General features: G+C 34.5%; 4 protein-coding genes, 1 long non-coding RNA gene and 1 pseudogene across 6 annotated transcripts; 4 read left to right on the top strand and 2 right to left on the bottom strand.

The window, feature by feature from the left end:
* The first annotated feature begins 22,377 nt into the window (after window positions 1-22,377).
* LOC120119443 (pyrophosphate--fructose 6-phosphate 1-phosphotransferase subunit beta-like) lies at window positions 22,378-26,996 on the top strand. The gene is made up of 16 exons (XM_039139259.1): window positions 22,378-22,649; window positions 22,807-22,968; window positions 23,085-23,206; window positions 23,613-23,666; window positions 23,744-23,850; window positions 23,931-24,036; window positions 24,176-24,239; window positions 24,463-24,551; window positions 24,954-25,085; window positions 25,239-25,409; window positions 25,511-25,626; window positions 25,736-25,847; window positions 25,984-26,068; window positions 26,513-26,557; window positions 26,653-26,721; window positions 26,817-26,996. The coding sequence occupies exons 1-16, from the start codon at window positions 22,460-22,462 to the stop codon at window positions 26,891-26,893; spliced, it is 1,701 nt and encodes a 566-aa protein (XP_038995190.1). The 5' UTR covers window positions 22,378-22,459; the 3' UTR covers window positions 26,894-26,996.
* Window positions 23,084-23,656, bottom strand: LOC120119447. Its single transcript, XR_005515829.1, has 2 exons — window positions 23,610-23,656; window positions 23,084-23,257 (listed from the first exon to the last, which is right to left on the bottom strand). It is a non-coding gene; the product is annotated as an uncharacterized LOC120119447 (long non-coding RNA).
* Window positions 26,997-31,240: 4,244 nt separating the features above from the next.
* Window positions 31,241-32,308, top strand: LOC120119446 (annotated as a pseudogene).
* Window positions 32,309-35,649: 3,341 nt separating this feature from the next.
* Window positions 35,650-37,925, top strand: LOC120119444 (aminomethyltransferase, mitochondrial-like). The gene is made up of 4 exons (XM_039139260.1): window positions 35,650-35,751; window positions 36,215-36,790; window positions 37,018-37,136; window positions 37,252-37,925. Exons 2-4 carry the CDS (start codon window positions 36,233-36,235, stop codon window positions 37,799-37,801), a joined length of 1,227 nt encoding a protein of 408 aa, XP_038995191.1. The 5' UTR covers window positions 35,650-35,751; window positions 36,215-36,232; the 3' UTR covers window positions 37,802-37,925.
* A 566-nt stretch (window positions 37,926-38,491) lies between these two features.
* LOC120119445 lies at window positions 38,492-40,607 on the top strand. Of its 2 annotated transcripts, none has more exons than XM_039139262.1 (7): window positions 38,492-38,636; window positions 38,885-39,142; window positions 39,246-39,365; window positions 39,476-39,634; window positions 39,866-40,038; window positions 40,171-40,276; window positions 40,425-40,607. In XM_039139262.1, the coding sequence occupies exons 2-7, from the start codon at window positions 38,909-38,911 to the stop codon at window positions 40,452-40,454; spliced, it is 822 nt and encodes a 273-aa protein (XP_038995193.1). In that variant the 5' UTR covers window positions 38,492-38,636; window positions 38,885-38,908; the 3' UTR covers window positions 40,455-40,607. The 2 variants fall into 2 exon arrangements, with proteins under 2 accessions (XP_038995193.1, XP_038995192.1); XM_039139261.1 differs by having other exon boundaries at window positions 40,413-40,607.
* A 7,687-nt stretch (window positions 40,608-48,294) lies between these two features.
* Window positions 48,295-54,818, bottom strand: LOC120119285 (myb family transcription factor MPH1-like). The gene is made up of 5 exons (XM_039139111.1): window positions 54,498-54,818; window positions 54,337-54,413; window positions 54,195-54,231; window positions 53,936-54,090; window positions 48,295-48,486 (listed from the first exon to the last, which is right to left on the bottom strand). The coding sequence occupies exons 1-5, from the start codon at window positions 54,775-54,777 to the stop codon at window positions 48,295-48,297; spliced, it is 741 nt and encodes a 246-aa protein (XP_038995042.1). The 5' UTR covers window positions 54,778-54,818.
* Between the last annotated feature and the right edge of the window lie 17,271 nt (window positions 54,819-72,089).

The raw sequence follows: 72,089 nt of genomic DNA, 5'->3' as shown, positions 1-72,089 counted from the left end.
TTAGAGTTGGTTCATAATGATGTATGAGGACCATCTCCAGTTCCATCCCTTGCAGGCTCACTATATTATGTCACCTTCATCGATGATTCTACAAGGAAGGTGTGAGTTTATTTTCTGAAGAATAAATCCGAAGTCTTTGATACCTTCAGAAAATATAAGGACCTGGTGGAAAATGAGACTGGTTTAAAAGTCAAGCGGTTGAGGTCTGACAATGGAGGAAAGTACATAAACAATAGATTCAGAGATTTTTGCGCAAACAATGGGATCAAGATGGAGACAACAGTTACCATGACACCGCAACAGAATGACGTAGCAGAGCACATGAACAGAAATCTGAATGAACGTGCCAGAAGTATGAGGTTACATGACGGATTGCCCAGATTTCTATGGGCTGAAGCTATCAACACTGTAACTTACCTGATCAACCGTGGGCTCTCAGTTCCTTTGGATGGAAGAATACCAGAGGAAGTTTGGAGCAAGAAAGAAATAAACCTTTCACACTTAAGAGTGTTTGGTTGTATTTTTTATGTACACATAAACTCTGCTAAAAGAAGTAAACTTGATGCCAAGTCCAACAAATATGTCTTTGTTGGTTATGGTGGTGATGAGTTTGGTTACCGATTTTGGGACTACGAAAATCGAAAGATCATCAGAAGCAGAGATGTTATTTTCAATGAGAATGTGATGTACAAAGGCAGACTAATTGTAGAATCAAGTAGCTCTAATACCGAAGCTGAAACAAAGGAATTTGCTGAGTTCAAGGAGATTTCTGAAAATGATGTTCAGATCAATCCTGAAGCAGTTCAAGAAGAACCAGGCAAACCAAAACTGAGACGCTCCTCTAGAATTCCTAAACCAACCCAGCGATATTCTTCTTCTTGCACTACTTGTTGCTGACTGACAATGGTGAACCAGAGTGCTATGATGAAACAATGCAAGTAGAGGATTCAGTCAAGTGAGAGTCTTCCATGAAAGATGAGATGGACTCGCTTATGTCAAATCAAACATGGAAATTAGCTGAATTACCACTAGGCAAGAAAGCGTTCCACAACAAGTGGATTTACAGGATCAAAGAAGAGCATGATGGGAGCAAACGCTACAAAGCAAGACTGGTTGTCAAAGGTTTTTAGCAAAAAGAAGATATTAACTACAATGAAATTTTCTCTCTAGTTGTAAAACTGTCTACAATCAGACTGGTGTTGAAAATTGTAGCTGCAGAGAATTTACATCTTGAGCAGTTAGATGTAAAGACAACTTTTCTTCATGGTGATTTGGAGGAATAAATCTATATGAGGCAGCCAGAAGGCTTCATAGAGGCAGACAAGAAAAACTTGGTATGTAGGTTGAAGAAGAGCATGTATGGTTTAAAACAAGCTCCTAGACAGTGGTACAAGAAGTTCGATAGTTTCATGAGTAGCAGTGGTTTTACCAGATGCCAAGCGGATCATTGTTGCTACATCAAGAAGTTCGACAACAACTTTATTATTTTATTGTTGTACGTTGATGACATGCTCGTTGCAGGCTCAGACATGCAAGATATTATAAACTTGAAGCAAAAATTGTCGAAACATTTTTCTATGAAGGATCTGGGCGCTGCAAAGCAGATTCTTGGGATGAGGATTAAGAGAGACACAAAGTCAAGGACTTTGATGTTATCACAGGCGGAGTACATCAACAAAGTACTCTCTAGGTTCAACATGCAAGATGTTAAACCAGTAAGTACACCTTTAGGTGTTTATTTTAGACTCTCCAAAGAACAATCACCAAAGAAGGGGGAAGAATATGCACACATGGTGAAGGTGTCGTATGCCTTAGCAATTGGAAGTCTAATGTATGTCATGGTTTGTACTAGACCAAATATTGCTCATGTAGTGGGAGCTATTAGCAGGTACATGAATAATTCGGGCAAGATATACTGGGAAGCAATCAAATAGATCCTCATATATCTGCGGGGTACTAAAAACAAATCACTTTGTTTCAAATGTGAAGATACGATATTAGCAGGCTATGTAGATGCTGACTTAGTCGGAAATGTTGACATCAGAAGGAGCACTACAGGGTATGTCTATACTCTAGGAGGTACTGTAGTGAGTTGAGTTTCTCAACTACAGAAGATAGTTGCTCTCTCCACAACTGAAGCAGAATATGTCGTTGTTATGGAAGCCAGTAAGGAGATGGTATGGCTTCAAAGTTTCTTGAAAGAGTTAGGCAAGAAACAAGAAAACAATGTCTTGTACTGCGATAGTCAAAGTGTTATTCATCTAGCAAAGAATCCGTCTTTTCATTCCATGACGAAGCACATACAACTGCGATATCATTTTATCCAGTCTCTTCTAGAATATGAGATTTTGAAACTTGAAAAGATTAGTGGAACTCAAAATCTGACAGACATGTTGACAAAGACGGTGACCACGGACAAACTGAAGTTGTGTTCAACTTTAGTTGGCATGCTAGAGTAACAAGACCATAAATATTGTTACATTGATCAAGGTGTGAAGATAGATTAAAATCAGTCTTCAAGTGGAAGATTGTTGAAAAAAGTCAATTATTGTGGCTGGTAGGGATGTGTTGATTTTTTAAGGTAATTACAACTTTAGTCATTGCAATTTTTAGGGTATTTACAAGATTAGTCCCTAAGCTTCAACTATAAATGCCCTAGCTCATTTAGCTTCAAAATCATCCCAAAATCCTAAAATCATTTCTTTCTCCCAATACTAGAGAGCTTTCTTGTGAGTAGTGAGTGTTTTGTAAACACCTGTAAATTTTCTCTCTTAGTAAAAGATCTGCAACAGTCCGGAGATATATGCATAATTGGCTGAACTCCGTTATCAATTTTGGGTATTATTTTTTCGCTTTTATTTCGCATTCTCACTAGTCTGGTTATAAGAAAATTACTCGTTACTTGTTTTATTTCCCAACATCAGCCTCATCAACGACACACTCAAGGGCGTCGCCGATAATCTACTAAACCCCACATTACTTGTTGGAGTCCCTAGTTGTTCACGCGATGCCCAGAAATGACGCTCGGCTGCTAGAGCTGCCGTTAGGTTCATGCCTGAAGAAAACAGTGCAGGGATGATGCAACCTGGATCCAGATTACGAACTGGCTCTTGTTCTGGTATTTTACTTCATCTTCATCCCTAAGGCTTATGGTCGTTGACCGGGATCCCCAGTTGGACCCGCAACAACTCATGACTTTAAATTCCATCCGTTCTTTAAAACTCCTCCCCCTTTTCCTATCTACAACGTCCATTGTTCTGGCTTGTTGCTTCCCTCTCTACCTGCAAAATAACACATCGAGTTGATTCATCTTCTTGTTAACACGTACATTGCAAATGTAAAGAAAGCCCAGAGATTATTACTTGAAAGAAACAACGAAGAGAATCTCTATTGAGTTATTAAAAGAACTGTTTTTTAAGAGTGGCCTAATAAATAGCCAGGTCCCCTGAGAGAAGGGTTTCCATTTCAAGTTTACATGAGAAGGAAAAATGACAAAATAGAAGAAGATGATGAAGCATATGGGTGTCAATGACAACGAGGGAGGTGCTTGGGGCTTGGACTTTTGGATTGAGCAATGAACAGTACTTTGGGTTAAAATATGTATTTTAAGATTTGATTATTTGGGTTCAACCTTGGAGTCGAGGCTTTTCTACGTCAGAAAAACATCCTTCGAAACTAATTGTTTGGGTGCGACTTCCGGGTCTTCCCTATTGGTACTATTGTAAAGCTCTCTTTCAACAGATTGCACATATTATAGGAAAGGTGGTCAAGGTCGACTATAATACTCAGCCGAGTGAACGTGGAAAGTTCACTCATTTGACGGTTATGGTGGATCTGAATAAACCCTTACGACCATATATAGGTATTGATGATTTTGTGCAAAAGCTTGAATATGAAGGTCTCAGCCAGGTTTGTTTCGTGTGCAGAGTGTATGGCCATTCGAAGGATACTTGTGGCCAATCAAATACTATTTCTTTTGAGGAGGTTACGATGAAAGTGCAGAAGGAGACTAGTGGTAAGAATGACGAACTATATAGATCTTGGATGCATGTTTCAAATTGACGTAGACGTAATGTGCAATCCAAGAGTAATAAAGTTGTCGAGGACCCGTTAGGAAAGGCTTCGAGCTCATTTATTACTGGATGTGGTTGACTAGGCTTTAGGAATAGTGGAGATGACACAAACGACAGATAATACCATGTTACCTCAAAAGCCTCTGAGTGGGAAACGGGTGATACAGGAGAAAGAGAATAGTAATAAAGGGGTTCAACCCAAACCCTTCGTTAAGAATGCAATGTATATTACCTCGAATTCTAGGCAAAAATCTAAACAAGCTGGGGATTCCCCAAGCGTGAAAGCGATGGATATGGTGCCATTGGTGTTGCGGAAGACGGCTATCGGAGAGAGCAAAATCGCAACTGATAATTTGAGAAAATAAAAATAAAGATAAAAGAGACACAAAATTTACGTGGAAAACCCCTAAATAATATAGGGTGAAAACCATGGGCAACGGTAGAAGAATTTCACCATTAGAAAATAGGAATTACAACTTCTCTCAATCTACTAAGGAGAAAATAATGATAATTCTCTCTTGATAAAAAGGATAAAACAACTCTCAAGAAACTCTCTAAATTCTCTAGTATTGGGAGAAAGCTAGAATGATTTAGGATGATTTTGAAGGTAAATGAGCTAGAGTATTTATAGTTGAAGCTTAAAAACTAATCTTGTAAATACCCTAAAGTATAATGACTAAAATTAAGCTTTTACCATTGTCAAAAAATCAACAAAAAAAATAACTCATTTTTCGGTGCATTTAATTATTTGCACTTTCGGTGGAAATCTGCAGCCAATTTGGACTTTGGAATTTCAACAAGTGGATGCGGAGAAAGATGTTGAAGTGGTTAATCATAAGGTCATAACGGGGCGAGGTCAGCATGCAGCTATTTCTATTGTGGAACCAGGGTTTGAAGCTAGTATCTCGGGCTCCAAACGGGAAGGTAAAGTCCCTGTAATTGGTAGTAAAGCGTGGGAGCTTAATCTTAAGGGTGTCCAGATTCGCAAGCCTGTGGACACAAGACTGCAATCACGACATAGGTTGACTGAGTGTGTGCGATATTTACTGTTCAGTTAGATAAAGATGGTCATCACACTTCTGTTGCAGGGAGTTCTTGGGCACATTTGTAAAAAGAAGAAAAGGACTCTTGTGTTTCTTCGGGGATTGATAAGGCCCTTCATCAAACTTATAAAGTTTTCTTGGTCCACTTAAAAACTGAATTGCAAGCTGAAAGCCTCACTGTACTGGAACAAGAAGAGAGTTTATGGCGTCAGAAAGCTTGCGCTTAATGGGCTCTTCATGGTGATAGGAATATGAAGTATTTTCATGCGACGATAATGGCTCGACGGAGGGCTAACCGAATTGATGCGCTTATGAGAGATGATGGGAGTTGGTGTACTGATCCCAAAGAATTGGTTTCTCTAGTTCGTACTTATAATCGGAGTCTTTTCACCACAGCCAGTTCCCAGGAAACTTGGTGTATGCTTCGAGGTCAATTCAAGGTTTTAAATCCAGTGAGTTATGATTCCTTAATTGTGCCGGTAACAATAGAGGAAGTGAAAACTGCTTTGTTTGATATGGAGAGCTTTAAAGACCCTGGGCTTGATGGTCTACAAGCATGATTTTATCAGAAAATTTGGAATATTGTCAGGAATTCAGTATTCAAGTGCATACATCAGGTTTTTCAGACTGGCATAATCCTGAGAGATTTGAACAAAACACTCCTTGTGCTCCTGCAAAAAGTTGCTAGTCCTGAATGGGTTAGTCAATTTTGGTCTATTAGTTTCTGCAATGTGATGTACAAGATAATTACAAAATTAATTGTGAATCGCCTTAAACCGTTCTTTCTTGAATGGGTTTCAGCTAATCAGACTAGCTTTGTTTCGAGTCATTCGATTACTGATAATATTGTCATAACCCAGGATATCATATATTCTATTCGGAAGAAATCTGGACAAAGAGGGTGGATGGAAATTAAAATTAACTTCCAAAAGGTTTATGATCGGCTAGAATGAAGTTTCATTGAGGACACACTAGTTGATATCGACATTCCTGTACACCTGCGTAGTTTATTCATGCAATGTGTGTCCACGGTATCTACTTAGATTTTATGGAATGATGCGCAGTCAGAACCCTTTACCCCTTCACGTGGTATAAGGCAAGGTGACCCTGTATCGCCTTACTTATTTGTTCTCTGTATGGAGCGACTCACGTAAATAATCACTAGTGTTACAAAGAGTGGTGATTGGAAGTATCGGAACCGTCTTTCGGTTGGGCCCGGAATTGGGTTTCGACTTGAAAATGTGGATTGGAGTCGCCATCGACCACTTTAAAACGAATTTAGGTAGGTCGGACACCATCTTACCTGATCTGCGTTGTACCAGAAACGTGTCGGGTTCGGGAGTCGGTTACGGTCAAGGAAGGATTAGCACCCTTGAACCGCCCTTTCGGTACCAATTAATTTTTCGGTTGTCTTTAATTGCGAAAATTAAAAACTTAAATTAAAATTAAAATTATTCGATTTGAAAAGCTTACTTTTGATTGACTGAAGTTTCTAAAAAACAATCGAAATGTTAGACAAAAGATAATAAATAAATTTTAAATAATTAAAAGAAAACGGAAAAGAAAAATTAAAAAAATGTTAAATAAATGAAAAACGTTGGCCCAAAAAATAGAAAAAAAAGAATTGTTAGTGACTGAAATAAAATACGCCTGAAATTTGAAGTCAGAATTAAAAATAATAAAAGCTAATATCAGTGACTATAACGTAAGCATTACAGGTTCCAGGGAGCGGATACATAGTTTACCCATGAACGAAATTACGCAGAAAGTCCCTGAGCAAAACGACGCTGTTTTACGCGCATTATATAAGGGGTATTTTAGGCCGAAAACGGCCACTCACCCCATTTGCAAACTTTGCTCCATCTCTCTTAAAAGAGAGAACTCTGGCTTCTCTCTAGGGCCATCCCACCGATGGGAAGCTGATCACCTGCCGCCGCCGTCTACACAAATATTCCTCTCCACCCCCGGAGCCCGGATCTAACCACCAAACAACGAACTAGGCCCTAGATCGGAGTAGATCTACACAAATGTACTTGGCTTTTCACCTTCGCCGACGAAAGCTCCTCGCCTTCCCGATGCAACCACAGATGAAAGCCTTCGGCTGTGACGATATCCTTCAAAAACTTGAGTGTTCTTTGATCTCTTGCTTGGTTTTTGTATGTTTTGTACTGTTTTTGTTTCGATGGTTTCGTGGTTTCGATGATTCGGTTTGATGATGGTGCTTTGGCTCTTGGTTGTGTTCTCTGGTTTTTGATCTGTGTTGGTCGATCTTGGTACCGTTGATGGTACTGTCGTGGTGGTTTTACCTCTCGATGATGTTGTGGTTGTGCCTTGTTGAGGCTTTGGTGGTTGTTTCCTGTGTAGATCGTGGTTGATGGTCTTTTGTTTACTCTCGTGGTTAAGATGCCCCCCCGTGAGTACTGTCGTGGGTTCTGTGTGTTCCTCCACCGTTCGCCCTCCTCTGTACTGTGTTGGTCGTGGGTTTTTATAACCCCCACCGGCCGTTGGGAGTCCCGACGATCTCGGGATCGTGGTTGGTTGGCCGGGGATATCGGGATGGGTCAGTCCCGATCCCCTCGGCCGGAAATCTCGGTGACCCGTGTGTGGTGGCGTTCAGGCTTCTGGTAACCTTGATTTGATCTTGACCGTTGGATTGGGTCAGATCCAACGGTCCAAGATCGACCGCGGCTGATAGCTCTTTGTGGGTTAAACAAACCCTAATTCCCTTGCTATATTGGCCGTTGATCTCTTTGTTGATCCAACGGTCCCCTGTTGTGTGGCGTTGTGACATATGCTGGAACCCTAATTTGACCTCTGGGCTGGATCAGGCCCGTCTGACTGGATTTGGACCCGTTTCTGGACCCGTTTTTGGACCTGAAAAAAAATATATGAAATTAAATTAAATTAATAAAATAAAATAAAATAAAATAAATAATATGATATAAACTATATAATATATATATTTCAAAAATATGTTTTAGAAAACTATATATTATACTTAAAAAAATTTCTAAAACTATATATTACATAGTTTTTAGAACGTTTTAAAAATATTATATAAGTTTTCAAAAAAATATTTTTAAAACTACATATTATATAATTTCACAAAAAATGTTTTTTAAAACTATATACTATATATGTTTTCAAAATGTTTTAAAAACTATATAATATATAAATGATTTCAAAATGTTTTCAAAACTATATATTATATATATTTTAAAAAAATTTTCAAAAACTATATAATATATGAATTTTCGAAAATCATTTTCTGAAGATTATATATTATATTTTGTCAAAAACATTTTTACAAACTATAATAAAAACACAATAACTCCGAGTGAAAATGAGTGTCTACAGCTGCCCCTCTTTGTCCTTTTTCGTGGAACGAAAAATAGGACAAAGATAAAATGACACAAATTTTCGCTCGGTGGAGCTGAAAATTGATTTGAATTAGGAATAACTCCCTGTCGAATTGGGTTGCGGATGGCTCCTCCGTCGCGAAGTCGAGTCCATCTCGAAATGATATAGAATTGAAGCCGCAGTTCGGGATTTGAATCGGGATGTGGCTTCTCATTGTAGTCCGCCTCGGTCTTTTCCTCGGTTTAAAGACTCTGGTTGGAAATTCGACTGGAAAGTAGTTCATTGACTCCATCATGTGGTTGATAGGCCCTTGAGCTGAACGAAATCGAACTCGAAAGGTCTTTGTTGACAGATAGCTTTTCTCGACTTAAGCTATGCTGCCGGAAAATGGCTTCTTGTCACTAAGGCACGGCTAACCCAGGTCTTTTCCTTGACTTGAAAATCCCGATTACAACCGGACAGTAGTGTGATTGAGGTGTCATCGAGCTGAATGGAATCGAACTCGGTAATTTTATTGACATATAACCCTTCTTGCCTTGAGCTATGCTGCAAATGATGTGCCCTCGAAGTTGAGTGCAATCGAACTCAAGGGTCTTTGGCAAATAACCCTTCTCGACTTAAGTTATGCTGTAAATGATGTGCCCTCAGAGCTTAGTGTAATCGAACTCGGGGGTCGTTGGCAGATAACCCTTCTTGACTTAAGTTATGCTGCAAATGATGTGCCGTTGAGCTGAGCGTAGTCGAACTCAAAGGTCTTTTGTTGGCAGACAACCCTCTCGAGTTGGATATCCTTCGTCGTGAAGTTGAAATCCAAGTAAGTAGCATTGTTCCGAGTCCAATATCCTCCGTCGTGAAGTTGAAAGTTGTTTATTGACAACCAGCGGTCCCTTCGTCGTGAAGTTGAACTTGCGTTGTCTTGAGTCCAATATCCTTCGCTATGAAGTTGAAATTGACTCTGAAATTGGGAAATTGTTTATTGACAACCAGCGGTCCCTTCGTCGGGAAGTTGAACTTGCGTTGTCTGGAGTCCAATATCCTTCGTTGTGAAGTTGAAATTGGGTCAGAAATTGAGAAGTTGTTTGTTGACAACCAGCGGCCCCTTCGTCGTGAAGTTGAACTTGCGTTGTCTGGAGTCCAATATCCTTCGTTGTGAAGTTGAAATTGGCTCTGAAATTGAGAAGTTGTTTGTTGACAACCAGCGGTCCCTTCGTCGTGAAGTTGAACTTGCGTTGTCTGGAGTCCAATATCCTTCGTTGTAAAGTTGAAATTGGCTCTGAAATTGAGAAGTTGTTTGTTGACAACCAGCGGTCCCTTCGTCGTGATGTTGAACTTGCGTTGTCTGGAGTCCAATATCCTTCGCTATGAAGTTGAAATTGACTCTGAAATTGGGAAATTGTTTGTTGACAACCAGCGGTCCCTTCGTCGTGAAGTTGAACATGCATTGTCTGGAGTCCAATATCCTTCGCTGTGAAGTTGAAATTGACTCTGAAATTGGGAAGTTGTTTATTGACAACCAGCGGTCCCTTCGTCGTGAAGTTGAACATGCATTGTCTGGAGTCCAATATCCTTCGCTGTGAAGTTGAAATTGGCTCTGAAATTGGGAAATTGTTTATTGACAACCAGCGGTCCCTTCGTCTTGAAGTTGAACTTGCATTGTCTGGAGTCCAATATCCTTGTTGAATTTGGCTCTAAAATTGAGAAGTTGTTTGTTGACAACCAGCGGTCCCTTCGTCGTGAAGTTGAACTTGCGTTGTCTGGAGTCCAATATCCTTCGTTGTGAAGTTGAAATTGGGAAATTGTCGATTGACAACCAGCGGTCCCTTCGTCGTGAAGTTGAACTTGCGTTGTCTGGAGTCCAATATCCTCCGTTGTGAAGTTGAAATTGGGAAATTGTCGGTTGACAACCAGCGGTCCCTTCGTCGTGAAGTTGAACTTGCGTTGTCTGGAGTCCAATATCCTCCGTTGTGAAGTTAAAATTGGCTCTGAAATTGTCGGTTGAGGTGTAGCTTCTTACTGCCGAGTTAATCTACCACCATCCTTCTTTGAAGGCACTTGAGAATCAAGTATCCTTTATCCTGAAGTCAAAACTTGACTCTAAAAGCTGCAAAAACGTGTATGCTAAAATGATGAATGTGATGCACCTAAGTATGTTTAAGATGCATGCAATATGGATGAATTATGTGTTATCTTCTGGATGGAGTCTCGTGCTTTATCTGTCAATCAAGTCCTTGGAATGGATCGTGCCCCATTTGCTTCCCGAGCTTTGGCTTTACATACCTTTCATATCTGAGACTGTTCTGCTTGAAAATGTTTTTTCCTTTTTCTTGTTTTAGGAGAGACATGATAAAAATGTTGTAAAATATTGTTCGCAATTGAATCAAATTGTAAATGTGAGTTCAAAAAATATCAAAGGAATCAAGAGTTCTTTTAATGCTTTCAGAGTTACAAATCTTTGACAAATGTTCAAATGGATGAGTTGGCTTTAGGTTGGCCTCTTTTCTAAGGTTTTGGTAACCCAAAATGTCATTTTTTTAAATATCGAAATATGCTTTGGCATTTCATTTGGGTGCGGACATAATGACGCAACTAGAATGGCCAATTACTAGACATTTTATTTCGGCCCTCTGAAATCTTTCATTTGTTCAAGCTTTGTAGGCTCCTCCAACAAAGGCAGTGCGAAAAAATATCGGTCTAAAAATGAAATTCTTGAGTGCTCGTGTGTAGTCGACTATAACAGGTGTTCCTTAACTCCCTTAGTCCAACATTACCGAAAATTTCTTGCTCAGATAAATTTGATTTAATTTGTCGTTATCTGGCAAGCTGGATCCATAAAGCCGGGGAGTTTAACCAATTGCTTTAGAGGGATCACTTAACATTATAATCAGTTTTATCAAGTTCACTGAAGGGTTCATTTCATCACAGAGTCTTCAGCCTGACAAGAGCAGTGGAGCAAACACCGAATTGCCAAGTGTCCGAGGAATGTCATGGTTTGAACGTAATCTACTCATAAGACCAGGGCTTTCAAGTTTCCTCTATAACCAATTGCCTTAGTGGAATAGCTCAGCTTTACGGTTTTAATTTCTTAAGATTGTCAAGAAGAACCTGTTATAGTCTAGGTGTTTGTTGAAAGTAAAAAATTTCATCTTTAGAGTTCAATTTTCAAGCAACTGACCTAAACTAGATTCACTTACTCGACTATTCCATCTGTGAAGATCATTATCATCACTGAACGTCTTAAATAAAAAGTATAATAATGTCATATGCAAAAGGATGCCCCATGTTGTCCGCACCTTATGAAAGGAAAATGTTATATTGGCTAATTACAATAGCAGGGTACGGTGTTTGAGTGTATATTCTGGGTAAAGTCAAATTCCTTGTTTTAAATCATGTTAAAAGATATGTAACTTTGAACCATTTCAGAGTTTCTTAATTCAGATGATATTCAAAGAATTGCAAGTTTGCAAATGTGATTCATTGTTTAACATATTTAAAGTAACATAAATTTATTTAAAAGTCCTTACAAAAACTTGAGGAAGAAAAAAAAATGAAAAACAAATTCAAACAAAATGTCTCAAATGATGAAATAGTCTTCCTCACTTGGATGCCCCCAAGTTGTTGAAGTCGATCCGATTCTTGTTACGTATTTTATGTATGATTCTCTTGATTGTGGAGTAATTCTCGATAGTGCGCCCTGGGACTCCGCTATGATTTTCGCAATGAGCGTTCTCATCATACTCCCTGGGGTACGGGGTTACATGGATTTCTCTGGATATGGTGACACCACGTGTGCGTCAAACAACTGTTGTTAAAGCTCCTTATATATCATAGGATCAAAATGTTCTCATTTTTGATGAGACATGTGAATGTAAAAAAAAGGAAAAATAATACGAATGTAAAGAAAAATAACAAAATGCACAATATGTCTGAATGCATGATGCATGAAATGTTCGAGGCATTGATCCAAAAAAATGTACCTGTTATTATAAATAATCCTTATTGGTGCAAAAGTATTACGTCTTAAGAGACAAAAATATTTTGAAGGCATAGACCCCGAACAGCTTCTAATAGGTTGACTAGTCTTCTGCCTTCGTCTGTCATCGGTTGAATACCCTGTCAAACCGTTCCGGCTCCTTTGGCTAAAATGTGCAAATAACGAGCTGCTTGCCCCCAAAAGGTCTCGAAGGACTGCATCGCCGACTTTCACTCTATGTCGAGCTTGTTCCAAACGAAAGTGCCATCGGAGCCCTCCACCCAAAGTTTATCGACTTGTTTCTAGAATTTATCAATAATGATCTCCAGCTTAGCTAGGGTTTCGCCATCTTGATCTCACAGTTTTCGAAAGGACTCTCCGGGTCAGTAACATTTTCCTCGTCTTGCCCCTGCACCTTTTGCCTCCGAGTATTCTTTGACCACGGCTGGGCTTCTGAGCTTTTTATGTCTTTGTATTATAATCCCTTTGTCCATTAATGCAGATTATTCATGTTTAACAAACACATTTTTGGTGGATCAACACCACGTTTTAAATGATGCGAATGATGAAAACAAAATGAAATAGAATAAAAAAAATAAAAGGGGTTAGTGAGGTAAATCAAAATAAAAAAAATAAAAAATCCTACCCCACATGATAATCTACCCGAACATGCTTAATATTCCTATACATACATGATTTCTATCCCGCATGCTAATTTCAAACAAATCCTAACCGCATATTTGTCTAGTTCGCATGCTTTGAACAGAAAATAAAGCAGGAAATAATCAAAACAACCTAGGGTTTGAATTGAGGTTTCGGGGTGGTCTCTAATTCTTTGTACTCTATCGGTTTAGGTTCTAAAAAGGTACTCGAGTTCTCCTTGCTGGTGCCCCCTTGGGCTTGCCAGACCCTTAGTCCTAAGCCCATCACAAGCTTATGTGGACTAAGTTAAACTCGAGAGGATACATTCCCTTATGCCTATACGGAGAATAAATTCACACGAAGACATAAGGTATATGAATCCCGAAGGTTACTTGCTAGGCCCATACGGAGAATAAATTCCCACGAAGGCGTCGCTTTCGCCCCTACTTAAAAGGGTTCGGAGCTCGGGTATAGAGCTAAAGATGACAATTTTGAAAAATCTGAAATCATTACAAAACGTCAGTACAATTATTTATTTGAAAAATAATCAAAGATAAATAATTAGAATCGAATAAATAAATTAAAATTTAAACTTACCATTTTCGCACAAAAAGACCACCGAAAAAATTATTTCTGGCCTGACTCACTTACCTTGTCCCCAGCGGAGTCGCCAAACTGTCGGAACCGTCTTTCGGTTGGGCCCGGAATTGGGTTTCAACTTGAAAATGTGGATTGGAGTCGCCACCGACCACTTTAAAACGAATTTAGGTAGGTCGGACACCATCTTACCTGATCTGCGTTGTACCAGAAACGTGTCGGGTTCGGGAGTCGGTTACGGTCAAGGAAGGATTAGCACCCTTGAACCGCCCTTTCGGTACCAATTAATTTTTCGGTTGTCTTTAATTGCGAAAATTAAAAACTTAAATTAAAATTAAAATTATTCGATTTGAAAAGCTTACTTTTGATTGACTGAAGTTTCTAAAAAACAATCGAAATGTTAGACAAAAGATAATAAATAAATTTTAAATAATTAAAAGAAAACGGAAAAGAAAAATTAAAAAAATGTTAAATAAATGAAAAACGTTGGCCCAAAAAATAGAAAAAAAGGAATTGTTAGTGACTGAAATAAAATACGCCTGAAATTTGAAGTCAGAATTAAAAATAATAAAAGCTAATATCAGTGACTATAACGTAAGCATTACAGGTTCCAGGGAGCGGATACATAGTTTACCCATGAACGAAATTACGCAGAAAGTCCCTGAGCAAAACGACGCCGTTTTACGCGCATTATATAAGGGGTATTTTAGGCCGAAAACGGCCACTCACCCCATTTGCAAACTTCGCTCCATCTCTCTTAAAAGAGAGAACTCTGGCTTCTCTCTAGGGCCATCCCACCGATGGGAAGCTGATCACCTGCCGCCGCCGTCTACACAAATATTCCTCTCCACCCCCGGAGCCCGGATCTAACCACCAAACAACGAACTAGGCCCTAGATCGGAGTAGATCTACACAAATGTACTTGGCTTTTCACCTTCGCCGACGAAAGCTCCTCACCTTCCCGATGCAACCACAGACGAAAGCCTTCGGCTGTGACGATATCCTTCAAAAACTTGAGTGTTCTTTGATCTCTTGCTTTGTTTTTGTATTTTTTGTACTGTTTTTGTTTCGATGGTTTCGTGGTTTTGATGATTTGGTTTGATGATGGTGCTTTGGCTCTTGGTTGTGTTCTCTGGTTTTTGATCTGTGTTGGTCGATCTTGGTACCGTTGATGGTACTGTCGTGGTGGTTTTACCTCTCGATGATGTTGTGGTTGTGCCTTGTTGAGGCTTTGGTGGTTGTTTCCTGTGTAGATCGTGGTTGATGGTCTTCTGTTTACTCTCGTGGTTAAGATGCCCCCCGTGAGTATTGTCGTGGGTTCTGTGTGTTCCTCCACCGTTCGCCCTCCTCTGTACTGTGTTGGTCGTGGGTTTTTATAACCCCCACCGGCCGTTGGGAGTCCCGACGATCTCGAGATCGTGGTTGGTTGGCCGGGGATTTCGGGATGGGTCAGTCCCGATCCCCTCGGCCGGAAATCTCGGTGACCGGTGTGTGGTGGCGTTCAGGCTTCTGGTAACCTTGATTTGATCTTGACCGTTGGATTGGGTCAGATCCAACGGTCCAAGATCGACCGCGGCTGATAGCTCTTTGTGGGTTAAACAAACCCTAATTCCCTTGCTATGTTGGCCGTTGATCTATTTGTTGATCCAACGGTCCCCTGTTATGTGGCGCTGTGACATATGCTGGAACCCTAATTTAACCTCTGGGCTGGATCAGGCCCGTCTGATTGGATTTGGACCCGTTTCTAGACCCGTTTTTGGACCTGAAAAAAAATATATGAAATTAAATTAAGTTAATAAAATAAAATAAAATAAATAATATGATATAAACTATATAATATATATATTTCAAAAATATGTTTTAGAAAACTATATATTATACTTAAAAAAAATTTCTAAAACTATATATTACATAGTTTTCAGAACGTTTTAAAAATATTATATAAGTTTTCAAAAAAATGTTTTTAAAACTACATATTATATAATTTCACAAAAAATGTTTTTTAAAACTATATACTATATATGTTTTCAAAATGTTTTAAAAACTATATAATATATAAATGATTTCAAAATGTTTTCAAAACTATATATTATATATATTTTAAAAATATTTTCAAAAACTATATAATATATGAATTTTCGAAAATCATTTTCTGAAGATTATATATTATATTTTATCAAAAACATTTTTACAAACTATAATAAAAACACAATAACTCCGAGTGAAAATGAGTGTCTACATGAAGCCGTTTCGAACATCCAAGCGTAGCCCAGGTATTTTACATATTTTCTTTGCGGATGATATCCTTTTGCTTGCTGAAGCGTCGGAGAACTAGTGTGATTTAATCCGACGGGTCCTAAACCATTTTTGTGAGGCCTTTGTACATAAAGTTAGTTCCGCTAAAACGACAATTTTATTGTCTAAGAATATCCCAATTAGGTTCATCACCGTCTTAGTGTGATGTTTGGTTTCATGATGGTTAATGATTTGGGACGTTATTTGGGGGGTTGTTTTATTACACACCCGTGTTACTTCTGCTCCGTATGGGTATTTGATTAGGATGATACAAAATAATCTATCTGGTTGGGCAACCAAGAACCTTTCCCTTGGGATGAGGTGTGTAGGCCAACGTTCCAAGGGGGACTTGCTTTAAGCATCTATATGTTCAAAATGAATTGTTCCTTATGAAGCTTGCTTTTAATCTACATGCGGATAAGGAAGCGTTATGGGTTCATTTCTTACGGTCGAAGTATTAGTGTTTGGATTTGATTCTGGAGGAGTTGAGTGGTCAAAATTGGTCCCGGATTTGGAAATGCATATGTATGGTTTGGGGTGATGTGCGTGATAATATCGTCCATTGTGTTGGTGACGGGCGTTCCATTGAATTTTGGCGGGATCAGTGACTGGCGGGGCAGATCCGTTGATCGTGTATTTCTCTGTTCAAGAAGCTCACCTCGTTTGACATGGTACAGTGGCAGATATGGGGGCTGGTGATGGTACGTGAAGGTGGGCTATTTTCATACATGTCCTCCCCCTGCATATCCTTATTCGCATTGCTGCTACAAGGGGACCATTAGCCTTGGCTTTCGGTGACTACATAGGGTGGCAGGTGAGTTCAGACATGCATTTCTCGGTTAAGACAACATATAGAGTCCTATCTGGGCCTGTTGTTGAATGCGATGATCGATTATGGAGAGTGATTAATAGCTTTCGTGGAGTGTAGAAAATCAAAGTCTTTTTATGGCTTGCTTGTTCGAGGAAGCTTATGACGAATTCTCAGCGTATCGACATTTTTCCACCGACGAACACTGCCCTGTGTGTAATCTGGCCATTGAAGATGTGTATCACGTATTTCGCGGTATTTCGCAGTTGTTCACGGTTACATTCTTTGTACGTGCGGATAAGTTAGATGAGTTCGTATCTTCAGAATTAAATACCTGGTTGCTTGTGAATCTCGCAGATGTCTCACCAACTTGGGACATTTTATTTGGTGCACTTCTTTGGTATATATGGCTTGATAGGAACGACAGGATGTTTAATAACAAGCTCGACGATAATGGCGTTATTATGGAAAGGAGCAAGCGACTGCACCTGCTATGTACTCTGGCTCGACAGGAAGTGGTGCATGGTCAGCTGTCGATGGCTCCTCACACGCATTCCGGTGAGAACGTGATTTAATGGAAGCGAACTTTGACTGGTTGGATTAAATTGAACTCGGATGAGGGACGACATCCAGGTGAAGGCGCTACAACTTGTGGTGGGGTTTTTCGGGATTGCCAAGGGCGGTGGATTGTGGGTTTCTACAAATATATAGGCATTTGTACGGTTGTGGAAGCGGAATTATGAAGAGTGTTAGTTGGTCTATCATGTGCATGGGAGAGAGGTTCTCGTTAGGTTGAAGTTGAGTTGGATTGTCAGCAGGCTCTTCATCTTCTCCAGCCGAATCGTATCGGGGGTGGTACGCTATCTATTCTTGTCCGTATCCATGCTATTCTGCAGAGGAATTGGTGTGTTCGTTTTCAGTACATTTCTCGCTAGAGTAATTGTGCGGCGGATCATTTGACTAAGTTGGTCGTCGCGGATGATTTTGGGGTTCATTATCTTGAGCATCCTCAGGCAGGGGTTTTACCGTTATTAAGTAATGATGATGTTATGTTTGGTTGTGTTCTAAGTTTGGTTTTGTTTTTTGGGAGTTGGGTGTGTACTCTTTCCTCCACTTAGATTGGAGAGGGTTTTAATGAGTCACACAGAACTCTTCATGTGTATGATGTTCCTTAATCATACTTTCTTTACCCAAAAAAATATAAATTTAGTATTTATATTGTTTGAGTTCATTTTTTAATAATTTAATTATATTTAATTTTTTAAAAATATAAAAAAGTGTAAATGAAATTTCTAAAATATAAAAATTATAACAATTTTTTTTATTCTTTTACTAAATTCTGGATTTTAATTTTTTTTTTAGATTTTTTATGCTTTAATTTCTTTTTATTTTAAATTTTTAAAATTTAAATAGAATCATAAAATTTTAAAAATATCTAGAAAATTACTAAAAGATCATATTTTTTGAATTAATAATTTTCAAAACAATTACAACTATGCTTAAATATTTTAAAAATATAAAAGCTTTAGAAAATATACAAATTCTACAAATAGAAAGATGTAAAAAAAACAATTTTTAGATCTTTTAATAAATTCTGATTTTAAGAAAAAAATTATGATTTTTTTAGAATTTTAGTATTTTTACTTTTTTACACAATAAAATTTAAATCACATCATCAATTTTCAAATAAAAATGTCAAAAGACGAAAATAAAAGCTAAAGGGTCATACTAATCCAAGAAATAATAAAAAATTTAAAATGAGAATTTTGCTAAACTCGAGCGGTCATTTTAGGTATTAAATCAGATTTATATTTTTATTATTTATTAATGGTTCATCGGTGTATAATGATGTTAAGCTCAAATGAGCCGTACAATGTCCTGTTTCCGGTGAGATTTGAGCTTTATTTGTTAATTAGGTCATCATAATCACCAAACATTGATTAGAATCTTTGTTATAAAAATTCAAACTTTTGTCTCCATTGATAAAATTTCTGTAGACAATTCATACAAGTCTTTTTTTTTTTATAATTCATGTATCCGTTGTATATTTTATATAATACTCTTATTTAGATTATTTATATATTGGATTAATACAATAAATATTTCATATTTATGTTATGATAAATTATATCAATAGTTGGCATCGAAACCCCACTTCTAATTTTATACCCAAAATGGGTTGAGATGTTGATTTTAACACATCTTCCTCGATTTTGATACCATGCATGAAAAATGGTTAAATGATTTTAGAAAACCTCTCAAGTCTCATACTCTTATTATTGAGACCCAAACCATTTATAACCACAAGACAACACTCTTGACCATGAAATATTCGTTTTAAGTCGTTTAAAGCTTCAAGTACATTCGCATACTTTCATTCAAGAATTAAGCACGATGTGAACATTAATGCACCACTTGATTATGTGAATGATATTCAAACCAAATTTATATGTATTTGTTGAGAACGGATATTGAATCGACTCGTTTTGAGATTAATACACGAATTAAAAATTTATATTAATTTCAGAAAAATTATGTCATCAAATCCTTAGACTTGGAATTACTACAGTTCTCAATATGATGATTATTACGTTTTAGCATAGTTAAACATTGTCTTTAATCGGATAATTATAAAGGTTGTGCTTGAACATGACAAGGAACATTTAGTGAGATGTAAGTGGTTAAGATGAAATTTATCTCTCTTATCAAAAAAGGGATATCTTAATGCCCCTCGATGGGTGAGACAGAAAAATGCATGGCCGTGCTTAAATGAGTTGATAGAGATTAATATCATTTATTTAATCAGTTCAATTAGATATTTAGAAATTGAAGATAGAGCGATATAAAGTTGACATTTTTCATATCTTATATTATATCAAGATATCATGAGATAAAAGGATTATGACATAAGTTGTATTAAGATTGTCTTAGATCATGAGCTTTTCATTTAACTTGGGTAGTTGTAATATCTTGCTAGAGGTCACTAATGACTTTTATGATCAAATGTGATTTTATCTACTGCTAAAGTTAACTGAACATATAGGGTCGCACACTTAGAATGAATAAGAATTGTCGTGGTTATTATTATAAATGATAATTTAAGATAATGAGATTATTTTAAATTATATTATAATATATTATTTATTATTTGAATTTAAATAAGTTAAATTCATATTATTTTGATAGAATATTGTGTTTATTATTATTTCTTTTTTGATTTAGAAATAATATTAAATAAATAATGTAGTTAAATAATATTAGTATTTGGATGAATTTGATTTTCTTATCAAATAAGAAATCTTCTATTATTTATTTAAAAATATTTTAGAAAAATAATATTTATTTTATCATTTAATTTAAAATAATTTTAAATTAAATATGATTTTTAAAAAATGAAGGATTAATTAATCCTAACTAAATCATATATATATATATACACGTGATATATGATTAGGGTTACAGGTTAATCTTTCACAACTGTCCATAACAAAAAAAAACATTTTTGAGAAAAATACATTTGAACTAGCATTATATAACCATTCTTCATTCGTTCACATGTGGATACTTGTATAGAGTGATCGTCTTTCAGAAATGCAACATTTTAAAAATCTAAAGAGAATCAAACACAACTTCATAGGATTTTCAAATAAGAGATTAAGGTAATCTCACGACTTTATTTTACTGCAGCTAGTATGATATGCATGAGATCCTAGGATTGGTCGAGGTAATTTTTTGAATGTTTGTTGTTTTCTTTGCCCCGATTTCCAACACAATAATTTGACCCATAAACTTTAGATAAAATACTAGTTTGACTCTAAATTTTAGTTAAAATATCATTTACCACCTAAATTTTAACTAAAATATCAATATGATCCTTGAATTCAACCAAAATCTCATGTTATCGGTCTTCACTCATCATCGTCATAGTCGATCACCTTCGATCAACATCTAATAATTAAAAATAATTAAATACATAGATTAAATTTATAATTTACAATGCTACGGACTGGTAGAAATTTTTTCCTAATACAAATAAATACATCTAGGGTAAATTACATGTTTAGTACTTAAATTATCAATTTTGATCATTTTAGTACCTAAAGTTTTAATTTTTTTTCTTCAAAATCATACCTAAAATATAATCTTTGTTTCATTTTAGTTCCATGTTTAAAATTTAACGTTAAATTTTGAAAAAAATTGAAAGTTTAGGTACTAAAACGGATCAAACTGATAGTTTAGGTACTAAAGGCATTAAATTTTTAACAACGGGTACAAAAATGAATTGAAAACTAAACGTTAAGTATGATTTAAAAAAAATAAAAGTTTAGATACTAAAACAAACTAAAACTAATAGTTTAAATACTAAATGTGTAGTTTACCCATACATCTAATAATGTAATATGTCAATATGCCATTCCACCAAATCAAAATAAGGGCTAGGGTTAGGTAATGATAAAATCCTCCCATCCACCAAATTTGATAATTCCTATATTTATAGTAAGGTTGTATATATAAAATACATGACACTTAATGTTTAATTAATTTGTATTATTTTAAAGAATAAATTATTTTTTATAATCATCTATATTTGATTCTATTATTTCATTAAATTCAGTTTCTTTTATTTAAAATATTAAATTTATATCTCCAATATTATTTAAATAATCTAATACCTTTGAATCTTTGACATAAAATAATCTAATACCTAATTTCGTTAGTTCAGTTACTAATTGATAATTGTTCAAAAAATTACTAATTGATAAGAACAAGTTAAATTTTAAGATATAGAAGTAAATTTCAAACTAACCATTATCTTTTTAGTAATTGATTTTATTAGAGATACATATTTTAGTACACTAACAATGAATATTTTAATCTTTCAAGAGATTAATAAACTATCATCATTAATTAATAGTTTAATATATATATATATATATGACATGTTAATTTTTCTTTTATATTTTTTAAATAATAATATTTTTAAAATTAAACACCTTTTATTTTGTTTTATTTGTGATTTTAATAAGGTTTTAACTAATTTCATGAGATATAAAATTAAAATTTTACACCAACTTATTTCTTTTTATTAATTTGTGATAGATATAAGACAATATATGTTTAAATATAATCTCAATCATTTGACATTGAAAGCTCATACATCTAGTATGTTAAAACTTGAGACCTCAAGAAATAATAACAATTCCTACACCAACTCAATTATTTTTTCTTATATTATAGATTTATGTATAATAACTTTAATTAAATATATTATACAATTTAATATATAAATACTTATCATATAATTTTGATAAATATTTAATAATATTTTTTTTTCATATATCTTAAAAACCATGGGTAGTCCAACATCGTCGTGCTTATCCTGACTCAGCTTCCCTTCTGCTCCAACTTCATTCGTTACTGGACCTTAAAACTACGTGATCCAATGTCGTTTCGTGAGCAAATTCCAAAAATACCACAGATTTCAATGGGCAAACAAATACATTTTCCAGAGGCGGAGTCTCCCAAGCGCTGTATATACTAACCTAAAATGACGTTATCACCCTTTTCTTTGACTTTAAAATGACCCAGGACAAATCTGATAGATTCACTCGCCACTGAAAAGCAGTTAGGTATAACCACCAAATTATACACTCCTCAAGCTAAAAAAGAGATGTCTCCGTCTTTGGACACTAACGGCGATGTCGCCGCCTTAAAATCATCGCCGATCTCCGGACGTTTTGCCGCCGTTTACAGTGAGGTTCAAACGAATCGTATCGATCACGCTCTTCCTCTCCCTTATGTTCTTAGAAACCCCTTCAAAATTGTTGATGGTCCCCCTAGCTCCGCCGCCGGCAACCCTGGTTATTCCATCTTCTCTCGTTATTTCTTTATTCACGTTTTTCATTTTCGATCCATCTTCTTTATATATATCTGCATAATCATGCAAGTAAAAAGTTGTCTTTGGTTCAGTTCACTGAACTGGAATACCGCTCTTTTTAAAATTGAAATATTTGGCAGATGAGATCGCAAAGCTGTTTCCGAATTTGTTTGGGCAACCCTCGGCGATGCTAGTGCCAAACGGAGTTGACAGTGTTGGATCTGATCAGAAGTTGAAGATCGGTGTCGTTTTATCTGGAGGACAGGCACCTGGAGGTCACAATGTGATTTCTGGAATCTTCGGTTAGTCTTTTTTTTTCCTCAGTTACATTGTTTCAATAACATTGCAAGTTGCTTTAGGAGTTTGATACATGTGCTAATGGAAGTAAAATGATTTATTTCTTTATTTGGAATGATAGATTACTTGCAGGATCGCGCGAAAGGTAGCATTTTGTATGGTTTTAGGGGAGGTCCTGCCGGGATCATGAAGTGCAAATACATAGAATTGAGTGCAGATTATATTTACCCTTACAGAAATCAGGTATCATTTGCTGGTTTTTGTAGAAATTTAAATGTTAAGAAGCAAAAGCAACTAGCGAAAGAAACCAAATGACGCCTTAAGCAGTGCATACTTAAATATCCAGTGTCTGTTAGTAACTGCTGCTGTTGGGGATTTTGATTGTTTTGGAATTTCTATATTATCTTGTAAATTATTGGTGCGAGTATATAGTAACATAGCTTCAGCTTAACTATGTGATCATGGCATGACATATTGCCATGCCACCTACATTACAGGTTTTTATGTCCAATATTAGCATATCTATGTTTTCATTTGTCTCACGCTGATTGATTTTAGCTTTGCATCTATCCATTACAACATTTGTGCTGACCCTTAAAGCAGAGTTCCTAAGTCCTAACAATTGTGTTTCTTTATTTATTCTAACCAGGGCGGCTTTGATATGATACGCAGTGGGAGAGATAAGATTGAAACTCCTGAGCAGGTAACATTTTGTCTGTATTTACTTCTAGTTATTTAGTTTTACTGATAGTGGCCGACTTATGTGGGTACCATTTTCAGTTTAAGCAAGCTGAAGAAACAACATCGAAGCTTGATTTGGATGGGCTTGTTGTTATTGGTGGGGATGACTCAAACACAAATGCTTGCCTCCTTGCAGAAAACTTCAGGTACAGTTAGAGAAAATTTTAATTGTTGACGTATAATGATATAATATGCTTATATATAGTTTCTACAACTTGTCCATTAGGGGTAAAAATTTGAAAACTCGAGTGATTGGATGCCCAAAAACCATCGATGGTGATTTGAAATGCAAAGAGGTTCCCACAAGTTTTGGGTTCGATACTGCTTGCAAGGTAAGGCTATATTTGCATTCACATTTTATAATTGTAATTATAGTTTCTTTATATCATTTTTGCAAGTTGTTCTTGGAGACCCTTTTGCTGTATATTCCACTGGTTAGATATGCACTCATGGTTGCTTATCTTCTTATAGATATATGCTGAAATGATTGGGAATGTAATGATTGATGCACGATCAACTGGAAAATATTACCACTGTAAGTGCTTAAAGCTTTCAAATTACATGAACCTGTTTAAAATGTTCATACATATCGCATGTGTGATTGACTACTTTTTGGGTTGTTTTGTTCGTTCATACAAGTAAAACACTTGTGTACGTGTACTTTTCAAGATAGTTTAGGATAAACATGGCTTCGCTGACTCTTGCTATACTATGATTATATATGTTTATTACACTGTTCAATTCCCCTGTCTGTGTAGTTGTGCGGCTCATGGGGCGTGCAGCTTCACACATTACTTTGGAGTGTGCCTTGCAAACTCATCCTAACATTACTATTATTGGAGAAGAGGTATTTTATAAACTATTCTTATCTCTTTGACAGTTTTTGTTGTTTGTGTGACCAATAAATTTGAAGGTCTACAGTTCAACTGTTTTAGGACATTGTCTTTGTACGTTATCAAATAAGTTTTCTATTTTTTTTTTTGAGTTTTAGGTTTTTTAATGATTAATTGAAGATAAATGGTTGGTAAAATTTTGTATGGGGTATGTTACCCTTATTGGCTACATCTTGGATATGGGTTTGAGGGTATGATTCTCCAAAACAATAAAAAATTAAAAAATTCAGCATACCTATGTCTGATGCACACACATTTCCATTATCACCACCAAGTCCAAGTAACAGGTCCTGAAGATACTTGGATAAAAAGCTTTCTGTACAGATTCATAGTTGATCAATGTATATTTGTTGCAGGTTGCTGCCAAGAAGTTGACGCTTAAAAATGTAACAGACTACATGGTTGATGTCATTTGCAAACGTGCTGAACTTGGGTACAACTATGGTGTGATTCTCATTCCTGAAGGTCTCATTGACTTCATTCCTGAGGTATTGCTCATCATCAGCTGATCTTTTTTTTTTTATCAGATTATTTATTTCATTCTCATAATGATTTATAGTTGGGAAATGTAATGCTTTGCTATATGCAAACATCTGCATGTGTACTACTTGATTGATATGCATGCTTCCGTGTGCTTTCAGGTCCAGCAGCTTATTGCTGAACTAAATGAAATTCTGGCACATGACATTGTTGATGTAGATGGCCTATGGAAAAAGAAACTTACCGATCAGTCTCTAAAGCTTTTTGATTTCTTACCTCAAGCTATTCAAGAACAATTGATGCTTGAAAGGGATCCACATGGAAATGTTCAGGTATTTACCTTGTAATGATGTTCCTCTGCTTATCTTTGTTTGCGGAACTATTTCATGGTTTCCAAATTCACAATTTAATATCTGTTCTTTTTATACATTAGGTTGCCAAAATAGAAACAGAGAAAATGCTCATTCAAATGGTTGAAACAGAATTAGAGAAGAGGAAGCAGGAAGGTTCCTATAAAGCTGATTTTAAAGGACAGTCACATTTCTTTGGGTACTAATCGCTATCTGTCCTGAAATGTCATTTTTTTGTAGGTTTAAACCTTAGTGCTGAGTGACTTGATCCATAAAGTGTGTTTCTTATCTGATTTTATAATTTTCAGTTATGAAGGAAGATGCGGTTTGCCAACTAACTTTGATGCCTCATACTGCTATGCATTGGGATATGGTGCTGGAGCTCTCCTCCACAGTGGAAAAACTGGATTGATATCATCGGTTTGTTTTCATCCCTTCCGCTGCCTTCTTGCCACCATCCAACCCTTTTGCTTATGCGTTGATATTTATATTCAATTGGCCATTTAAATTTAATGTTTAAATTGTTGTATTTTTTTTCATTTTGTAATGTTATCAGGTTGGAAACTTGTGTGCCCCTGTTGAAGAATGGACTGTTGGAGGGACTGCTCTTACATCAATGATGGACGTGGAGAGGAGACATGGTAGGGTTACTCTTCAGCCTATCACTTCAATCAACTTAGAACTTCCATTTCTTATTTCCTTTGTTAATTTATCCTGGTGAAGAACACTTTTTAGGATTTACATGACCTCATATTGTACATTTAGTTTTGTTTTGTAGGTTTACATTTTGCTCTGTTAATTTTAGAATACACTTGACGAGTAAAATAAACCTACAAAAAATGGAAGAACACTATTAGAATGCACTTTAGATTTTAGTATAATTTTAGTATAGAGAGGCTTTTAGCAAGTAAAATGTAATTCGGAACAAAAGCATACACCATATTATAGTGATGCCAATTTTGTGACCTTTCTCTTCTTAAACTAAACAACGGTCTTCAGAAATTATCTTGCCTTCATGTGCACGCATCTTTCGGTTAATTTCTTCTCAAATTTGAACACAAGATTGACATTGAAATGATTTGCAGGTAAATTCAAGCCTGTTATCAAGAAGGCAATGGTAGAATTGGATGGTAAGATATGCAGATTTCTTATTTTGCCAGTGTTGTTTTGTTTACACTATTCAAGATCATGAGGCCACAAGGTGTTTGTTATGACGAATATGCAGGTGCACCGTACAAGAAATTTGCTTCCATGCGGGAGGAATGGGCCCTTAAAAACTGCTACATTAGTCCTGGTTGGTGTTGAATTTTATATACTTGACATTCTTTTCGTGTATATTTGTATAATTTGTCTGTCTTTAACTTTTTCCTCAATGTATTTGGGTATCAGGTCCTATTCAATTTGTTGGGCCATCTTCCAATGCAGTTAACCACACTCTGCTCCTTGAACTCGGTGCTCAAGCTTAGAGGTATTGATTGAAAAACTGCTATAGTAGGAAAGCTCAAATGTCTAGAGATAGCAAGTCAAACTTTGTAGTTTGTTTGTCGTGCTTCATTCTTGTTTATTTTTCCCTTTGAGTTTTGAAACTTTATACCTTTTGAGGTTTTTGGACCCTATAATTAGCTCTATATCTATGGATTTTAAAGCCTGTAAGAACCAATTATATATGTTACTGTTCTTGTAGTTGAGTTTGAAGCGTTTTGATTAGCCATTTTGGTAATTTTTTACTATTATCATCTTACCGAAAGACATTTTATAGATTGTGCAATGCCATTACTTTTAAATTTCAGCGCATTCTCTCCTTTTTGGTGTGGGATTAATGCCCTCACTCCTTTCTCAGTCGGCGTTATGTTTATCTACCCTGCCTATTACAACCATTGATGCTTTCGGCGTGAGATCAGATAATTTGGAGTAAAGTTGTAAATGAGTCGAGTGGAGTTTGAGTATTATTGAATCTGACTCAACTTGAAACTTTGTAAGTTTAAAATTATGAAGTTTGATTTAAATTCGAAATCAAAAGTTGAAGTTCGATTCGAAAGCTCACGGGTTTAAAATTATAAGTTAAGGGTTATCGTTGCCCTTCTAGTAGATTTAATTTATCACTCTATTGTATTTTTGTATCAAGTCTTTAAAGTTGTTTAATTGTATTATTTAATACTCTATCCCTCATTTAAAACTTTAAATTATAAATCCTAAGGTAGGATTTATGATTTATAAACTCTAAGTTGAGTTAATGATTTATAAGTTATAGAGTTGGGGATTAGGGTTTATAATTTAAGGTTTTAAGTAAGGGTTAGGATATAGAATGATACAATTGAGTAATTTTGAGCGTTAAATTGATACGAAAATATGATAGAGACGAAAGTGATAAATTTAAGTTAACTTTCTGCTTAAAGTTTTTAAGCTAACTCAAAATTAAAGATTGAAAATTTAAATTGAAAATTGAAAATTAGCTTAAACTTGAATTTTTTTTTCTTAACTCAATTAAAATCAAAACTTGAGGTTTGTTCAAACTTGAATTCAAGTAGATTTTGAACTTTAAATATACGAAATCAAGATATTTTGCGAAAATATACTACGCTCTCTCATATTTCCGGTACTAATGTTTGATTTAAAAAGAACTCTCTCAAGTTTCCGGTACTAAAGTTAGTTTGATTTAAAAAAAATGCTGTTTAAAAAATTAAAAATTAGTCTTAAAAATATTTTTTCAAAACTAAAAATTATTTTCATTAAAAATATTTTGTAAAATTGAAAATAAAAGTTTTTAATTTAAGTGGGTTTGAATCATGTAAACACTATATTTTTCTCAATAATTTTTAATTATTATATCTGTGTGTCATTAGATTGATTTCATATAAACGTAAAAGAAATATTTTATTTACCATATTTTTATTACAAAAAATAGACAGTCAATTGTGTTATCACATTTTTATTATTGAAAATAAAATTTTATTTTTATTTATTAAATATATTTTTTAGTTTCTAAAATATAATGATATAGAAAATATTTTCAAAAAGCAAATGGAGCTTGATTCTTCCGAAATCTAAATAGTTTGTCTTACTAAAATTGTCATATAATCAAATTTTTTAAACTTACTTGTTAGTGTTATGTTATTTGATTGCACCACGCATTTTAAATTTTAAATTGATCTTCACAACATTTACAATGAGCACTCAAATTATCAAAATTGATTTAATCAAAAAAAATTATTTGATATTGATTTCATTATTAAATATTAATATAAATAGATAAATTATATTTAAAAAAAAGTAAAGCAAATTTAATTATTATATAAATAATTTAAAATTGATTTGCTAAAAATAATTTAATTAAATTTTGATGATATAATCTATTTTTTTTGTCTCGAGGCAAATATTAACTACTAGTTAGTGTAATAGGATGATGAATTAATTTTTTTAAGTAAAGTTAAGGAGTTTGAATTCTAGTATGACAAATAGAAAAAAATAAAGTAGAAAGATCGTTTCATAATAGATCTTTGTAGGATTCAAATTAAATTAATAAATTAGATATTCTTTTTATAGCTTTCACGAGGTTCTTTTGTTTTTTTTTATCTAAAATATTAGATAAATTTATAAGCTAAAATAGATAATTTAACTTCTGAAAGAAAATATTTAAATTATATAAAATTTTCAAGAATACGACTGCACTTCAAGTACTCTATCAGTCCATTTCTGATAATCACTATCAATCAATTAGAAATATTGTGATGGTTTTTTCAACAACAAAAAAAAATCAAAAAAATCAAATCTGATTTTTAAAAAAATTAAATCTTCTTCGAAATTGTAAGTTTTCTTTTTAAAAAAATAAAAATGTATAAAATATATTTATTGGATTAAGTTTAGGATTTCTATGAATTGTTTATAGTTTTATGATTTTTTAAAAAAATAATTAAACATATAGTTTTATTAAAATATAATTTTATCAAAATTGTCAATACTTAAAAATGACTATCATAATTACAATAGATTTATTTAAATCTCTAAATAATTTTTTAAAAACAGCATTTTTTTTATAATTTTTATGAAAGATAAAATATTTCCTTAAATTTTTCGTTTCTCTGTTTTAAATAAACAAAAAATAAAAGTTTTAGAGCAAAAGTAAGGAAATATAGTTTTTAAAAAAAATAAAAGAAATATGATATAAAAAATCTTAGACAAATTTGGCATGTAACCTATATATATACAATGCTGGAACTTAATATTTCAAAAATCAATAACAAATCAATACCGATTGAGATAACTTATTAACTATAATCTAGTAATATTGTAAGAAAATTGTACGAGTACTTTCTCTCTAATGGCAATTTTGAAGCAACTTCTCACTACCACTGCTCTTCCATGGCGAAAGATGGGCTCTCCTAAAATCCTAACCCCAACCACAACCACAACCACTTCGCCTTCTCCCTCAACTCATCTCCTTCATTCTCGATGCACCGTAAGTTTCTTATATATCTTCTTTTCTTTATTTGTAAATGTTTCAAAACTTTTGGTGGTGTTTGGTTTGCAGGAATCCTTAGAATTAGGGGAAATTGGAATCCAATTCTACCCCATGTTTGGTTCAAGTTTTGAAAGGGAATTAGAATCTCTCATGACTTCAATTTTCCAGAGGGAAAGTGAATTCCATCAATTCTATGATGGAATTCAATTCCCTTGTTGGAGGGAATGTGAAATTTGACCATACTACTCTCATCAATCTTTTGGTAATTTATTAATATATTTTGATTAGGATTAGGGATGGCCACTCAATTCGGACTCGACGGGTTCCGACCTGACCCGATCGGGTCAGATTTTTTTAAAAAAAATCGGGTTCGGGTCGAGTCAGATTCGGGTTTAGGGTGAAAAATATCCGACCTGACTCAACCCGAAAAATATATAATTTTACCTTATATATTTAAGAATAATTACAATAATACCCCTCTATATATAATTTTTTTCAATTAAGTCACTGTTTTTATTGAATAAATTTTTTTATTATTTCGGGTCGGGTTTCTAATTCATATATTCGGGTCGGGTCGGGTGAAACTTTATTTTGGTCGGGTCGGTCATTTTTTTAAGTGTGATATTCGGGTTCGGGTTTAGGATGAAAAATACCCGACCCAACCCAAAAATATATATAAGTTTACCTTATATATTTAGGAATAATTACAATAATACCCCTCTATATATAATTTTTTTTCAATTAAGACACGTTTTTATTGAATAAAAATATTTTTTTTATTATTTCGGGTCTGGTCTGGTTTCTAATTCATATATTCAGGTCGGATCGGGTGAAACTTTATTTTGGTCGAGTTGGGTCGGGTCTTGGATGGAGGTTTCCTTGTTCTCAGGTCGGGTCGGATGGAGGTTCTGTAATTTGGATGATTTTAACTTATGATGTTTATTAGCATGATTTTTATAATTTATTGAAATGAATAATCAATCAATCAATAAAATTAAAATTTAATATTTTTTAAATTTTATAATATATTGTTACATGTAATTTATAAAACAAACTAAAATTAAGCAAAAAAACAAGAAGGGCAATCATGTCATTTTACATTACTGAAATCAAATTCATCTAGCATGTCTGCAAACCAAACAGAATATGAAATTGAATTCCAATTCAATTTCCTGTCAACTAAACATAATATGGAATTGGATTTCAATTCCTGACAGATTTCAATTCCTTCACAAATTTCAATTCCCTAAGAAATATTCCAGCGAACCAAACGCCACTTTAGTGATGAGAAATTAAGGAATCAAAATTCTATATCTTCTATATCAGTTTTTATTCTGATCCTAAACTCAAATGCTCCTGCTTGGCTGTGAAGGTGAACTTGTTGATGCTGTTCCGTTCATGGGGGAATCCATCACCGATGGCTCTCCATCTAACTTTTGGAAGCGTATGTTGTGCATGTACTTCTCATCATGAGATTATTATAGAAGCATGTGATGTGAAAACACTAATACGTCTTATGTTTTGTGATTTGGGAGCAGAACCTGGTGACCGTGTAGAAGTAGATGAGCCAATTGCACAAATAGAAACCGATAAGGTACTTATTAGTTAGGTGACTTCCTTCTAAGCATCCACATCTTTAGTTTTGTCCGTCAGATAATATTTTTCTTCTTATTCTGAATAAGTAAGACTTTCCCCCCTTATATGATACAAATAGGTGACAATTGATGTGAGTAGTCGGGAAGCTGGTGTAATTGAACAGGTAAATATCTGATAGTTTACATGCTGGTCTGTTTTAGGAAAAGTTAATACTTGATTTGATCTTAAACTAATGTTTATCGGTTTCCAGTTGGTGGCCAAAGTAAGCGACACTGTGGAGCCAGGTACGAAGATAGCTGTCATTTCAAAACCGGTGACGTAACTCATGTTGCTCCATCAGAAGGAAAGTCTAACCAGGCGGTTTCCGAGCCTTCTCCTGCGAAAACAATGAAAATAGAAACAGAGAAGCCTAAAGCATCTGCTCTGCTTCCTTCCAAGCCTTCAGCTAAGGAACCTCAACTTCCTCCTAAAGAGAGGCAGAGGAGAGTAAGTATAATAGGACATATAATTCGACATATCATTCTTCTTTTATTTTTGGCTGTTACTGAAATATGTGATTTCAGGTCCCTATGACTAGACTTAGAAAGCGTGTTGCAACACGGTTGAAGGACTCTCAAAACACTTTCGCCATGTTGACGACATTCAATGAAGTTGATATGTAACTGCCATCCCTTCTTATCCTACCGTTGTTGGATGTGAATTACCACTCTTTGTTCTTTTGGTCCTTATGGTTCCACAAGAGATAAAATTTATGCTGTTTGGATTAGATTAATCTTTTGGTAGGATTTTGAAATGGATACACATCTTTTATTGGGATATTCAACTTTCATAAGTTTCATGTTATTCTAACCTGATACTGATTTAGTTTTTGCTCATTTGCTCTCTACTTCAGTACACGATACCAGGACCGGTTTGATGAAGCTCCGTTCGGAATATAACGATTTGTGAAGGTAACATTAACCAAAAGAATGCTTATGAGAGTTTGTGTCTGTGTACATTATACAATCTTCATTCGAGTAGTCTTATCTCCTCCCAGGCTGCTGTTAGCGATCTTCAGAATCAACCAATTGTCAATGCTGTAATTGATGCAGATGACATAATATATAGAGATTATATCGATGTCAGTGATGCTGTTGGTACCCCAAAGGTCTGTCGCAATTTCCATCAGTCTATATAAAGTGATTGAGTAATGTGGTTGGGATTTCTTTCTGCAGCAACATTCTGACATCCAATTTTCTCGGATTTGCATGATCATGTTATTTATACTTTACATGGACCATAAAACGAGCATGAAGGATACAAAAAAGAACTTATCGTTGCTTTCGATATTCTCTGCCTGCACTCTGCACTACCTTTTTTGTTTAAAATGTACAAAAGCCCTCAACTGTGCTTTGCTTTCTAATTCTCCATCGGTATCTGAAATGGGGCTGCTTTGTTTGACATGCCTCTCCAGGGTCTTGTAGTCAGGGCGGACCCAGGATAAAAATTCAGGGGTTGCACAAAAAAATTCTTATAAATTTTTTTAGGGGTTGCACAATATTAAAGGTGACACTTGTATTAATTAAAAAAAATTAGAAAAAATTAACACTAAGTAGACAATTTTGTTGTATAAATTTTTTTTTCTATAAGAATTTATCTGAAATATAAGAATTCTACCTAAAAATCACAAAATATATATATATAAAAATACTAAAATAATATCATTTGATCAATGTTCTTTACAATTTGAGGGGTTGTCCGGGCTACCCCTGGCAACCCCTGGGTCTGCCCCTGCTAGTAGTTCCAGTTATCCGATATGCTGACAGAATGAACTTTGCTGAAATCGAGAAAGGGATAAACGACCTTGTTAAGAAGGCAAATGATGGGTCGTTATCAATTGATGAGATGGCAGGAGGCTCATTCACGATATCCAATGGCGGTGTTTATGGAAGCCTCTTAAGTACTCCAATTATAAACCCTCCTCAGTTGAGATGCTTTGCAGCCAGTTCGCAAAGTTTTACTGCAGGTACATGGCATTGTATTCACAATCATACATGCCAGATCCGACATGTTTCTTCCAAGTTCTCGTTTTTACTAACAGTTTGTTCTTTCCGACTTTATCAGTCGGCCATTCTGGGAATGCACTCCATAGTTAGCCGTCCAATGGTTGTGGCGAAGTTGTTCCGAGGCTTATGATGTACATCAAGCTGACATACGGCCATCGACTGGTTGATGGAAGGGAAGCAGTATACTTCTTGCGTCGCATTAAAGACGTCGCGGAGGATCCACGTAGACTGCTGCTGGATATATGAGGAGACCAAACAAGCAACAGTCTATTAAATAGCCAGGATATGGCATACATTTCCGTTGATTAAGCCTGGATATGGCAAAAACATTTTCTTGGTGTAGAACGGTCCGTTTGTTTAACGTAAAATTTTTTTTGGAAAATATTCTTTATTTTTCAGTGTTTAGTTGGAGGAAAACTAGTTGATCAACGTAAAACATTTTCCTGGTCAACAGAATTCTCTTTATATTTTCAGTAAAATGACTTACAGTCTGATTTTTCGTAAGTCATTTTCCGAACTTTTCATTTCAAAGAATAAATACCGAAAATAATTTTATTTTATGAAATTAATATTAATAAAATATTTTAATATCATTTTAATCAAAATATTAATTATTAAAATATTTAAAATATATTTATTAATATTTTTAATAATATAATATTTTTTTAATATTATAATAAAACAATTAATTATATTATAATAATGTAAGATATTATATTTTTATTTTAATAATATATAATAAATTATTAATAAAATTTATATTATTTATTAATTTCATAGAAATAATATTATTAAATTATTAATAATGAATAATATTATTTATATATTTAATATTAATATAATAATATAATAATATTTTAATAAAGATATTTAAAATATATTAATTAATATTTTTAAAATATAATATAACACTATTACTTTAATAAATAATTAATATAGTTTATAATATTTTTATTTTAATAAAATATATCAATATTAATATTTTTATTAATAAAATTATAAAATAATATTTTAATAATAAATAAATTATTTTAATATTTTTAAAATAATAATATTAAGTTTTATGATAAATAATATTATTTATTGTATTTTAATATTTGTAATAAATAATTTTTAAAAAATTCATCAACTAGTGAAATTTTTTTAAATAATTTATTTCAAACATCGTAAAACGTTTTCTATAAAATATTTTTCAGAAAACATTTTTCAAAAAACGTAATTCATTTTATAGAAAATATTTTTCAAAAAAACGTTTTCAGTGAAACAAACAGATCCTAAATAACAACTGAGATTTCCGGGGCTTCCTATACTTGCATTTTCATCAAAATTTACAGTAACACTTCAAATATTAACTATTTTGGATGAAATTGAGTTGAAAGGATGTTTCGTAATAAAATTTTCTAGTATACGAATGGGAATTAGTCGATGGAGAAATGTGTCTTATGGTTATAAAAAGATAGCTTGGGCATTACTAACAGGAAAAAAAAGAAACTTTCGTGGTCGATACAACCCAGATCTCACCAACTCAGTGACCTCTCAACAACATGGGACACCTATCTGAGAATCTAATCCCCTGTACTCGCTTCCATTACAGAGCAGTTTAGATTAGACCTTGTTAACCGAGCTGAGACGAATTCTAGTATAGTTAAACTCGACTCTATTTTAAAAAATTTAAAATTCAACTTGACTCGAAAGTTTGTAAATTTAAGATTATTAAGTTGATTCAAATTTAAAATTGTTTCGACTTATTAAAATCAATTGAATTTTAACTAAATCCGATTCCAATAACTTTCTATAAGAATAGTATCATTTATGTTCTTAGTAACTGGCTCATAAGAGGATCATACACCTTTGTTAACCTCGAACCAAATCAGAAACATACATTAGATTCATTGTAATGGCAGCCGTTAGATGAAGTTAAGACATGAACAGAACAAAACAAGGATTTGGGAAGTGGTGAAATAGCTCTAAAATCCCTTTAAGCACCACTCGCTGAGGATTTGGTATCCTCCACCTACCTCATTGCCACCAACCATTTCCTCGTTTTTTTTTTAATTTTTCTTTTTTGTAATACCCAAATATATTTTTATATATATTTTCTTTCACGCATATAAAAGACTAGCCTTTTTTTCGTTAATCTTTTGGCCCAGAGCTGGCAGAGGAATGCTCTTTTTGTGCTATCTGAAATTGCTCTCCTTTTGAAGAACGCAAATAAGGGCTCTTTGTAAGCTTTTTTCACTCCTTTTCACTGAGATCTTGATGATTGGTAGCATTGGGTTTCTTTGCTTGATTTTGTTAAATACCTTTTTTTTCTGTTTCGATCATTTGCATCTCAAAAACTGTGGTAAATGTCGGGGTTCTCATCGTACATAGTCGGATTATTTTTTTGAATGTCTCTATTGGATGCTTCAGATGCTGATTTAGTGATATTAGATCGTCTATTGGGTTATAATCTATCAAGAAATCCATCTGATGTTTTAGTTTGTAATTTCTTGTTGGATTTGTGGCATCGACTCATTAGATTGTGTTTTTTGAACCCCATATAGGCTCAATGTTGTTAATTCAGTTTTCCCCTTTCAATTCAAATGTTTCGATTCCGATAAGGATTCTGTTTAGTATTGCCCAAGTAAATGCTGTTCTTAGTGTTACACTATTGTCTTGTTTCTGAAAATGTACTCTTTCATCAGATATTTCGGCTTTACAAGATGAGGGGAAGTCTTTGGCAACTCGGGCAATCAATTACTCGTCGTCTTGCTCAGGCAGACAAGAAGGTTGTGTCACGTCGCTACTTTGCTTCGGAGGCTGATCTGAAAAAGACTGTTCTTTATGATTTCCATGTTGATAATGGCGGGAAGATGGTTCCATTTGCCGGATGGAGCATGCCAATTCAGTACAAGGACTCGATCATGGACTCAACCGTGAATTGCAGGCTGAATGGTGGACTCTTTGATGTCTCCCATATGTGTGGGCTGAGCCTTAAGGGAAAGGACTCTGTTCCATTCCTTGAAAAGCTCGTTATTGCTGATGTAGCTGGCCTTTCCCCCGGAACCGGAACTCTAACTGTCTTTACTAATGAGAAGGGAGGGGCGATCGACGATTCCGTGATTACCAAAGTGAAGGATGATCATATATACCTGGTTGTGAATGCAGGCTGCAGGGATAAGGATCTGGCTCACATTGAAGAGCATATGAAGGCATTCAAGGCCAAAGGCTGGGATGTCTCGTGGCACATCCATGATGAGAGATCTCTTCTAGCTCTCCAGGTTAATCACTAGACCCTTCGGATTTTACGTCTCCAATCGTTTTGCTTCAAGCAATTTGCTGGTGATTATCGAGTCAAACATACATACTTTTCTTGCTTTCTCGAGTTGTAGTAGTCCGTGCAAATGTGGCGATGATTGTTGGTCAGTAGCATGGATTAGCTGGTTAATGAAACTGTAGCATTTGAACAATGTTGAAACATTTGCTTTTTTTTTTTTTTGTATTACAGGGACCTCTTGCTGCCCCAGTTCTTCAACATCTGACAAAGGATGATCTGAGTAAGCTATATTTCGGGGAATTCAGAATATTGGATATCAATGGTGCAACATGTTATCTCACTCGGACAGGGTAATACTCGATTTTGTTTCGTCTTGTTATTCAAAGAGCAGTGTTTTGGTTGGCTAGTTGATGTTATCATATGGAGTGTACTATATAAAGTTGTCTTCTTCAATCTACATTTCAGGTACACCGGTGAGGATGGATTCGAAATCTCGGTTCCTTCAGAAAATGCTTTGGATCTTGCTAAAGCTATCTTGGAGAAATCTGAAGGGAAGGTAAGGTTAACAGGACTCGGAGCTCGAGACAGTCTCCGACTGGAAGCCGGACTTTGTTTATATGGCAACGACATGGAACAACATATAACACCGGTCGAGGCCGGACTAACATGGGCCATAGGGAAGAGGAGAAGAGCTGAAGGCGGATTCTTAGGGGCTGAGGTAATCCTGAAACAACTAGCGGAGGGTCCGTCGATCAGGCGAGTCGGCTTCGTCTCCACCGGACCACCTCCACGATCCCACAGTGAGATCCAAGATGAGAAAGGGAACAACATCGGGGAGATCACGAGCGGAGGATTCAGTCCGTGCCTGAAGAAGAACATAGCAATGGGATATGTGAAATCCGGATTACACAAGGCGGGAACCAAAGCTAAGATCCTGGTAAGAGGAAAGGCTTATGATGGAGTTGTCACAAAAATGCCTTTTGTACCAACAAAATATTACAAGCCATCATCCTAAGATCAAAATTTACACTTACAGTCCCTGGGATTATCTCAGCTGTTTCCTGCTTCTGATTTGGTTTTCTTTTTTCATTAAACTTTAACATCTGCAATCAAATACCTATGTCTGGTTTTTCTATTAACCTGTTGTTTATTGTTTGCAATTCCAATTTCTCGAATAATGATAGTGATTTCTTTGCATCAATAAGAGAATTCCGGGGATAAAATCGCCATTTGGAATTTGGATGACGATTCCAAGAAGCGTCGCTCTATGTGGTTGCTTGAAACAAATGGACTTCAGTGTATCGGATTTACTTCTCTAAGCAATTAAATATTGGAATTGAGGACACCAAATTGTACACATAAAATCAAAATAAATAAAGGTCTAACTGTGGTTTTAGTCCCTCTATAGTTTTACTATTAATCGAATATGATAGATTGATTATTTTTTTCCACTTGATATCATGGTATTATATATTTAGAATTTTTCTTAGTTATTGACAATATACATACATTTTATAGATGTAACTATTTGAACTTGAATTTTTTAAGGAGAACAACATTACATTTTACTACTACACCACTCAATGGGTTAAATTACAGTTGAAAAAAGTAATAACAAAAATAATAAAGATTAAATCATAAATTATATTATAGTATAGGGACTAAAACCTTAATTAGGCCTAAAATATAAGAAGAGAAATTAATTTCCTTCAAACAACCGAATATCTGGGAGCCATTCAAATAACTAGTGGCGTTAACCATCAGTTCATCACAAAGATTCTTCCTTCTACATTTCAAATCTTCTCATATCAACCCTTATCTGGAAAACGATTTCGTAAAAACCCTCCAAGGTAATATACTGAAATTTTTGTAAATAAATTTTGTTCTTGATCATCTGTATTCTCTCTTTGGTTTCAAATTTAACTTTTCAAAGATAAAAGAAATAGTAATTCCACTATGTTTGATGTTCATGAATAAAAAAAGCGATAGTTTTCGAGTTTAATCACCAAATTCATTGATGGGAGTTTCTCAAAGTAATGGAATTTTCTCTTATTCTGCAATCATTTTTGTTACTTCTTATTCGTTTCTTATTTTGAAGGTTGTATAATCGTAGGATGGTTCCATGATGTTAGTGGTAAATCCTCCGGGAAAAATCAACCAAACCCAGACATTTCTGGGCAGCTCCATCCTTCTTAGTAAACTGCCTTGTGTTTCAAAACCTGCAATTCACCATATCTTACCGGGGATTCACTGTAACAATTTACTTCATATTCATAACTCGTTGCCTTCATGGAAAGATTCCAGTAAGCTTTCAACCTATCTTGTATCGCATCGGGTTGCCCCGAAGAGATGGCTGGTTAGGATGATTGAGCTTAAACTCTTTCATTTTTACTTTGTTTTTGTAGAAATAAAATGGAGTGTTTACACTTTATATGTTTGAACTATGATTTTAACTCTAGTGTCAATCACATGGTTCTGCTTCATCCGATGATGAGTATCGGTCGTCGCGGAATATAGCGATCAGCTTGTTTAGGCTATACAGGAATGCCATCGAACGTGGAGGAGGTGACAACCTAAAAGTATATTCAATGATTTGCTTGCTTGCTTGATCTGTTTTTTATCCGAATGAGTTGACCATATATGTTGGCCTTCCTTCATTTGATACTGTTGGATTGATGTTGTATCTCAGGAGTTCATTAGTGCCGGGGTCAATGCATATGCATTGGGCTGCACTGATGAAGGATTGGGGAAAGAACTTATCGCCATGAAGGAATCCGACATCGAAATCGTATTAATGCATAGTTATGGTGGAAGGACCAGTCTGAAATCCAGGATTTGTGCAGAGGAGGTGACTTTTACGTTTGTTCTAGAGATCCTTTAGTATACCAGCAATATGCTATAACTTAGATGTGCTACATTCATTTTGCTTCGGCTCTTCGTTTTTCACAAGTATCGTGGTGTACGACACTTTTAGATATTGGATTGCAATATAATCCTCTAATTGCCCTCCAAATATATTAAAAAGAACTAATCCGACCCATATTTTTGCTGAAGTAAAACTTTCTTTCTGACTATCCAGGTTAATGAGTGTATTTTATGGCTGAGCATTATATTCATCACTATATTGTGCACACCACAACCAACTATAGTCCGATGTTCGTCTACACCGCCGGTTTCCGATGATGTCCTGCATCAGTGGAAAGGCTTTTGCGCTCTCATAGCAAATGCATATTTTATAAGAGGAATGGCGTGGTGAGATATACTTTTAAGTTTTAACCCTATCAGATATTGGTCTTTAACCTTTTCTTTGATTATCCTAGAATCTGCTGTGTTTATATGTTTTTAACAATAAAGAGTGAAACATGGATTCTTGTTTTGCCAAAGGCTTCCGGTGAAAACACTCCAGCTTAAGCAAATGGCGGTGATTGGACGTGCAGAGGAGCCGTCGGTTGTTGCTAGCCGAATGCGGTTAGTTTTTAGCACACTCGAGGTGAGTGAGTTGTTGCAGAGGAGGATTAGATGACTATGCACTTTGAGCTCCATAGGGGCTTAAAAGGATTCATGGTTGATCAATCTATGTTGCTTGCCAATGATTGTACTGTTAGATTTTGATTATCTGGTTTTAGTGGCTGTTGCAGGTGGTTAGTCCACAGTGGCCAAGAGCGTAACAAATTATTCAACGATGAGGAGATCCGATTTTCTGAGGATCATACGTCGGAGCATCGGTTCCTTTGTATATGTAGGAACATAAACAACACATTGTTTCTGCAGAATTGCCTGTATAATCTTGTGTTTATAATAACATTATATATTTGAATTTCTGAATGTATTGTGTATTTTATTATTGCAAAAGTAGTAAGAAGATGAAAGAGTAGATAAACATATGGAATTGGCATAAGAAGAAGGGAACATTGTAGATGTATACTAGCCACAACAGTTTAGGGTTTAGCATTGTCATTAGATGAGGGTTTAGCTACAGTGGTACCCATGCCAAAACCAAGTCCAATGCCCATTCCGAATCCCATATTCATGCCATTCTTGCCATTTGAACCGCCTACACCCATGCCTTCTCCATGTCCATATCCTTCACCTCCACCACCACCACCTCCTCCTCCTCCCCTGCCAGTTATAACAATGCCACCACCTGCACCATAGCCATTACCATGGCCATATCCCCCATTAGAACCTGTACCAGCGCCGCCACCGCCACCACCACCTCCTCCAGTCCCAACTCCAATATTGGCACCATATCCACTACCATGACCAAACCCTTCACCATAACAACCATAACCATTTCCACCTCCACCTCCTCCTCCAATATCAACTCCAATACCGGCACCGTATCCACTACCATGACCAAACCCTTCACCATAACAACCATAACCATTTCCACCTCCACCTCCTCCTCCAATATCAACTCCAATACCGGCACCGTATCCACTACCATGATCATAACCTCCTCCACCACCACCGCCACCACCAATACCCCCCACACCACCTCCCGCTCCAAATCCTTTTCCATGACCAAACCCAACACCATCACCATCAACACTAGCACTACCTCCGCTACCTCCACCTCCTCCTACCCCACCAATGCCATTGCCTTCTCTTGCCCAGCACCATACCCTTCCCCATGTCCAACACCATTACCTGAGGATCCACCGGCAGCAGCATTAGCACTACCACCTCCACCTCCACCTCCCACCCCTCCAATGGCATTGCCTCCTCCTGCACCATACCCTTTTTCATGTCCAACACCATTACCTGAGGAGCCACCGGCAGCAACACTAGCACTACCTCCACCACCTCCACCTCCTACCCCACCAATGGCATTATCTCTTCCTGCACCATACCCTTTCCCGTGTCCAACACCATTACCTAAGGAACCTCCTCCTCCTCCTCCTTCTCCATCACTAACACCATAATATTTTCCACCTTGTCCAAAGAAGCAGCCAAAACTTCGCCAACTTCTATATGAGCAATAATCATCATCTTCATTATCACCACATCATCATCTTCATTATCACCACCACCACCATACCTTCGAATTAATAATGAATTTTAGAATGATAATAATATTTCTTTATTCGATTGGAGTGAGAATTGACTGCTTTAAGGCATGAGATGTATTTTATTCTCGATAGGAAATAATTAAATATTATCGTTTTTCGTCCTAAAATTCAAAGGTGTTGTTTAAAGGGATCATAAATTAAATTAAATTCGAACTTGTAAATTTCATTGCAAAGAAAACTAATTGATCGACTACGTACCGATTTAGGGTGTGTGGGGTGCTAACCCTTCCCCATGCGTAATTGACTCCCGAACTCAATTTTTTTGGAACGTAGACCTAAAAATGTCGTTTTGATAAAATTAAAATTAAATTTATTAAAATGACAACCGTTTTGGGTGCCCAATCACACCCTAATCGAATATTAGTGGTGACTCCTCAAACCGTTTTTTTATTTTAAAAGGAAACATCAAATTAATCAAAACGATATTTTTTTAATCACACTTAATTGTAACACCCCTAACCCGTATCCGACCCGAATATGAGTCTGAGGTGTCACATTGACTTTTCAAACTTTGACACTTAAAGAAAACAGAGAAATTTTAAACTTTCATTAAAACCAAATACCTTAATTTACATAAAAGAAACCACAAAATACTAAATCGATCAGAGCATTCATAACAAACACTTTTCTTACATGCCAACACTATACACGACAAAAGACATACTTTATCCGTTACTTCTGATCTGATCTTCTAGCAGTGCTGCTGTTCTTACCACCCTATTTCCGCTCTTCTTGATTCTTGGTACCTACGTGTAAATCACTTACATGCTAAGTCATAGACTTAGTGAGACATATAAATATAATAATAATGCATTCCGTATGAATATGAACATGCAATCTATCCATTCAATCATGTCATATACAATTCAATGTAAACAATAATAATATGGTAACATATAACTATAACAATGCAATTACCTTTGATAACCTTTTATAGGCCCATGTACATTTTTTATAACTCAAGGTATTCAAGTACATTGAGGTTGTGCACTATGCTGTCACCACAGCTCGTATGGGTCCCACTAGGGGCTATGAAATTTGTCCCGAATGACCTATGTACTATATTTGTCCCAAATGACCACTCCTTAAGAACCATATACATATTCCAGTGGATCAAATCTGTCTCAAAAGACCCTGTAAATGTTTCAAAGGATACATATATGTCCCGAAGTACCACATAGAACCCTCGACTCTTGGCATGCCAACTATACCTATAGCTCTCATATCGTATACCATGGACATTATTCTTATGTTTCATATGTTCATGTATTCATGTCATTTCTCTTGTGATCACATAACTCATATCACTTACCATGTCACATGTGCATTTGAATCTATTTACATATATCATTTATCAAATCATATGAACATACATACTTTATGCATGTATCATAATAATTATCATGTATGCATGTTCATAACTATTGTGCTATGAAAATCAATATAGGAATTACATTTATCACAAGTCTTATTCCATTGTACCATACTTATAATATGTACTCACCTTAGCCTTGCTTTGACTCGATTCTAATCCTTCAATTATTCCGGAATGAGATTACGTTCTAAATCTACATAGTAATACATTGATACATATTAATATACTAATTGATATATTCTAAACTATCACTCCTTAGGCTAAAAAGAAAGCTATTTTTATCTTTTAATGAAGGTATGCATCGATGCACTACGCCATGTATCAATGCATCCTTTGACGGGTGCATCGGTGCACTATCTATGCATCGGTGCATAAATTCCATTCGATGTTTGTATTTAAGGGGTGCATCGATGCACTACTTGTGCATCGATACACTGATGGCATTCGATGTTTTTATTTTAAAGGAGTGCATCGATACACTTCATGTGCATCGATACATCTTGAACAATTTCTGGGATTTACTCATGATGCATCGGTACACAATGAATGTGTATCGAAGCACTCTGCCCAGAATTCACTTCTTGAACCCGAAAACTTATCCATTTTGGCTTAAATCCTTCATCTTTCATCCCCTTTTATATTCTTAACTCCAGTACACATACTTAAACCAATATATACTCATTTATTTCATCTTAAACCTCAAAAATCCTATATTCCTCATGAAATTCAAGAATTATACCAACTTTGCAACATGATTAAATTCCACTTTTAACACTTTGTTTGTCTTAACTAGATTGATGACAAGTCAAATTTAACTTCCAATTCTAGATATGAACTTTATTCCAAGATTTCATTCAAAAACTCACAATCTTTAATCTCTTCTAATTCCATCATCTTTTGATTTTAAGATAACTTAAGCTTAGTTATCATCTAATAATCATAAACCAATGTTAAATTTAACAAGAAACTAACTAACCAGAAACTCACCTTTGTTTTGGGTTCCCACGCATGAAGGAAGAAGAAGAGAAGGAGAACTCTAGAAGCTTGTAGATTTCTCTTCCCTTCCACGTGGTTAATATATAACATTTCTTTAATTTAATTATTTCCCTTACAAAAGACCATTTTCCCCTTCACTTCATCTAATAATTACTTACTTTTTTTTAGGTAATATTTTTAAATGAATCATTGAACTATTCCATTCTTCTACTTTAGTCACCAAGTTCTGAAATTTTTACAATTTAGTCACTAACCCATAGATTGAGATGTTACATAATTAAAAATTAAATTTATTTTTTAATAAATCGTTTCGAAATTAAAAATATTGTTTTTAACATAATAAGAGAAAACATCAAACTTAAGGATCCATTTGATTCTAGAAAATATAGGTTATTTTATTTTTAATTTCTTAGAAAATAAAAAACATGTTTAGTTGTGAAATTAGAAAATGATTTCTAAAAAATGAAAACAAAAACAAGTGAAAATATGAAAACATAAAAAATATGTCTTTATTGTTTTCATTAAAATTATTTTTAAAAAAAATAGAAAATTGTTTTCATAAATTGATTTTTTAATACTTTAATTTTATAGTATTTTTATATTTAATGTATTGAATATTTTATTAAATTTTTATATTTTAAAATTAATTATTTTTTAATTTTTTTTTTAAATTAAATAAGTCCTCAAATTAAAAAAATATCAATTATGCCCTCAAACTTAATAAAAAAAACAAATAAACTCATCTATCACATAATCGTCCATCATGTACTATCACAATAATATCGTGAACTATCACATCAAAATATTATAGATTGTCATGTAAGTTTTATAAATTATCATGTAAGCATAATGACGGTAAACTTCCATTGTTCAAAGGGTGAGATTGATCTTTTTTTTCTTCTTAGTTTAAGGGTCACATTAAGTGCAAAAAGCGTGTATGGAATACACTAATTTACCCCAAAAAGTTTGAGAGCCTCAATTACTATTAACCATATTTTTATTTTGATGACAATTTTGTGTGCTCTTGGTTACAATAATATTTTATTATTTTAAAATTTAATTGATGTTATGACGCGTTAACATTATATTCTTATTATAAATTAAAATAATTTTTGTGTTAAAAATTTCTTATCAACTTCATTGTTCTATATTTGCATAATTCATATGATGAATTTATGTAATAAATTTTCAATAATTATAATTTAATTTAATTTAATTATTTAATAACTATTTGTTCAATTTTATTTAAAAGACTTAGGTATCAAATACGTTTTCGTTATTTTTATTTATGGAATATATGCCCCAACTGCTGATAGCGTATCATTCAAGTTCATGTTTCATGGGTCTGTCTTGTTGTACGATGATCTAACTTAATTTTTTTTAAAAATTTAAAATTTTATTGGATTCAACTTAAAATTTATAATATTTTTAGTTACAACAGATTTATACCGTTTTTTAATTTATATATATTAACAATTTGTATTTTAGACTCTATTATCTTAATTATTATTTGGAAAATGCAATTATGATCACTCATAGCATTCATAATTTTCTTATAGTTTTGTTTTTAATGTTGCAAATTAGCCTTGGATTCAAGGGTCACGTAAACTTGATTTTGGATTGAGTAATCCAACTTGAATTTGACAAAAATGTTTTTATTTCATTTTAATTGGATCTTTGAAACTAATAAGACTTTTTTTTTCAAGTTTTAGAGATTTCTTTAGATTTTGAAGAAAAAGAATACTTTTAATCCTTCAAAATCTCCGGAAATATCAACAATGGTTAATGACTTATTGATATAGAAAGTCCCAAAATTAATTATTCCTCACACTCTTTTACATCTAATTAAACCCTTTAACTTAAAATTTAGAGTAAAATACACAAATGGTCAATCAATTATAAGACATTATTTTGTTAAGTGCTTGATTATTAAAAGTTATAAAATGATCATTCGACAATGCATATGTTCCAAAATCATCTTTTTTCGTTAAAACTTTACTGTTGTCAGAGCTGGACATTAACTTGTTGCCTAGGATTAAAATTCGATCCCAAAATCTTAAAAGACAATTACATCCCAGTCAACACGTTAACGTTCAACTTAGAAGATTATCAATTTTTAACGGAAAATGATGAGTTTGGAACATATGAATAGCTGAGTGACAATTTTGTAATTTTTAATAGTCGAATGTCTCAACAAAAAAATGCCCTATAATTGAGAGATCATTTTATAACTTTTTATAATTTGAAGATTAAACAAAGTAACATCTTTAGTTAGGGACCAGTTGTGTTTTTACCCTAAAATTTAGTTAAAGGCTTTTTATACCAATAAGCCCTACCTCCAGTGTGTAAAAAACTGTCCAGTCACCATCCATGTTGACAATTATGATTAAGATACTAGACAAATAGTGAGCTATTCAAAATTGATTTGATTAAAATTTGATAAATACTCAATTTGAATAGACTCGCTTAAATTTTTAATTAGTCGAAATGAGCTACTTGATACTCGAGTCGAGAAGCTCACAAGCAACTCAAAAATATGAATATATTAAGATTTTTTTAAAAACAATAAATTATTAAAAATGTGAACATTTTGTGCTGATTTTTTTTAAAAATATGTAATATAAGGTTTTTATGTATTTAAGGTTGAGGTTCGAGTTCGAGTTTGAGGTTTCAATCAAGTTAAGTTTAAGATTTTTTTTTTCATTTAAAGCTTTTTCGAGTTCGAGTTAAATTTGAAAAAAAAATTAGGCTCATGAGTTTTTTAAGGAAGTCGAGCTCAGCAATATTCGAGCTCCACTCGACTCGTTAACAATCATTTTACACTAGTAAAATAAGGGTAAACTACACATTTAGTTCCTAAACTATTATTTTTTGTCCCGTTCTGGTACTTCATCGTTAAAACCTTAATAGAACTGCTGCATGTGGCATCGAGTTGAGTGACGAATGATATAACTTTAACATAAAAGTGTCATGTTGTAACAGTTGTGTTGAGTTTTTAACTATGAGGTACCAAAACGAAACAAAAAAAATAAGTATGATTTTGAAACAAATGAAAGTTTAGATACTAAAATGGAAAAATAATAATTTGAGTACTAAATGTATAGTTTACCCTAAAATTAATGATTAATATTGGTAGAAAGTTATTTGGATAAATTTTTTAATTAAACTACTTGTTCATACGTAAAAGATTAAAAAGAGATTTAATAAATATGTTCAAATTTTAAGTCCACCTGAATTTGATTTGAGTTTAGGAAGACCTTACTTAATACAGAATTTGATATGATATTCTAGGTTAAAATTCGTATTTGACCGACTTAATTAAAAAAATTAATTTTATTAAATAAAATAATTATTTAATTTAAAATAAAAAAATATTATTATAATTATCTATGAATATATAAAATATAATTATAAAATTAAATGTGGTCAGGTGAAATTGAATTTTTTTTTTTACTGCGAGTTGAAACCCAACCTGATCACGCTAAAAGAACCTAACTCAATCGAAACCTAAAATTTTGAAACTAAGAAATTAACCGAACTGGGGTTGGATTGAATCGAAATAAAATTGTCATCTCAACTCCCAACCAATCCCAGAACCCTAAGCAAGGAATCCAAGGCGCTAGGATCTTAGTCTAATCAATCATCATTCGATTCAATACATGTTATTTACCTTTTGTCTATCAATTCAATTCAATCAATGATGACTTTGAAATTTCAATTATCATCAACATAACCCAACAGAGAATAACAGAAAACAAAGTGTTGGTGCAGTGTCGTCGAGGTCGAGCCACAATGCAATTGTCACACGTGAATCAAGCCTGGCCTATGCATTTAGCCTTTGGTCACCTTCGTCATGATTGGGGGAGGTAGCTACACTGTTAAGTCTTGTCTAAAGCAATCCAGAGTGTTCCAAGCATATCATATCCGCCATTTCATATTCCAATATATATATCGACTCTAAAAAGTTAGAATATGTAGATATTTACCCAACAAAACAGTGTAAAAACAAATGAAGCAGCTTTCTCATATTCCCTACTGGTTATCTCCTTTTTATGTACATAGCTTTCAAGCAAGAGTGAGTTCTAGAGAAACATCATTCACACCTAAGGTCTCAGCTTTGCTATGCCTTAACATCGTCTCCGAAACTTTCGAGTTAATCGAACAATCCGACGCCGTTCTCTCCGCAGCTGACTGATGATTGCACTTCCGATTCGCAGCACCGTGTAGCGGCTCCAAGTTCGGATGTTCATTGTTCTCCTATCGAATCGAAAGAAGAAAAAAAACACTAATTTCTTGGTGTTCAATCAACAAAAAAGAACAGAAACAAAGAGAGATCAGTACCTGGTGTTGGATCATAAACTTGATCCATTATGGGAGCCTAAACCCAAACCCAAACTAAATTGATGTCATTACTTACATCATTTAATTAAAGATGTCATTGCTTACATCATTTAATTAATGATGTCATTGCTTACATCAATTTAGTTAGGTGAGAGTTAGATATTTGTTGAATTTGTAATGGTTTAAATTAGTTTATTTGTGTGGTGTAGGATTGTTCTTGAGTAGTATAAATACCCCTTCCCATTTTAGTTTTAAGCATCAAGAAAAATTAAGAGCTTCTAAGTGAGTGAAGAAGCAAAGTCTTATAAGAGTGAGTTGTAGTTCTTGTTTTTGAGTGAGAGTACTCTTGTAATATTTGTTTGAGTTTCAATAAAAGTTGTTTGTGTGAGCGTTTTATTTCCAACAAAGTGGCATCAGAGAGAGTTGGAAAGATCGAAGGTCTCGACGAGAGGAATACGCCGCTGCCAGAATTTTCTCAATCTGAGTTCTGACGCACCGCCACGCACCGCCGGAAGACTGCTGCCAGAAAATCGAGTTGACTCACCGAGTTGAGCCGATTCAGCCGAGTTGGAGCCCTTGACCGAGGTGTCCAAGTCCCTCCAAAGTTTTTTTTTCATCGTTCCGGATTCATCCGTGCAATCGGATTTTACAAAATCTCATTATTGAGAGATATGGCAATGGTATGGCACCATTCCAAGTTCCGACACTCAACAACAACAACTACGACAATTGGAGTATCAAAATGAAGGCACTTCTTGGATCACAAGATGTGTGGGGATATCATAGAGAAAGGCTATAATGAGCCTGCGGATGATGATGTTTTTGCTACTCTTACACCAGATCAAAAGACAACTTTGAAGGATTCAAGAAAGAGAGACAAGAAGGCTCTCTACCTCATCTATCAAGCATTAGATGATGATGGTTTTGAAAAGATTTCAAGTGCAAGCTCTAGCAAGGAAGCGTGGGAGAAGCTGCAAACCTCTTACAAAGGATCCGAGCAAGTGAAGAAGGTTCGTCTCCAAACATTAAGAGGTGAATTCGAATCCTTAAACATGAAAGCATCTGAGTCTATTTCAGTTATTTCTCAAGAGTAGTAGCTGTTTCTAATCAATTAAAAAGAAATGGTGAAAAGTTAGACGATGTGAGGATAATAGAGAAGATACTCCGTTCGTTGGATCCCAAATTTGAGCACATCGTCGTGACGATTGAAGAAACTAAAGACTTGGAAGAAATGAAGATCGAACAGCTCCAAGGATCATTGCAAGCATACGAAGAGAAGCATAAAAAGAAGCATGAGTTTACTGAGCAACTCCTCAAGCTGCAACTCAAGGATATGCATGAGAGCCAACGCAATGATAGAAACCAACGTGGCCAAGGCAGAGGTAGAGGCCATGGACGAGGTGGAAGTCGAGGTCGTGGACGAGGCTGGAATTACAACAATAACAATTCCAACAACAACTATGAGAAAGGAGAAAGCTCAACACGAGGCCGTGGAAGAATTAATCCAAACTCAAAGTATGACAAATCTCAAATTCGATGTTATAATTGTCAAAAATTTGGGCATTATGCTTCAGAATGTAGAGCTCCCAACAACAAAATTGAGGAGAAGGCCAATTACGTGGAGGAAAAGACAGATGGCAAAGAAACTCTTCTTCTAGCACGAAAGGAAACTGATGGTGGCCAAGCAAATTCCTGGTATCTTGACAGTGGTGCAAGCAATCACATGTGTGGAAGGAAAGACATGTTTGTGGAGCTAGACGAGTCAGTAAGTGGAAATGTTTCGTTTGGAGATGATTCCACAATAGCAGTGAAAGGGAGAGGTAACATTCTTATCCGTTTGAAAGATGGGAGACATCAATTTATTTCAAATGTCTACTATGTGCCCAATATGAAAAGTAACATTTTAAGTTTAGGGCAACTGGTAGAGAAAGGTTATGATATTCATATGAATAATTATAATCTTTCTATAAAAGATGATAAGAATAACTTCATTGCTAAAGTGCCGATGTCAAAGAATAGAATGTTCTTGATCAACATACAAAATGATGTTGCAAAGTGCCTGAAAGCTTGCTACAAAGATGCATCATGGCTTTGGCATCTTCGATTTGGGCATCTCAATTTTGGAGGTCTAGAGCTATTATCTAAGAAGGAGATGGTGAAAGGACTACCTCACATCAACCATCCTGACCAACTCTGTGAAGGGTGTCTAGTCGGGAAACAATTCAGGAAAAGCTTTCCAAAGGAGTCAGAGACAAGAGCTAAGAAGCCACTTGAGCTCATCCATACCGATGTGTGTGGACCGATCAAGCCAAGTTCTCTCGGTAACAATAACTATTTTTCTCTCATTGATGATTTTTCAAGAAAAACCTGGGTATATTTCTTGAAACAGAAGTCAGAAGTTTTTGAAGTATTCAAGAAGTTCAAAGCAGCAGTGGAGAGAGAAAGCGGTAGAAAGATCAAAGCCATGAGATCCGATCGAGGTGGAGAATTTACTTCCAGGGAGTTTCAAGAGTTCTGTGAAGCAAATGGAATTCGTCGACCAATGACAGTTCCTAGATCCCCCAGCAAAATGGTGTGGCAGAAAGAAAGAATAGAACAATCCTCGACATGGCACGAAGCATGCTCAAAAGCAAGAAACTACCCAAAGAATTTTGGGCGGAAGCAGTATCGTGTGCAGTCTACTTGTCAAATCGATCTCCAACAAGAAGTGTATGGGGAAAGACACCGCAAGAGGCATGGAGTGGAAGAAAGCCTGGCATTTCCCACTTGAGAACCTTTGGAAGTATAGCCCATGTTCACGTACCAGACGAGAGAAGAACGAAGCTTGATGATAAAAGCGAGAGTTTTATCTTCATCGGCTATGATGCTAATTCGAAGGGCTACAAGTTGTACAATCCAGACAATAAGAAGTTTGTGATTAGTCGAGATGTGGTCTTCAACGAAGAAGGAGAATGGGATTTTAACTCCCATACAGATGACTTCAATTTCTTTCCTCAGTTTGAAGAAGATGAGCAGACAATGAGGGAGCAACTAGATGAATCTCAACAAGAGCTTGCAACTCCACCCACTTCACCAACATCAACCACTCAAGGAGACTCATCACCTTCATCATCGTCAAGTGGGAGTCAAAGTGAAAGAGTTGTGCAACGCACAAGAAGCCTTAGAGATCTCTATGAGGTAATGAACGACAAGATAATCTTACATTATTTTGTCTGTTTGCCGATTGTGAACCAGTGAGCTTTCAAGAAGCGGTACAAGAAAAGAAATGGAGAGATGCGATGGACGAAGAAATCAAGGCCATCGAGAAGAATGACACATGGGAACTTACCTCACTTCCCAAGGAACATAAGGCGATAGGTGTCAAATGGGTGTACAAAACAAAGCAAAACGCCAAAGGAGAGATTGAAAGGCACAAGGCGAGGCTAGTTGCTAAAGGCTATAGTCAAAAGGCTGGAATTGACTATGATGAGGTATTTGCTCCTGTTGCTCGATTGGAGACTATCAGACTAATCATTTCTTTGGCAGCTCAAAACAAGTGGAAGATACAACAGATGGATGTAAAGTCCGCCTTCCTAAATGGAGTTCTTGAAGAGGAACTTTACATTCAGCAACCATCAGGCTATGAAGTCAAAGGGCATGAAGACAAGGTGTTGAAGTTGAAGAAGGCTCTTTACGGGCTAAAACAAGCACCAAGGGCATGGAATAGCCGAATCGACAAGTACTTCCAAGAGAATGGCTTCAACAAATGTCCCTACGAGCATGCTCTATATATCAAGATCAAAGATGAAGATATTTTGATCGTGTGCCTCTACGTGGACGATTTGATCTTCACTGGAAGCAACCCAAGCATGTTTAATGAATTCAAGGATGTGATGATGAAAGAATTCGAGATGACAGACATGGGGCTCATGGCGTACTACCTTGGCATTGAAGTTAAGCAACAAAATGATGGAATTTTCATTTCACAGGAAAGCTATGCAAAGGAGATACTGAAGAAGTTCAAGATGGAGAACTGTAAGCCAATAAGCACACCGGCAGAATACGGGATCAAGATGACCAAACATGAAGAAGGCGAAAGTGTAGATCCAACATTCTTCAAAAGTTTGGTAGGAAGTCTACGCTATCTAACTTGCACGAGACCCGATATTCTTCACGCAGTTGGATTGGTTAGTCGCTACATGGAATCCCCAACAACCACCCATTTTAAAGCCGCAAAGAGAATTCTTCGCTATCTGAAAGGTACAATTGACTTTGGCTTGTTCTATTCAGTTTCTAATGATTACAAGCTTGTTGGATATAGCGACAGTGATTGGGGTGGAGACATAGATAATCGAAGGAGCACTACTGGATTCGTATTTTTCATGGGAGATATTGCATTCACATGGATGTCAAAGAAACAACCGATTGTCACATTATCTACTTGTGAAGCGGAATATGTTGCTGCTACCTCATGTGTTTGTCATGCAATTTGGCTTAGAAATCTATTGAAGGAGATTGGTTTGATACAAGAAGAGCCTACCAAGGTTTGTGTCGACAACAAGTCAGCCATTGCCTTAACGAAGAATCCAGTATTCCATGATCGAAGCAAGCACATTGATATTCGCTACCACTATATAAGGGAGTGTGTTGCAAGAAAAGATGTGGAAGTTGAATATGTGAAGTCACAAGATCAAGTTGCTGATATTTTTACCAAGCCACTGACCAGCGAAGACTTCTTAAGATTAAGGAACCTACTAGGGGTCACGAGATCAAGTTTAAGGGAGGGTGTTGGATCATAAACTTGATCCATTATGGGAGCCTAAACCCAAACCCAAACTAAATTGATGTCATTACTTACATCATTTAATTAAAGATGTCATTGCTTACATCATTTAATTAATGATGTCATTGCTTACATCAATTTAGTTAGGTGAGAGTTAGATATTTGTTGAATTTGTAATGGTTTAAATTAGTTTATTTGTGTGGTGTAGGATTGTTCTTGAGTAGTATAAATACCCCTTCCCATTTTAGTTTTAAGCATCAAGAAAAATTAAGAGCTTCTAAGTGAGTGAAGAAGCAAAGTCTTATAAGAGTGAGTTGTAGTTCTTGTTTTTGAGTGAGAGTACTCTTGTAATATTTGTTTGAGTTTCAATAAAAGTTGTTTGTGTGAGCGTTTTATTTCCAACACCTGGATCGTGCAACTTTTGAGTAAATCCTTGAATATTATATATGAATTTGATGTGTGCTCAAATTCCCTGTAGGATAACTGGTTACTCCCTATGTTTCCATTCCTGCAGACATAAACAAAATCTCGGTACATTTTTATATTTAAATATTTGATACACTGACGATATATATAATTCTACCATTGTAGCGGCCGAAATACGGTGCTCGAAGGCATCCCTTGGATTCCGAGGCAGATACTTGGGAACGAATTGCGATTAAAGAGTCCCCCATGATCCTTAAACTGATGATTTTGTTGGTAGTTCATGTTCATCGGATCCGATACCTCCTCGTTCCTCCTTGCTGCAACACCCTCTTCTGCAATATCACACAACCAAACATACATATATACGAGACATACGTGAAAACTGTATGTATATATGATTTTATTTCTGTCATGCACTAATCTCGTATGTATATACCTTGCACCATCTGTTCATGCTTGGTGCTCCTATACATCTGTTCATATATATCAAACCAAATAAAGACTCTCAAAATACAAGCCAGAATTCGAAAACAAACAAAACTCAGAATTCTTTCAACATATATTATGTATATAGAAACCTGAAGATGACTCTTAACGTGAGAGATTGTTAGTCCTTTCACATCCATTATCTGTAAAACCATCTTTGGGGTTGCTCCTATATATATACATATATATTAGTAATTTGAGAAGAAAAAAAGAGGGTTAAACAAGGTATGATTGAGGAAGATAGCTTGCTTACTGTCTTCTCCACCCAAGCGTTCAACTGCATGCACGAAGCACTGGTGAAGATCAGGCGTCCATCTCAAACGAGGCATTTTGGATCTAACGTAAGGCCTCACGAGCGGCGGTTTCAGGATAATTTCTGGCAGATGATCGTCCTTATTGTGTCGCCTGATGACTCTCACGGTTGCCGCCGATGGTAACTGTGAATAAACACAGCCGGTGTCGTCGAGGGAAGAAGATGAAGAAGAATTTGGGACACCCTTTGAGCAGCCAACTATCAACATCAGCAATTTCATTCATTTTTGTTTCCTAAAGATGATTAGAGAATGAAATTGAAAGAGAGAAGAAGAAGAAGAAGAAGAAAGAGGGGGGGTGTTTAGTGAAAGTTGAAACAGAAAAGAGAATAAATACATGGGAAGACTTGTGTTGCAGGGAATTTGTCTTGTTCTGCAGCTTTTCTTAGGCTCTTTTAAGGGCCGTTTTTAGTCTATAGGAGGTTCGATTGGAAAAAAGGAAAATTTGGACACGGAATTTCAGAACTCAGTTTCTTCAATTAAAATAAGGGGAATAACTTGATTAATCGGGTGAAAAATACCAGAATCAAAATCAATCACAAATATGATAAAAAAAATTGGGTTAATTTCACTACGTCTTCAAACTATATCTCAGTTCTAAATGAGTTCTTAAACTTCAAAACCTTCTACTTGAGTCATAAAAGTATTAGTACCATATCACCAAGTGCATATACATAGTTAAATAGTTAAATCTAAACTGTTCTTATGATAGATACACACATACCTAAAATTTGATATGGATATTTTAAAAATATATTACACATTGTCTGAGCTAACATTCAGGGACGTAATCAAGAAATCAAAATTGTTGAACTCCGAACTTGATAGGGATATAAGCAGTGTATAAATCAAACAATATGGAGGCTAGGTTTTAATTTATTTAATTTTAAAATTCACAGACGTAATAAGTATTTAAATAAAAAAGTCGACACTTGACTAATTCCGACAGTTAAAAAAAACCTAGGAAGAAATTAAATTAGAAAATTAGAGGGTAAAGCTTCAATTAACTGAATTCAAAACTATTAAGGACTTGAAAAGGAATTACATCAAAAAATTGGAGGATCGAAACTTAATTAAGTCCAAAACTATTGGGTACTTATAAAGTAATCGCAGTGTTAGGGTTAGACTTGATTGATATAATATTTGATAATTTGAAAAGCAAGTAGAACATTTAAAATCTGAATCATAATTTAGGAATTTCAAATCAAAGTTATTCTTCGGGGGGGCATATATTTGCTGACGTCCATTGTTCTTTCTTTCAATTTTCTGTTGAGGAATATAAATGCGAATGTTGAATTCATTCATCGTCCAGGTTCTTACAATTAATCTCAAGCCTCAACTATTTTTGTAGGAGATTCTGCAATAAGGAATTGCAAAAAGAAAGAAAATTAGGAAAAAGCTAAACACAAACAGCTTTGACTAGAAAACAAAACATATGATCCTCAAACTCCTAAACTCAAATTTATAAAATAGTATTCGATTCACCGGTCAATTAATTCAAATTTATATATACGAGTAAGGTCTATTATAAGATCCTTAAACTCCTGTACTCCATTTACAAAAGAAAATTCAAACTTTAAACAAACATATCTTGTTATCCGACTAAACCAACTAATAGTATATATATATATAAATGAATTAGGATTCGCTTACATAAATTATAAAATTTTAATTTTATGTTTTTTAAATAGTTAGATGAGTGTAAATAGACGATTAATATTATCTTCTTATTTCTCTTTTCATATAATTAATCTTAGTTGTTAATTTTCACTCATCCAAAGATTTAAAAATATGTAAAACTAATTATATAATGCCAAAAATACTTTCAACTTTTGATTAAATAGTTATTTTGGTCATATTCTTTTATTTTTGGAATGTTTTAACTCAACATCTCATTTTAGGGTAAAAATGTCTTTACTACTTTACTAAATAGTCAATTTAATCTTTAGTAATCTTTTTTCTTTTTTGAAGTATTTTGGTCCAAATATTTCATTTTAGGACCAAAACAAAAATTATTTTAAAGCGTTTACAGTTTGCTGATTAAAGATTTTATTTATAAAGGAGTGTTTTTGTCCTAAAATAAAATGCTAAGTCAAATATATAAAAAAAACGATAAGAATCAAAGTGACGGTTAAATTAAACGTTAATTTTTTTGTAATGATCATGCCTATTTTAGTTTCTTTCTTCAAGCACTAAAGCATGGACAGTTTCATTCTATGTAAGAAGAAGCCAATGTTCACACTAACCAATCGAGTGAGGGGTTGTGTATACGCAAGCATTCATTTTTGTTCCCAGCTGGCTTGTGGTGCTCATGCAGTGGCCACGTCGAATGCCTAAAACGTCACACTGCGATGGCCATTTTTCTTTGCTATGGGGAATTGCCCAACACTGGGCGAAACCAACTTTTTGTCTGTCGGTTTCTAATGAAATTGCTGACAAAGGGGGTTTGAAAGGATGGCAACTCAAAGGTGACGGTTTCAAATTGTGGGGGGGGGGGGGATATTCCTTGTTGATGGAATTTGCCAGAATTGTGGACAAGTGTGTGTCTTGATGTCATAAGGGGTTGAAACTAAACTTGTATGAATTTAGGGGAATCTGGTTTTTAACGTTGATACTTACAATGTGGTTGTGGTCGATGTAGTATAGAAAAGGTCCTTAATGGTAATTTTAGAGAGTTGAAGGGCTTTTGGGATCGAGTTTCGAGAGATGTTCTCGTAATGGACCTAACCTAGTCGATTGTAGAGTCATGAAAACTTATAAACAGATACTAGAGAGTAAAGTTTGATTAAATCAATCTTGGATCACGTGCAAAGCTTGGAGTCGCCTAGTTTCATGTGGTCTTTGTCCGAATTTAGTTACAAGTTTGAGTTGTGATTGGGATTCATTCACATGTTCTACACATTTCTTGCTCAACATTTTATCCCATTTTGGAGAAACGTGGACATAGACTTGTCAAGAGGGGACAGCAAATCATTAAGCATAACATCATCCAACAATGCTTCATCCGGTTGGAAAACAGACCAAACATTGTTTTGGGGAATGGATAGGAGTGTAAATGAACAAAGCGTTCGGTGAAATATTTGTGAATCATTTGTATAACATTCGTTTATGTTTATTTGCTAAGTTAAATAAATGAGTGCGAACAAAATTTTTATGTTCATTAAATTAGTGAGAGAATTAGCTCGTTTATCGATTTGTTCGTTTATGTTCATGGACAAACTTATTTAGAAACTTATTTACTTTTTATTTTTTTACATTTTAAATATTATTGAATATATGGATTACATTAAAGACATGGAAAAATTTAGAGTTTAAACTATGAAAATTAAGGAGTTTAAGCACCATTGACGTGGTTTTACATTTTTTAGCTTTCAAATTGGCATGTTTGTTAACATAAAACCAAACATATGAAATAAAAATATTCACGAACACTAAACGAATATATTTACAAACATATATAAATGAACATGTTCATGAATGTTAAATGAATGAACACGAACACCTTAAAAAATAAATAAATGAACATGTTATTAAAAATTTAAATAAACTTGAACCAAATATGAACATCTTTAAAAATAAACAAAGATTTAAGCTCGTTCATTTGCATCCCTAGAAATGGGGAGCAGAGGAATGTGCATTTCTTGCAAGACCAAAATCAATTTTTTTTTTTTTACGTTTGCCACGAAAGACAATGTATGAATTCAATGCTAAATGATCATACATTGTTTCACCAATTGATCACAACATGAATGAATATCGAAATACAGAACGCTATTCAGGTGGTGTGGAAAGTGACGAGTTTTAGGTGGTGTTTGTTTTTGCAGAGGTAAAAGGTCTGCAGTCTGCGGACCACATCTGCAGACATCTGCAGCAAAAGAGGTGGACCAAAAGTCTGCAGCCTGCAAGAAGAAGACTATTTGTTTTTTAACGTCTGCAGACTTCTAAAATGAACTGAAATATAAATAAACTGATTTTTAAAACTTAAAAGAGTTTTGCAATACTGAGATTTAAATAATTTTAGTTTTACAATACTGAAATTTAAATAATCCATACAACTACAATAATAAATTATTTAAAATAAATCAATCCATATTTTAAAATAAATCAATTCATACTAATAAATTATTTAAAATAAATCAATTCATACAACTACAATAATAAATCAATCCATATTTTAAAATAAATTAATCCATACAAATAAATTATTTAAAATAAATCAATCCATACTAATAAATTATTTAAAATAAAGCAATCCATATTTTAAAATAAATCAATCCATACTAATAAATTATTAAATAAATCAATATATTTTAAAAAAATCAATCTACTATAAAATTATTTAAAATAAATCAATCCATATTTTAAAATAAATCAATCCATACTAATAATTATTTAAAATAAATCAATCCATATTTTAAAATAAATCAATCCATACTAATAATTATTTAAAAAAATCCATACATACAATAATAAATCAATCCATATTTTAAAATAAATCAATTCATACTAATAAATTATTTAAAATAAATCAATCCATACAACTACAATAATAAATCAATCCATATTTTAAAATAAATCAATCCATACTAATAAATTATTTAAAATAAATCAATCCATATTTTAAAATAAATCAATCTATACTAATAAATTATTTAAAATAAATCAATCCATATTTTAAAATAAATCAATCCATATTTTATAATAATTTATTTTAAAATAAATTATTTTAAAATAAATAACCTTATTAAATTATTTAAAATTATTTTAATAAATAACTATATTTTATAATTGTTCTTGAAGAGGTTTGAAGACATTTGAAGACATAAAACCATGTCTGCATCAATAAGAGCTTGAGCAAACGTTTGAAGAGCTTCTGTCTTCTAAAAAATAAATAGTCTACGAAGGCTAATGTATGCGCGTGGTCTACGCGATGCAGACATAAGTGATTTGAAGAGCTTACACAGTAAAAACAAAAACCACCTTAACCTTTCAGCTGCACTGCTCACTTCTGTCCAGTTTACCACCGCTCTCATCTTATGGACCACGTTCTTGTTAGTATTAACTACCAAATAATAATAAAAAGAAACAAAATAATTTATTGTTTCGTGCCATAAATAACTGCTTTTCTTCAGTTGATGCTGGATATTAATAGTTGAAATAGGTTACAGCAAATCCGAGAGACCTTTCTCGGATGTCAGGGTGCTTTTCAGGCAGCTCGGTTGCATCTGTACCAGCTAGGCATTGGAGTGACAATGGTGCAAGTGTGAGGCAGCCAACATAAATTTTGCAGCGTAAGCCAACTTATGTAGGGATTTTGAGATTCGACGTTAGCATCATCCCTTGATGTTATCGGATGTTTCGGTTCATGTGTTGCTGACACGGGGATTCTTCTTAATGCAATTTCCGGTCATGATTCACTTGAGGTATGTACTGTTTCGATTTCGAAACTAGTAGAGATGTTTAGGTGCCAACGATACAAAGATTCTGGAAAGTAATGAGCAATTGAGGAGCTAAATTGTCAGTCCAATGCAAAGAGCAAGTGTTGGTGTCCTTGACATTCAATGATATCATATCAGCAACTTTTGCACACCTTACATACTCCGATTTCGTAGAAGAAACCGCTACAAGATCTAAAGCACAAGTCACATTGTTCGATGCCTTTGGATTCGATCGATGGAACCGATGAGGCTTGATTCCTGGCAACTCAGCACAAGTTTTGTAAAGGCAAAAATGGCATTAATTCCTGATTATGAACAATAATAGAACAAACATGAGATAGATAGCATGCACCATCACGTTTTCTACTACTTCCCCCTTTGCTCTTTATGGACGATAACACAACATGTCTAGCCAGGGATGGACTATTTTCTATTGTAAGTTCAAATTCGTTCCCCTAACATAAAATTCTGTGTCCGTATCTTTATCTGGCGTATATAACAAATATATTTGCCCTCACTGCCACATGCATCACAATCCAATGATCCTTGTCTCCAAAATAAGGTGAATGCGTACTCATGATGCCTTTCATCTTCAACAACAGAACTCCACATTCCATGCTGATGTTAAAATGTCAAAGAGAACAACCATAAATGTATCCGGAATGTTTCTTTTGGCAGAGATAATCCTCATGCAGAGTAATAGGCTTTTGGGTAATTATACGGTAGTTTTGGTCCCTTTGATTTTGATCACCGGTTCAAAAAAAGAAGAAGCTCTGCTTGTTATATTATCAATTTAGTATATTATTATGGCTAGATTATTAACTCCCGTTAACCCAATAACATAATCCAATTTAATATTTAAAGAAGACATGTGCTCACCGGCAACCTTAACTAGTGTTTTCGTATGTTGTAATAACTTCAAAAGAACACCTGGAAAGAGATTCGCCATTTGGCTGCCTCCAGTTTGGATTACTTTTCACACTGAAATGATTATTAAAGTTTAGCCGGGGAGAGGGAGTAAGTCCAGAGGGTCATGTTGGTGGAGGCGGTGGCGGCCGTTGGAAGAGAATTTGAGGGAGGAGATGGCGTATTTGTGGGCTGACAGGGTTTGGAGTTGAGGAAATTTTGTTTATTGAGTTCAAATATCAAAATATTGTTTATCTTGTTGAGGGACCTAAATACAAGCGTCTGAAAAGTTAAGTGATCATTTATATAATTTATCATTACGACAGTGAAACGACCTTTACATCAGAGACTATATTGCAAACGAACTAAATATTTGGTGACTGTATTGCAAGTTTTAAAAGTTAAAAGACCTAAATATAAGTATTTAAAAAGTTTAATAACTATTTATATATTTTACTCAAAAAATATTAATTATTAATCTATCTAAATTTTGTTTCAATCGATTAATTTGATTTTAACCGAAATATGAACCTCTAAACCACTCATCTTATGTTAGTACGGTAGAAAGTACCTTAAATCAATAAATAAAAAAGGTTAGAAATCGCAAACTTCATTTTATTTTATTTTTTTGATTAAACAAGTGCAGGTAATGTTGTGATTCACAATATTGGTTGCTGTTTTTTTTATTTTAGATTTAGGGTTTTGTCTAATTAATCTAGATCAATTCGGGTTATACATTTAGTTTTAATGGGTGAATCTTTTATTGTGAATTTTTTACATACATAATGATTCAAACGTGAAATATTGCTTAAGCGATACTTGAAATAAAAAAAAACTTTATTTAAAAATAATAATAATAATATTGCTTTCATTTTCAATGTTTACTTTCATCTTCAATTCGAAAATTGGAAGAAAAAAACGAAATGAAAAGCGTAACTTCTTATTATGTATATTTGGATTGACTTGGTAATAAATTAGAGGTTCTATATGGTGAGGTTAAAACGGTGGCCGACCGAAACGAATTACAATTAACGGAATTAACCGAATTTTTGTTTCTTTAACAATTAATCGAATCGAATTTTTTTTTTTGAAAATATTAACCAAACCAAATAAATTTAGTTTAATTTTTGAATTAATCAAAAAAAAAATTATAATTTTATAATTTATATAAAAATTGAATATTTTTTAATTCAAAAATACAATTTACAATTAATTTAAATTGTAACACCCCAATTTTGAGGCTAAAATTAAGAAATTATAAAGTATTGGATTTAATTGGTATTTTAGGAAGAAACGATGGATTAAATTGTAAGATTTCAAAGTTGGCAGACCGTTTTATAAAGTGTATAAAATTCAGTGACTAAACTCATGGTTTAACTATTTTTATTATGAGCTGAATTATAAATCCCCCATTCCCGTATATTTATGGGAAAATTTTCCAGTTTTCCCTCTCCAACAACCCTCCTTTCAACTCCGATCTACTCGTCGTCCGACCTCCGATCGACGAACCGAAACCGCCATCATGTTCGTTGTCAACCGAGGAAAAAACCCCCTTAAACCTTTCTTCGTGAATCGTCGCCGTTCGTCGTTAATTTCAGTCAGAAGTATCATCGGTAATAACTCGATTTCAATTGGTTTTTCGTCGATTCACGATGATCCGGTCATCCGTTTGTGACACCTCCTACACCATCGTGTTCCTTGTGTTGTTCCGAGTCTGCCGGTATCATCCTTGGTCTCCGTTAGCGATGGCGCGCGAGGAGGTGAAGCGGTCAAAGTTTCCGATTTGTTGAAATCGAGCTCTTCGTCGTTCAAAAATTTCAACCGAACTTTACAAGTATCTCGAAATCGCTCAAAATAATTTTTAGAAAATTTTACGTGATTTATAGGACACCGGAGGAGGTCCCACGCGCCCCCACGCGCCGCCACTGCGTGTGGGGATGGTCCAAATTTTCAAAAAGTCATATTTTATGCTTTCGACATCTTGAATCCGAATCCGAAGTCCGTTTCACCAAATTCGAACCTGGTAAGCTGTTTTTCACTGATTTATCATCCGATTCGATCCGTTTTTCAGAATTAAGCTCCGTTTTTTTTATGTAATTTCTATTGATATAGATCTGAGGAAATATGGGAAGACGATTTCAAGATCGAGGACGTTCGAATGGAATTTAATGGTCGATCAGTATAGCATGAAAATCGAAGTAATACTTTACTACCTCTTTATGCTTTATTAAACATGTGAATATTGGTAAATGCATGAATAAGATAATGTTGGTCTCAATTGTGTAGTTAATTATGGGTCAGATGACTTTTATAAGTCATTAAGGAATTATTAGAACTAAATTTCAAGTTCTGTGTTTGGTAATAAAGAAATCAACCTCGATCTGTATCTTATAATTTATTTCATCAAATGTCATATGTTAAAGGTACTTGGATGAGAAATTATGAGAATATTCCGGTATGGTAAAATTACGAAAATACCCTTATATATTATAAAAAGACAAGATTTGAATATAGAAGTTGGATAAGAGGTTTTTACAGACATATTGATCTGATAAAAATACTGATGTGCATAAAAAATGTTAGTTTTACTTGGAAATTTTGGATAACCGGTTTTTAACCCCCAAGAGAGTTTATGCAAGATACTAGAAGTCTGTTAAAGAATCATTTCAAGATCAGAGAAGGTTCGAGAAAGCAATTAATTAGAGGATCTCCAAATTATATTAATTTTGTTAAGAGCTAATACCGAAATTATATGGTTAAGAAATTACGAAAATGCCCTTGAGAGGTAAAATAGTCTGAGTTGACATTGAATGAGAAAGTATTTTGAAGATTTGTACTTAACTCGTGTAGACACCCATTCTCTTAAAAGATAGAACTAGCAAGAGTTCATCTCCTATGAGGACTCTTCCACCACTATATCTTTTAAAGCAACAACCACACCAACAAACGTGCAACAACCGAGCAAAGTGTCTAGTCGCATTAGGATTCTATTGTTAATAAGATTCTAAAAATAGTTAGTTTTTTTCACTATAAATACATGTAATCCTCCCCATTTGTAACAGACGATTTACATACAAAATACAGAGGAAAACACGGAAAATACGGAAAATACAAAGGCAAAGCTATTGTAAACAATTCGAAAAGGAAATAAAAGGTAGCATCTTTTTTACTTTTGATTCGGTCTCTTACATTTACGTTTTAATTATTATTATTTTATTTATTTAACTTTATTTATACGCATATTTCCCTTGTTACTCATTTTATTTAATTGTTTTGTTATTTTTCTTTTATTTTTTTCATGTAATATTTTTTTTTAAATTTTATGCATTTTCTTTTTTATTTTAGTATATATATATATTTTTAGATTACACATATATATATATGTTAATTTTCATTATCTGTTTTATTAATTTATATATATATATATACTATTTTTTTATGTTTTTATTTATTTTATATATATACATATTATCATTTCTTTTATCTTATATCTATTTTATTTATTTAATTTTATTTTATATTTTTCCCCTCTTGCATTTATTTATTTATTTACTATGAATATATTATTTTCGCCATTATTTTCTAGTATTTTATTTATTTCATTTGCTTTTATGGATTTTATTTTTTTATTTCTTTTATTTTATTTATTTATTTTTCTTTTCGTTTCTTTATTTTTATTTAATTTACTTGTTATCGTTAATTTATTATTATTCTTTTCTTTGTCTTCCTTTTATTCGTTTTATTTTATCTTCTCCATTTCATCAGTTTTCTATTTTATTAGTTTTTATTACCTTTTTTCTAACTCGTTTGTTGACTTTTCTATGAGTACGCTTTCAAATAAATCAATTGTAAGTAATTTGAATCGGGTCTATTAAATTTTAATTTTAATTTTGAATTTTCGCAACTAAGACAACCGGCAAATTAATTGGTACCGAAAGGGCGGTTCAAGGGTGCTAATCATTCCTTGACTGTAAACGACTCCCGAGCCCGACACATTTCTGGTAAAAACGCAGATCAGGTAAGATAGTGTCTGACCCACCTAAATTCGTTTTAAAGTGGTCGGTGGCGACTCTCAACCCAATTATTTCAAGTCGAAGCCCAATTCTGGGGCCCAACCGAAAGACAGTTACGACGGTTTGGCGACTCCGCTGAGGACAAGTAAGTGAGTCAGGCCAAAATTAATTTTCGGTTGTCTTTTTTAGCGAAAATTACAAGTTTAAATTTTAATTTATTTATTCGATTCTTATTATTTATCTTTGATTATTTTTAAAAATAAATAGTTGTACTAACGGTTTTTCAATGATTCCAGATTTTTGAAAAAAGTTTTCATCTCTGACTCTATACCCGAGCTCCGAACCCTTTTAAGTGGAGGTGAAAGCGACGCCTTCGTGTGAATTTATTCACCGTATGGGCCTAGCAAGTAACCTTTGGGATTCATATACCTTATGTCTTCGTGTGAATTTATTCTCTGTATGGGCATAAGGGAATGTTTCCTCTCGAGTTTAACTTAATCCACATAAGCTTGTAATGGGCTTAGGACTAAGGGTCTGGTAAGCCCAAGGGGGCACCGACAAGGAGAACTCGGGTACCGTTTTTTAGAACCTAAACCGGGAGGCTACGGAGAAGTAGAGCCCACCCCAAAATCTCATTCCAAACCCTATGTTGTTTTGTTTCATGCTTTACTTTCTGTTCAAAGCATGCGAACTAGACAAATATGCGGTTATGATTTGTGTGGAATTAACATGCGGGATAGAGATCATGTCCGGGTAGGAATTAAAGCATGTGGGGTAGGATTTTTTGTTTTTATTATTGTTTTGATTTACCTCACTAACTCTACTTTACTTTTATTCTCTTTTATTTTGTTTTCATCATTTGCATCATTTAAAAGAGGTGTTGATCCACCAAAAATGTGTTTGTTAAAACATGGATAATATGCATTAATGGACAAAGGGGTTGTAATACAAGAGGTGAAAAATGCAGAGGTCCGACTATGGTCAGAAAAGACTCAGAAAGAAAATGAGGATAATCTGGAAGACAACTATGTGTCACATTCGATTAAGAATACATGGTGCCCACAATCAAATAGATCAAAAGTCAACTTTTCAAAAATGGGTTGACAAAGGTGGCAGGGGCAAGACGAGAAAAAGGTTACTGGCCTCGAGAGTCCCTTCAAAGACAACAAGAGTAAGATGACAAAACGATAGTTGAATTGGAAGCCATTGTCGACAAATTCAATGAACTTCAGATAATCCCTTTAATAGAGAATTTCAATGATGTTTTCGTTATAGAACATATTCAGCAAAGGATGAAATTCAGAGATGCAGTCATTCGATACTTCTGGGAGCAAGTACAAAAAATAACTCGTCACTTGCACGATTTAGCCAGAGAAGCCGGAGCGGTTCGGCAGAGTATTCGACCGGTGACAGACGAAGGCAGAAGACTAGTTAACTTGTTTCAGGGTCTAGAGGATTTAGTCTGGATGTACCTTTAAATATGTTTATTGTCTCTTAAAAGATAAAACACTTTTGTCCCAATAAAGATTATTTATAATAACATACATGTTTTTGGATCAATGCCTCGAACATTTCATGCATTTTTACATTTTGCATCTACATTTCATTTTTTAAGCATTTTCATAAACATGAAATTTCTTTATGGAGAATTCGATGAAGTGGTTTTAACCACATGACACCACATGGAAGCAAGATTGTAACATCAAAAGAAAAAAAATTGAAATCACAACGAATGAGCCCGATCAGCTGGTTGTACGACTAAGCCTGCCAGGATGATCTGAGAAAAGAGTCCATATATCCTAAGGGCTATGATGTTGAAGCTGTTTGCAGTTGCCACATAGGATGCTCCATACATTTCTCTAAGAACTATAAGGCGCTGAAGCGCGAGATCCAAAACCTGATGGATTCAGGGGTATGGACAGCCAAAGAAGGGGATATTGCATATATCATTTGCACTTAGAGGATTGTTTTGTTTGAACACGTCTTTGATCTTTCATGTTTTCTTAATCTTTTAAACAATTGAATTTATGCTACTTTCTAAGGTGGAGCAATTGAACAAATTTTAATCTTTAGTTCTTCAAATATTAAATGAATTAAGAATTCTTTTAATTCTTCAAGAATTATAGATTTTTGACATATGGCAAGATTAGACCTTTCTTATCATGTCTTAAACCCCAAAATAAAATACATTGATTCTTTACCCAAAATAACTAATGGTCATTACCAAAAAGACCAAATTTTGACATTACCTCCCTCTGAAACTTTTGAACATTGCCTTTATCTTTTGATACACCCATATCTTTCTTTGAGTCAAATAAAGTCACACCATTGTCTTTTTAGACTCAAAATTGACATTTTTATGCCTTTAAAACCCAAGGCATTGAGTTGTTCATTTGAACATGAGCCTTCTTCTATGACACAACTTGGGGCATCTCGAATGGAGCATGAACATTGAGACATGTTGGGGGCAAGAAGCAGAAAGAAGAATTCACTCGGAATAATTCTACCATACATTAATTACACTGTTTTCATGTGAATAAAAATAATCCTGAAAATCTATCCCCCTAGGGATACCTCTTCTATGAGGACTTCCATATATGAAATGATGAACATCTTTCTTTCTTCATCCCTTCACAACAGGAGAAAATATATATCCCTTGTGTCCCCTTTTGAGCTTATAGTATTTTTCTTCTGATTCAACCCTAACCAAAGATCACCCTCCACACTGGGGGGCAAGGTGGAGAAACTCTGCTCGCATGATTGAATACATTGATTCAGATGAGATACTGAAAAGTGAACCAAATGCCAAGTGCAAAGATTTAATCAAAGCAAAAAGAGAAAAAAGCAAAGAGAAAATAAAAAGAGAAAAAAGCAAAGAGAAAATAAAAAGGGAAAAAACAAAGGAAAATTGAAGAAAAAAAGACAAGATGCATATGCAAAGATTCTCTCGATTCAAATGACGCATCGAGATTCAAACTATGAGATTGATCAAGCACAATCATTTCTGAATCACTGAACCACTTCCCTCGAAGATCATAGAGCATCAAATGAGATTGATCAAGCACAATCATTTCTGAATCACTGAATCACTCCACTCGAAGATCATAGAAAATCAAGAGAAACACATACGAACATATTCAAATTGAGCAAGATATGATTGAAGACATCAGAACGAACTGATCCTTGGTTCAATCACCCTTAAACACTTGTTTGGGCCTTTTATCCATTTCTTTCATGAACCATGACCTACGTTACGTGCCTTAAAAGTCCATTCTAATCATACATGGATTTCTAAACTGAAGAATCTATCTTCAGATTTCATCCTGCCCATCAGGACTAATTGTTATTTGCAAAAAATAGTGTAATTAATGTATGATAAAGAAAAATAACAATGGGGGTTCAAGACGTAAATTACGAATGACTTCTTGAAACCAAATGAGGATTCGAGTTGAAAACCTGAAAAGGCAGCTCGAATACAAAAATTGGGCAGCTGAGGCGATAGCACAAATTCCTTGATAAGGCATCACACAATCCGAGCGTGACTATGAAAGCTGGGAATCGGAGAACACTTCCAATAGAGGAGCATGCAAGCTACCCCATCAAACCTTTGAGCATCAAATAAACAAAAATGTCAAACCTTTGACCAAACACAATAACCTGAGACCTTTTTATCCTTTCCTTACTTAACCATTTCCCAAAAATAGCTTTGATCTTGGTACTTGTCAAATAGCTATAATTTATTGAAGGATTAACAATGTAATTAATTCTTTGATAGCCAATGAACTCTAGTTTTATGATTTGTCGCAGTTGTAAAATCGTGAAAGGGGCAATATTTTCAAAACTTTTGATTAAACATTTTTTGAAACTCTTTTTGATATTTTCAGAACTTTGGAAATAAAAGAGAAAGAAAAACATTTTTTTTCAAACAAGACAATCTCTCTAGAGTGGATCTTGGTAAATGACATGTGGCTCTCAAACACAAAACTCGTGCTTAGAATCAATGCTGAAGCAATAAATCAGGAACAATGAGGGCATCTTTGAAGATTCAACATCAAATGTTGGGTCATTTTTTGAGATTTAACATCAAATGTTGGGGCATTTTTTGAGATTCAACATCGAATATTGGGGCATCATTGGGAATTCAATATCCTGATGTGAACTATCAGATCTTCCGAAGGTCTTTTCTCCACGTGCAGGAACCAACAGACAAAAAATGAGATTCTATCCGATGAATAAAACAAGAACTAATTCATTATGCATGCATTTTAGAGCATCATTTTTTTCACATACATAATTTATGTAGCTTTAGAGTCAAGTTTCAACTTCAAGATGAAAGATACTCGATTCAAAACACATTCAGAAATTGATGGTGGTTGAACTTCACAGCGAATGGGCAATTGTCTGTCGACAAATAACATTCCAATTTCATTCAGAGTCAATTTCAACTTCACAATGAAGGATATTGGACTCAAATCGACACAATTTGCTCGAGAGTAGATTTCAACTTCACGACGAATGATATCTAGCTCGAAGCAAAACTTCACAATAAAGGGGCCATCTACGGTTTCAACTTCACGACGAAGAGAATCGTGTCCACCCGCAACATACAATACTCCACGATTTCAACTTCAAGATGAAGGATATCCAAGTCAAGGCACAACTTCACGACGAAGGGGCCATCTGCGATGTCAACTCCACGAAGGAGGATATCGTACCCACACATCCACGATTTCAACTCCACGACAGAGGATATCGTGGCATTTTAAGGATCAACTTCACGACGAAGGGGCTTCCCAGTTTCATAGCCAATTTCAACTTCACAGCAAAGGATATTGGACTTGAGATAACATAAGTTCAACTTCACAGAGAAGGGACGACTGGTTGTCAACAAACAATTTCCCAGTTCCAGAGCCAATTTCAACTTCACGGTGGAGGATATTGAACTCGGAACAATACAACTTACTTGGATTTCAACTTCACGATAAAGGATATCCAATTCCAAGGCTCAACTTCACAACAAAGGGGTCATCCACAGTTTCAACTTCATGACGAAGGGAATCGTGCTCACCATTGTCTCTCTTGAGACGTTTTCCAAGTTTTGTCTCTCTTGAGACAGTTTCCCTTGAAACAACAAATTTTGTCTCTCTTGAGATAGTTTCCCTTGAAACAAAATATTTGAATCTGTTTTCATTGAAACTAATTTCGTCTCCCTTGAGATATTTTCTTTTGGAACTAAATTTTGTCTCCCTTGAGACAGTTTCTCTTGAAACATAAACATTGAAACATTTCCCTTGAAATGAATTTTATCTCGATTGAGATAGTTTCCCTTGAAACGAAATTTTGTCTCCCTTGAAACATAAACATTGAAAACATTTCCTTTGAAATAAATTTTATCTCACTTGGGATAGTTTCCCATGAAACAAAATTTTGTCTCCCTAGAGACAGTTTCTCTTGAAACATAAACATTGAAAACATTTCCTTTGAAATTAATTTTGTCTATCTTGAGATAGTTTCCCTTGAAACAAAATTTTGTCTCCCTTGAGATAGTTTTTCTTGAAACATAAACCTTGAAAACGTTTCCCTTGAAACACAAAATATTTAAATCAATTCCCCTTAAAACGAGTTTTGAGACAGTTTCCCTTGAAACAAAATCTTGTCTCTCTTGAGACAGTTTCCCTTGAAACAATTTTTTTCTCTCTTGAGACAGTTTCCCTTGAAACAAAATCTTTGAATATCTTTTCCTTGAAACAAATTTTGTCTCCCTTAAGACAGTTGCTTTTGAAACAAATTTTGTCCCTCTTGAGACAGTTTCTCTTGAAACACAAAAAAACCCTCGAAATTATTTCTCTTGAAACACACACACAAAAAACCTTTGAAAATGAAACACCAAACCCTCGAGTTCGATTACACTCAGCTTCGAGGGCACATCATTTACAGCATAACTCAAGGCTAGAAGGGTTATTTGTCACTAAAAGACCTTCGAGTTCGACTATGCTCAGCTCCAAGTCACATCATTTACATCATAACTCAAAGTAAGAAGGGCTATCTGTCAATAAAATTATCGAGTTTGATTCCATTCAGCTAGATGACACCTCAATCACACTATTGTCTGGCTGCAGTCGAGGTTTTTCAAGCCGAGAAGAAGGTCTGGGTTAGCCGTGCCTTAGTAGCAAGAAGCCTTTTTTCTATCAGAATGGCTTAAGTCGAGAAAAGCTATCTATCAACGAAGACTTTTCGAGTTCGGTTTCATTAAGCTCGAGGACATATCGACCACATTGTGGAGTCAAGAGATTACTTTCTAGTCGAATTTTTAGCCAATGTCTTTAAACCGAGAAGAAGACCAAAGTGGACTACAAAGAGAAGCCATATTCTGATTCAAATCATTTCAAGATGGACTCGACTTTGTGACGGAGGAGCCATCCGCAATTCAATTCGACAGGGAGTTATTCTTCAACTCCACTGAACGAACATTTGTTTCTTTTTAACTTTGTCCTATTTTTCGTTTCACGAAAAAGGATAAAGAGGGGCAGCTGTAGACACCCATTTTCTTAAAAGATAGAACTAGCAATAGTTCCTCTCCTATGAAGACTCTTCCACCACCATATCTTTTAAAGCAACAACCACACCAACAAACGTCCAACAACCGAGCAAGGAGTCTAGTCGCATTAGGATTCTATTGTTAATAGGATTCTAAAAATAGTTAGTTTTGTTCACTATAAATACATGTAATCCTCCCCATTTGTAACATACGATTTACATACAAACTACAGAGGAAAGCACAGAAAATACAAAGGCAAAACCATTGTAAACAATTCGAAAAGGAAATAAAAGGTATCATCTTTTTTACTTTTGATTCGGTCTCTTACATTTACGTTTTAATTATTATTATTTTATTTATTTAACTTTATTTATACGCACATTTTCCTTTTTACTCATTTTATTTAATTGTTTTGTTATTTTTCTTTTATTTTTTTCTTTCATGTAATATTTTTTAACATTTTATGCATTTTCTTTTTTACTTTAGTATATATATATTTTTTAAGATTATACACACACACACATATATATATATATATATATATATATATATATATATATATATATATATATTAATTTTCATTATCTGTTTTATTAATTTATATATTTACAATTTTTTTATGTTTTTATTTATTTTATA

Source organism: Hibiscus syriacus, unplaced genomic scaffold (genome assembly GCF_006381635.1).
Source record: "Hibiscus syriacus cultivar Baekdansim isolate YM2019G1 unplaced genomic scaffold, ASM638163v2 tig00110332_pilon, whole genome shotgun sequence".
In the NCBI taxonomy this organism is placed as follows: Eukaryota; Viridiplantae; Streptophyta; class Magnoliopsida; order Malvales; family Malvaceae; genus Hibiscus; species Hibiscus syriacus.
This window is presented reverse-complemented; position numbering and strand designations above follow the sequence as displayed.

Coding starts and splice junctions, on each gene's coding strand:
- LOC120119443 (XM_039139259.1), top strand. CDS start 22,460: ATGTCTCCGTCTTTGGACACTAACGGCGATGTCGCCGCCTTAAAATCA. Junction 25,086..25,238: donor TCATTGACTTCATTCCTGAG/GTATTGCTCATC, acceptor GTGTGCTTTCAG/GTCCAGCAGCTTATTGCTGA. Junction 26,069..26,512: donor GGACGTGGAGAGGAGACATG/GTAGGGTTACTC, acceptor AATGATTTGCAG/GTAAATTCAAGCCTGTTATC.
- LOC120119444 (XM_039139260.1), top strand. CDS start 36,233: ATGAGGGGAAGTCTTTGGCAACTCGGGCAATCAATTACTCGTCGTCTT. Junction 36,791..37,017: donor GATCTCTTCTAGCTCTCCAG/GTTAATCACTAG, acceptor TTTGTATTACAG/GGACCTCTTGCTGCCCCAGT. Junction 37,137..37,251: donor TGTTATCTCACTCGGACAGG/GTAATACTCGAT, acceptor TCTACATTTCAG/GTACACCGGTGAGGATGGAT.
- LOC120119445 (XM_039139261.1), top strand. CDS start 38,909: ATGATGTTAGTGGTAAATCCTCCGGGAAAAATCAACCAAACCCAGACA. Junction 39,143..39,245: donor TTGCCCCGAAGAGATGGCTG/GTTAGGATGATT, acceptor TTTTAACTCTAG/TGTCAATCACATGGTTCTGC. Junction 39,635..39,865: donor CCAGGATTTGTGCAGAGGAG/GTGACTTTTACG, acceptor CTGACTATCCAG/GTTAATGAGTGTATTTTATG.
- LOC120119285 (XM_039139111.1), bottom strand. CDS start 54,777: ATGAAATTGCTGATGTTGATAGTTGGCTGCTCAAAGGGTGTCCCAAAT. Junction 54,232..54,336: donor ACGTTAAGAGTCATCTTCAG/GTTTCTATATAC, acceptor ATATATGAACAG/ATGTATAGGAGCACCAAGCA. Junction 54,091..54,194: donor GCATGAACAGATGGTGCAAG/GTATATACATAC, acceptor GTGATATTGCAG/AAGAGGGTGTTGCAGCAAGG.